The sequence below is a fragment of the Eubalaena glacialis genome, chromosome 11 (genome assembly GCF_028564815.1).
Source record: "Eubalaena glacialis isolate mEubGla1 chromosome 11, mEubGla1.1.hap2.+ XY, whole genome shotgun sequence".
NCBI classification, from domain to species: domain Eukaryota; kingdom Metazoa; phylum Chordata; class Mammalia; order Artiodactyla; family Balaenidae; genus Eubalaena; species Eubalaena glacialis.
In genome coordinates, this window is record NC_083726.1 from 16466103 (window position 1) to 16532757 (window position 66655).

The 66655-nt window shown below is 42.2% G+C and overlaps 1 protein-coding gene across 1 annotated transcript; it reads right to left on the reverse strand.

Annotated features, from left to right (window-relative positions):
• Nucleotides 1–217: 217 nt before the first annotated feature.
• On the reverse strand, nucleotides 218–41576 carry TCP11L2 (t-complex 11 like 2). Its single transcript, XM_061204788.1, has 10 exons — nucleotides 41396–41576; nucleotides 33029–33220; nucleotides 29520–29655; nucleotides 25112–25232; nucleotides 23882–24102; nucleotides 20972–21108; nucleotides 9697–9884; nucleotides 9298–9479; nucleotides 6841–7013; nucleotides 218–2304 (listed from the first exon to the last, which is right to left on the reverse strand). The coding sequence occupies exons 2-10, from the start codon at nucleotides 33183–33185 to the stop codon at nucleotides 2060–2062; spliced, it is 1560 nt and encodes a 519-aa protein (XP_061060771.1). The 5' UTR covers nucleotides 33186–33220; nucleotides 41396–41576; the 3' UTR covers nucleotides 218–2059.
• Nucleotides 41577–66655: the final 25079 nt, after the last annotated feature.

Here is a 66655-nt window from a genome sequence, read left to right on the forward strand (position 1 = left end):
GTGTTTAATAAAATTGACATTACAAAACAAGACCATGTTAAGAAAATTCTCAAAAGTAGAAGTAAACATTTCAGTAAAAACCAAATAAACAACACGCTAAGGGACAGGATTTTAAAATCCTAATAAATGTAGTTGCCTAAATCCAGACTTCAGACATTGAGATTTACTTTGTCACTTAAAAAAAAAAAAAAAAAAAAGGCAGAATGCCCTTCATTTTAAATGCATTTAAAAAAAATGTTTGCACATTGTTTTCCTGCTGGCAACTACAGTATAATCAAGTATATAAGAATACCAGACGGATTCCAATCTGATAATAAGAAAGTGTACCACCTGGTCTTCTGGTTAAATATACAGTTCACCTCAGAAAGCAACAAAAAGTTATGCTACACATTACATTTCTATGTCAGACCCTCCCTGCTGTCCAGGCCCCAAAGTGAACACAATTGAAAACTACTTCAACTTAAGAGAAAATGAAAACAAAAATCTACAGCACCTTATGATTTCTAAGCATAGGAAACAGGCAGAATGGAAATACAGGAAGAGGGAAACAATGGGTGAGATCAATGATGTGCTCTTCAGTAAAATTCCATTTATACACAGCTGCTCAAATGGACAGAATGGCTGATTTATGTATTGGTCATGTGAGAAAAAAAACTGACTTTCAAAATTTCCTCAAATTCTGGCAGATCCCTCCAAAATGTAAAGACCGGAGATAATTTACTCACACAATCATTTCCTAGAACTTTATCAAATAATTAGGTAGCACCATAATGGTGAAGGTCGTGGTGAGGAAGAAAGGAGCATTATTTTTTACTTCCTACCCACTCCTCCCCATCAAATTACTAAGGTTCAATGAGTCCTCAGAAAACCAAACAATCAAAATGCATTTCATGCAAATAAAGCACTTTCCAGGCTGAGTCCGTCCAAAAGGTAGTACTTCTCTTAACACTTTGGAAGAAGTACGTAATTCCAGGACGGTATGCAGATTTCTCTAGAATCCTGACAACCAGTGCCAGCTTGGCAAAGTTTAATTTAATGCATAAGCATGGCAAATGATGATGATACTTAGAAGAGCATCTTGGTCACAGCAGGTTAAGAATTTAATCAGCGCAGAAGGCATTTGCTAGCACATTATATGGTTAAAAATTCCAAAGTTCAACTGTTTCTTTTTCAGACATGAATTTCACTGAGCATGGGGATCTCCTTTTATCAATTTTTCTTCTTCTTACAAGTAAAACAATTCAAACCACTCCTGCCTTATGTAAAAATATTAAAATCTTATATAAACCTTATCAATGGCCTGAGAAATGCAGGGACATTCACGAAGAGATGTGTGCAAAAACTGTTTCCCTCGGAGAGCAGGATAAGTGAGAAGAATCCACCCTCTAGAATAAAATTTTAGAAGGGGTTTGTTTCTATTTTCACTAAATGAACAAGGGAGGTTTTATCTAAAATTTGTATGTAGCTTTAAAATGTATTTAATACATTGAAATTCTAAACAAATACTGACAATTGGTATCACAAAATGTGATTTGGTATATTTGTAGAATTTGAGGACTTATACTATGTAAGTTTCTATTACACATTAATAAAATTTAATTGTACATTTCAAATACGATTATCCCTTACTTCACATCATTTATTCAGAACATCAATCCCCTTGGTTATGTTCACAACTTTCAACCCTTTAAGAAGCTGTACCAAAGTTAAAAAAATCATTAGATTTGATGTGAAATACAACTCCTTACGGGTTGAATGAATAAGCCAGATTTATATGCTTAAGAAAACATTTACAAATATTACATAGGTAATATAATTAATTACAAATTGCTTTCTGTTCATTAAAAACATCTCTTTTGGACTTGTAGATGGTGCACAAACAGGGTCATTACGACGTGCATGTCTTTGCAATGCTAATATTACTGGATTACACAGATTTGGGCTAACGCTGTGCCACAGACAGGACTGAGAACGTGCCGCATCTGAAATGCCATTGATGGAAACAGACTGGGTACCTAAGTGCTGGGCTTCCAATCTCTTATCCAACGTCAGTTCCTCTTTAGTTAGTAGATGATGACGCTTCCGCCTTCCCCGTGGCTTCCTCACTGAAGAGCAGCTTTCGAAGTATATTTGCATAAAATGGTCCATACACTTGTTTGTTGAGATTCACAATGTTTGCATATTGCGAGCCTAGCACCTCTAGCTCCTGCTGAACGACAGTGAGGCCTCCTGGCACGGGAGGCATGCATTTTTGAGGGTTTGGCAGACAAAGTAGGCTTTTCATGTATAGCTGGATTCGTTTCTCTGGGGAAAAAGAAGGCATCTTTATCTGTCCCATTATTAAAGCACGTGATTTAAAAAAATGAGAATAGTAATTGTGGTAGGTGGATTGCGGCAACATTCTCAGTTCTTGACCCCTCCCTATATTCATGCCCTTTCCAAAGTAGCCTTGCAGCTCTTCCCATCAAAGACTGAAGTCTGTTTCCCCATGCCTTGGAGCAGGGATGGCCTTACGACTTGCTTTGGCCAATGCAGAATGTGGCAGAAGTGCTGGTATGTGAGTTCCGTGCTCAAGAGGCATGGTTTGAACCCACTCTCTCTGCCTACCACCACCATGTAAACAAGCCTGGGCCTGATGAGGGACCATGTTGAGGGAAGCCCAGTTGTTCCATCTTAGGCCATCCTAGACCAATCTGTAGCCAACCAACTCCCAAACACCTAAGAGAGCCCAGGCAAGATCAGCAGAGCTACCCACCCAAGCCACAGCTGACCACAAATGCACGCGTGAGTCCAGCAAGACCAAAAGAACTACCCAGTTGCCCCACAGACTTGTAAGCAATGACAGATGGAGTTTTAGGGTGATTTGTTATGCAGTAATAGCTAGCTAATAAAACATGCATAGCATTTTCAGGGTGGGGTGGGGAATCTTTTACAAAAACTCAATGTCCATAATTTTAGTTATGTATCCTAAAGCTGAGTTTGTAAACTGGCACTGCCAGTTTGGTCCACGTAGTGTTTTTTAAAAATAGAAGTCATTTAAAATGAGGGGATTTCACATAGAAAATCAAATTTTTGGTTCTTCTTGAAAAATCTACAGATCTGGCAAACTTGGGGGCCCAAACCGCCGCATGGCAAGGGTGAGCACACATCCGAGTTTTCACAGGACAGTTAAAGTTGACACCTGCTGTCCTGGCATAATTAAAAAGAGCACTCTCAAAAGTGTCCTGGGGTGGAAAATAAATTATATGATCACCCCCCCTGTGGGCAACAATCTGGAGTCACTAAGGAAGGGCCACCCCAACTGGCACTGCCACCTTCTCCATTCTTCCTGCTTCAGTGCCTCAATGTATCTGCATTTGAGACGACTTCACAAAAGCACGCAAATGCATAAATAAGTGAAGCTGCAGTGGTACTGGACAAATGGTACTGGACAAGCCTGACATGCCCCAGCCCATGCTGCCCCAAGGATGTTCTCTGGCTTTGGAAACAGAAATCTCACAAATAAGGAAGTTTACTAAGGAAAATACACTCCATCGAATACAGATAACTATATTACTGAAACTTATCTCTAAACACTTCTCCCAAAAATCACACGTTTCAGCCAGACCTGACCTAGAACTCAAAGTCCCCAGTGTCCCATGTCCATATCTTAGCCCAAATTGTTTCCTCTTACTAGAATGCCTTTCCATCTCACCTCATCTCTGTCCAAGTCGAGAGCATACTTCAATGCTGATGCTAAAGTCACCTCCTTTCTCCTTTCTGTGGCTTTTCCTAGCAACTGTTACACTATCACCCCATATTACTGTTACTTGAAAATTTATCTCTCCCTTCTTAGACAGTGGGCTTTCTAAGGGTCAGGGCTATTTTTTTGTCTTATAATATCCCTGGTCTGGCATGTGGCAGGCACGTCATAAATGCTGCTTGAATTAAAGTGAGATTGGAATGAAAAAGGTCTATAAAGATAAACCCCAAACTGAAAGCAATGGGAGCCAGAGAGGAATGGGGGCTGGAGAAGGCAGTCAAAGATGACTTGGGCCTTATCCATAATTTGTCAACAAGAGGAAATTATTCATGGATGTATCACTTGTATAATTGAAAATTAATTTTTAAAAATGTAGGTGGCTATCAGCATGCAAATAATTTACACAGCAGGTAATCCATAAATCATTTTTACATGGTTTTGGTATATATTTGAAAAAAAATGGTTTGAAGGAAAACTCCCTCTCTAATTACCTTTTTTAATGGCTAAGAACACAGTGGGAGTTGTAATTCCATTGTAAACAAATAGCACATCAACTAAGAACAAAAGAAGGCAGACTGTGGGTACCATGAACTACAGGGGAGGAAAGCCAGGGGTAAATTGGAGCCCTTCTTCTGTCCCAGGGATCCCTCTAAGTGCTTAATGTATTCCAGCTCCTCTGCAGGCAGAGAATTAAGAGGAAACTGTCTACTAAATTCCCCATTAGGCTGGCTGCTCGACTCTCAGAAGCCGCGTCTATTTTCATCACAGATATGGTCCAAACACTTTTCACAAGGCTGTTTAAAGAATGAAACTTTTTCAAAACTGTTATTATGCTGACAAGTGGTTCTATCTCCTCTGTGGATGAGTCAGTTTTTAGGCCAAGACTAAGGTGACAGAAGCGTCTGTCCATTTAGGAGCAGCCAAACCGAGCCCCTGCCAAAGACGTGCCCTTGGCTTCCAGAGCCCAGGGAGGGACGCTCAAGTGAGTCATTCAAGTTGCTAGGCAACAATACTTTGAATGAGGTTACAAAATACTTCCAGTTTGCAAAAGAACAGGAAACTTGGACTGGGGAGAGCTGGGTGGAAAAAAGTTGCTTGACTGGATTTTAAGAGGCCACCTCGGGGTGGGGCATCTCCTGGACCCCAGCTTCCCTCTCCCTTGACATTGCAAGTACTCCCCTGATCTAAAGCAAGGGCATGGAGGACACCCGATGCTCTGGCCACCCTGCCAATGAGCAGCAGGGCTCCAGCTTTGACTGTAGTGCCCATTAGAGCAGTTAAGAATATGAGTCAGAGAGGCTCAGGAAGAAGCCATACTCTGCAACCTGCTAGTTATGCGACCTCAGGTGAGAGTTACTTAACTGCTCTAAGTCTCCATGCATTCACCCATTCCACAGATATTTATTAAAGGTCATCACTAGGCCCAGCATGGTATGGGGAAATAGCAGTGAGCAAATATGCGCCCCGTCCTCGTGAGGCCTGTGCACTAGTGGGGGGTCTCTTGGTACGTGGCAGAGACTGCAGACGGCCTGCCCCTCTTCCTCCGGGGAACACCGTCTCCCAGGTGTCAGTGTACAGCTGGAGACTACAGGCCATGAGATGCATGTCAGCAGTGAAGGTTACGCAGGGAAGGGCTCAGCCACAGGCAGCTGCAATTATGTTGTGTTACTGTTTTCACCCGTCACCCCTCAGCAGCCCACATGCTACACACCAGACGGCTCTTTTCTTGGGGGTGGGGTTGAAGCCTAGAGCTATTAAGTGGCCTGGGTGGCCTAGATCTCCGGCATCCCGTGTCCCCAGGGATAAGAATGAGAGAAACTATTTAAGAGCCTCAACTAAATAATAACAAGTACTTGTATTCTTAGGGAAGTCAGTGCTGTACTTTGAAAACTTGCAGGTTAGTCCTGGAATGTTAGTATATTCGAATGCCACACTCTTTCCTCTGTCTGGTCCATTCCTCACCCTCTGCAGTAGACACTTGCTTTGTGTCCCACATCGCCCTCTTCCCCTTCTTAAGGCCACAGCACCCTGATCTTGTTTGGGGGAAAACGATCTCTTCCCTAGTTTCAGACCAGGTGTTACAGGTAAAGCTGACTCACCTTGGCTCCAGGAATTGAACACGTCTCAAGTTTAAGTTTCTTCCCCTCTGGCCACCATGACTGAGTCAACAATGGGACATGACCACCATCTGGAGTCAATGAGACTCAATTCTGGGGTCACTGTCTGAGCTAAGAGGGGAGGGAAACTGACTCCTTTTTTTTTTTTTTTTTTTTTGGCTTGACTTAAACACAGAAAGATGTAGGCTGGAGCTGAAGTCATGTTGCTATGTTGGGAAGAGACTATCCATGGAGACAGCCAGCCCAGAGGAAGTCAGTGCTGAGGGACCAAAGTGGAGAAACCAGCGCCCAGGACATAGTTTAAGCTCTGATTAAGCTGTACCAGCAGCCAATCCCACCCTGCTCTTTTCTGTTATATGAGCAGATACATTCCCTTTTTGCTTAAGCCACTTTAGAAGCTTAGGTTCTCTGTCACAGGTAATAGAAAAAGTCCTAACTGATACATTCTCCCCAACTCACCAATACAACTTGACCTTAAGATATTCATTTTCTTAGCAATCAAGTACAAAAAAAAGTCTACCCACTATGCCTCTCAGTTCCAGGGTCTTTTTAACTCTTTGTCTGTCTAAGCCTGACCAACATAGGGCCCTCAGCTCACACAGGTTAGCTCCCAGCAAAGCCCGTGTCTACTTTCTGTGAACATACTGCCAGCTGGTTTGGATTGCTCTATTGATCTAGGAATTTAACATTACTGGCAGCATGATGTTATTTTCTTCATAAAAGCCTATCGGCTGGGTAGTAAGGTAGAAGGCTCTGAAACATCCCCCCACTCTGCTACATATACACACAGAAGCAGCAATGAGTCCCAGACCTTTGAAAATATTAATGCCTTCTTCATATTTTCAATATTTATTCACTCACCAAAAGAAGCAGGTAATCTGTTTAAGACTAAAATTTGACTGACACTTAACATTAGCCAAAACCAGCATGGTAAAGCAAATTGGAATTGAAGCAGAAACCAATAAAAACATGAAGACTCACCAATCAAGGACCAGATAGGACTGTCCTCCTCTTCAATGCTTGAGAATTGACCTACAAGATTAGCTTGAACCTCAGCATCTAGAGCAGGTAAACCTCTCTCCATCAGGGTCTTGTTTACCTCAACACAAGTCTGAACACCGATAGAATTTAGGACTTCCTTCAAGTTAAAGGTCCTACAAAACATGAAACAAAAATCCCATCAGGCATAGTTTTTATTTAGCAGGATTTTTGTTGTTGTTTTAAAAATATACCAACTTATTTCAAATGTCTACCAATTTTCCCTTATACAGACAATAATTACCTCTATTAGAATGAGCTTAGAAAATAGTAACTCCTCCCAACCATCCTTTATATGTAGCAGATTTGTAAATGCTTAAAACCACTCAATTCTGTGGGTAATGTTTAAATAGGAAAGCACAGACAGAAAAATGTGGTCCCTGAAAATAAGTCTGCAACCCCATCTTCAGGCAGGGCTATCAGAAAGGGAACGAGTAGGTTCTTTAAAAAGTAACCTATTTACTTCTTAAAATAAACCCTCTGGTCTGAGTGGATTCATTCATAGATTTTTTTTTTTTAATGTGCTTGGAAAATGATGTACTATCAATTCCTTTATCCATGCCTGAGCAGTAAATCTCTAACACCAATCAAAAACAAGAAATGAAGATATTCAGAAGCCAATACCATAAAGACAAGTTACCTAAAACTCTTGACCTATCATGATGAAAGGTAAGAAACTCCTTCGCATTGTTACTTTCAAGTAACTGATCAGTAATCCCAAATATATACAGTCCAGAAAATTGTAAAAAGTAGTTAGTGGTAGGTTATTTAACAGGTAAGGAAAAAGGTGTAATTAGAAACAGCGTTTGTTGGAGCCACACTATTGGGGAATGATGATGGAAAATTGCTGCTCACTAGTCAGAAAGGGTCTTTAAGACAACTTTGTGCAAAATGGGAATTAAAGGATAAGAGATGGGGGGATGGGGTGGGGGGAATTAGACAAAACAATAATATAATCAGATAGGCAGAACAACTATAAAGAAGATGACTTAACAACTAAGTAGTTATTAAAAGCTAACATTTATCAAGCACTTACCATGTGCCAGACACCTGCCCTAAGTGCTTCACATGAGTCATCTTAAGTTCCCATTAACTCTAAGGTAGGTACAATTATTCCCTTCTTACAAATGAGGAGGTGAGACTCAGAGTGATTCAGGATCTTATTCAATGGTACATAACAAGTCAGTAGCATAGCTAGGATTTAAACCCTGGTTTGTCTGACCCCAAAGCCTGTCCTCTTAGTAACCATTTTGCTATGTGCTTTATATTAATACTTAAGCAGTACTGGGGGTTCACTAAAGGCTTAATAAATTAGAATTCCTGGAAAATAATGGTCACCCAGTGTGGGAAAATGCTAAGATAAGATCTATTGCAAAACCAGAGCCAGAGCAGGTTTCTTTTTATTATAGGTCTTGGGTCCTGGAACGTGAAATAAAAGAGCCTGGCAAGTTAGCACCAGGATCAGTAGAAAGGGCAGGGCCTTGACATAGGCCAGGGTTCAGGCCTTGGCTTGTCCTTTTCTTGGTGTGCAGCCCAAGGCAAATCCTATTCTCTCTCTGAGCTTCAGGTCAAAATGAGAACTTTGGATGCTATAACCACTTGGGCTTCTTTTGGCTTTTAATATTCTAGGATTTTATCAAGTCATTTATGTGCTCTCTAAGTAATGGGCAGGAGGATGGGAGGTTGGGTGTATTTCCCTTCAAAGAGAGGAATAAAGTCCCTGAAAACACCTGAAAGGGGAACCAGCAAGAGGAGCTGACCCATATGAGACCCATGGAAACATCTGGCCATTGGCTAAGACTAGAAATTTTCTAACTTGGACAGGATTCCCAATAGGATGATCTAAATGCGAAATTGAAATGGGATTCTAGTATTCAATGAAGGTTTGATACCGGGAAATGAATTTGGCAAAAACAAAACTTTCACTGGACTTGCGGAGCATCTCTGAAGGACAGAGATGTCACCACTCTGAAGATTTCACAGAGGCTGGATCAGTGAAGCTGGTAAACATTACATGGCAGAAAACCTATGGAGTTGGAACAATTGAATCGGAAAGCCTCTTTGATAGGGCGTTCGAAACACTGAGCATGGTGGATTTCTGGGTTTTGTTGGTTTTTTCCACAACACTGTCAAAGAAGAGCTTTTGCACACACCCATCCTAAGTGGAAACACTTATACTCACCCTGGCACTTGTTATGGAAAAGACCTCTCCTTTCCTATGATGGGACATCTAAGCCTTCAGTGATATTAAAAGAAATTCTAGAAGAAGAAGGTGTGAGCTAAGCTTCTCTAAAGCACAGTCCTGAATATCACATCCAGATGTCAAGGTTATTCACATTCTCTGAAACACATGCAGACCCTGAATACAAGGCAGAGCAGATAAAAATGCTTGGAACTTACTCTTTGTTCATGCCTTCAAGTAGAACAGCTGAAATCCTTTTTAGCCTGACTGCAAGCTCAGGTAGGCCTTCTGTAATAGCACCCACAATGTTGTTGGTGATTAGGGACAGGCAGGCAATCATTTTCAGTTGATTCAGCTTTTCTGTCAGTTCCTGAAGACGTGCTCCATCTGTCATGAGTGTCTAGCATGTTTATTTAAAATGTAAAAATAGTAAGGGAAGCTCAACACCATGAACATGTAAAATAAGCAATGTTACATCCTAACTCCCATTTTTATCTGATTTCAGTAAAGTCATTAAATCACATGCAACACAGACAGACCAGCTGACTCACAGTTTGAACTTAAGAATTAGAATACTGGAAAACTTGAGTGAAGGAAAAAAAAAAAAAATCACTCACCTCTGGTAATTCTTTTTTCTGATAATCCCACTGTAACAATTTCAAATAACTATTATTTAGCACCAGTGTAGGGCTCAGGCTTGGCTTGGAGCTGTTTTTGGCCCCGGGAGTTAAAGCAGTCTCAGAAAGAGAAAGTAATTCTTCATGTACAGATTCTTTTATCCATTCTGTAGTTTGATCAAGAGCACCTGCAAGTGCAAAGGCCACATATTTGTCCTACAGCTGATGGATTCCTTCATTTGTGCATTCTACACGACAGATGTCAGGTTAGGTGCTGGGCATGAATGACAAGACAGCCATGGCCCTCAAGGAGCTGAGCTTAGAGTCCAGATGGGCAGACAGACCTGTAAGCTCACAATTACAGCAGAATACAGTGAATACTAGAAGACACAGCAGGAGTGGAGGGAGGAAAGGCTGTCCAGGACAGACTGTAAGAGGAAGAACTCCATAAGTGACACTTCAGGATACAAGGCAAACAGAGGAAAGAGCTGTCACTCCAGGCTAGGAGAATAGCCCACACAAAGACCCGGAATAGTGAGAAAATATGGTAATTTGGATGCTACAAGCAAATCTGTACTGCTGGTCTATAAAGAACTAGGCGGGAGAGAGATGGCAGCAGATGGCATCAGATGGATAGACAGGCCAGCTCACACATGACCTTGAGTCTTGTGCAGAGAAGGTATTTAGATTAAAGGCATTGATGATTACACATTTTCGGGTTCCAGACCCCTCGGAGTGTCTGAATAGAGCTATGCCTTTCCCAGCATGCTGGTGTGCACACTTTATTTTACTTCAGACCCAGTTCTAAGGTTTCCCCCTAGAAATAAATTGCTTTTTATACCACATTTCTTATAAAATTATGTATTTGGTAGAATTTATAAGGTGGCGATTGCTTAAAAATGCAGACTGAACACAGGTGCAGATTTTTTAAAAGACCCAGAGAACAAAATAAAGAATAGTCACCCTGTAAACAGGGGTAATTTATGAGCAGCTCAGTTTGCCACACTTAAGCAACACCACCCCCAGAATTTCACAACTTTGCTTCTCCTCAGTTGGCAAATGTTGTTCTTGGTTTTCCCAGTTCTGTTTATAAAGATGTAAAAGACTTGCCGTCTTTTATTTAAAAGGTACCCAACAGACAGAAACAGTGGAAACCATCATGGATATAATTACAATATGGCGGTAATAAGCATTTATGCTGCAAGCTTAATCATTTACAGCTGACATATTTAAAAGCCCATTTCTTTATCTCAAACAAAAGCAACAGTGTAGCATAGAGGTTCAATCCTGGCTGATTGTAGAATCACCTGGGGAACTTTAAAAAGAAAGAAATGTGATCTTGGGCACTGGCTCTTGGAGATTTTGATTTAATCAGTCTGAGATGGGGCTCAGGCATCTGTGTTTAAACACCCTAGGTGATCCTAATATGTAGCCAGAATTGAGTACAACTGGTAAAGCAGAAAGAGCATGAGTTTAGGGGGAAACATGGGCTTTTCTCTAAGGGGTCTGTTGAGATTTCACTCCCACAAGCCAGTACACTGACTTGTGGCTCTAAAATCGAGGTCAACCCTATGAGGCACTGGTACCCTCGGTTTTTCATATGGAAAAGAGCCTCTCCATTCATTTCTTCAATGACAACTGAGCACCTACTATACACCAGATACTATACCAAGTGCAGAGAATTCACAGATGAGTAAACACAGTCCCTATACTCAAAAACCTCCTTATCTACCAGGAGAGAGAAACAGAACAATAGGCAATGCAATGGTTTTACAGGTGCATTTACCTAAGAATTTCTCAGGGGCAGTGGAGGCCCAAGAGCACTTCCCCACCAATGTATGTTCCTGTTTCCTGACAGGAAGGCTTGGCCTAACGCCCCTGAAACTATCTCTGGTTCTCTCAATCTATATCCTGCCAGTCCTTAGTGGTCCAGCCTCTTCCCGTGGGAAGCCTTTCTTGATTGTATGGACCCATCCTTATCACTGCCTTCTTTTTTTTATATATAAATTTATTTATTTTATTTATTGATTTTTTTGGCTGTGTTGGGTCTTCGTTGCTGCGCGGGCTTTCTCTAGTTGGGGCGAGCGGGGGCTACTCTTCGTTGCGGTGCGCGGGCTTCTCATTGCAGTGGCTTCTCTTGTTGCGGAGCACAGGCTCCAGGTGCACGGGCTTAGTTGCTCCGCGGCATGTGGGATCATCCTGGACCAGGGTTTGAACCTATGTCCCCTGCATTGGCAGGTGGATTCTTAACCACTGCACCACCAGGGAAGAAGCCCTATCACTGCCTTCTTGAGGCACATCTGCCTTTGAATTTTTGATCTGGCTGTCATTTCTCTTAAATAGCTGACCTGAAAAACAGCTTCTCTATTTATTAAAAAAAAGTTATTAAATAGTTCATGTGCCTTTAATATTACTAGTGATATGAAAATGAGACTCCTTGAGAGTCCAAGCCTATGACGTTTATTTTTTATATAGCTTTCCCTTGACTTAGCTCATAACACAACCTGATAGGTGTGTGAGATATCTGGCCTTGTCTTGGCAGACCCCTTTGCGTTGGAAACTAATCAAACGTTTTTCCAGTGGTACTTGTCACTTAGTAGGTTCTCAAAAAGCCTCTGCTCTCTATATCTGGCATGAGAGACCCGGTAGGTTTCCTATTTAATTCACCATCTCTGGAGGTAACCATGGGCTTAAGTACTGACTCAAATAGTCTCCTTTAGACTGACAAATTGATTTGGTTCTATATGCCTGAAGATATCTTTCCCTTCAACTGTCATGCAGTAAAATGTTTACTAATATACACTGTGCATGCAAATCAAACTGGAAGACACAGGGTGTTTTAACTCTTTCAGAAAGCAGAGGAGGGAACACTTCCTAATTTATCTTACGAGGGCAGCTTTGCTCTGACACCAAAACCAAGCAATGGCATTATAAGAAAAGAAAATTACAGAGGGACATCTTTCATAAATACAGATGCAAAAATCCTCAAGGAAGCATTAGAAAGGCAATAAGATAAAGATAATATACCAGGGCCAAGTGATTGGATAAGCATCTCAGGATTGCAAGCTTGGTTTAACACTAGAAAAAAAATCAGTCACTCTAATTCGCCACATTAACACAATCAAGGAGAAGAAAAATATGACCAATTGAGTAAATGCAGAAAAAGCATGTGAACAAGTTTAATATGTGACCTATTTAGATAAAAGTTCTCAACAAACTAGAAATAGAAGAAAACTTCCTTAACCCCAAAAAATGACATCTATGAGAAGCTGCGGCTAACATCATACTTAATGGTCAAACAATAAACATTCTTCTGCTAGAAAAGCGAGGATGCCCTTTCTCATGACTTCTATTCAACATTTGATTGGAGGTCCCAGTCAGTGCAATAAGATAATCCAAAGAAATAAAAGGCAACATGATTGTATATACTATAGAAAAACCTAAGGAATACTCCAAAAAGCTATTAGAATTAATAAGTTAATTTAGCAAGGTCTCAGGATGCAAAGTCGATCCTCAAAAATCAATTATATTTCTATATGCTAGAAAACAAAAAGTTTTATAAAATAGCATTTATAACACCAGAAGAACATAAAATGAGATTAAATTTAACAAAATAGGAGCTTTCCTGGTGGCGCAGTGGTTAAGAATCTGCCTGCCAATGCAGGGGAAACAGGTTCGATCCCCGGTCTGGGAAGATCCCACATGCCGTGGAGCAACTAAGCCCGTGCACCACAACTACTGAGCCTGTGCTCTAGAGCCGGCGAGCCACAACTACTGAGCCCACGTGCCACAACTACTGAAGTCCATGCACCTAGAGCCCGTGCTCTGCACGCAACAAGAGAAGCCACTGCAATGAGAAGCCTGCACGCCACAATGAAGAGTAGCCCCCGCTCACTGCAACTAGAGAAACGCCGCACGCAGCAACGAAGACCCAATGCAGCCAAAAATAAATAAATAAAATAAATTTAAAAAAAAATTACAAGACCAGTACACCAAAACTAAAACAATATTGCTGAAATAAATTAAAGATTTAAGTAGAGATATTGAGTTCACAGATCAGTAGACTCAACATTATTAAGATGTCAGTTCAACATAATTCCAATCACCATCCCAGCTAGCTCTTTTGTAGAACGAGAAAAACTAATTAAAAAATGCATATGGAAATTCAAAGGACCTAAAATAGGCAAAACAATTTTGAAAAAGAATGAAGTTGGAAGACTAACACTATCTAACTTCAAGACTTAGCCTCAGTAACCAGGATAGTGTGGTATCAGCTAAGAGTAGAAATATAGATCAATGGAAAAGACTAGAGAGTCTAATAAAAAGGAATGAAGTATTGATATGTGCTACAACATGGGTAAATCTTTAAAACACAATACTAAGTGGAAGAAACCAGACACAAAAAGCTACGTATTATATGATTCCATTTATATGAAATGTCCAGAACCGTCAAATCCATAGAGACAGAAAGTAGAACTGTGGTTGTCAAGGGCTAAGGGAAGGGAGGAATGATGAGATACTGCTAGTGAGTTTGAGGTTTTTTCTGGAAGCATGAAAATCTTATGGAATTAAATACTGGTGATGGTTGCATAACCTTGTGAAAATACTAAAAAACACTGAATTATACACTTTTAAAATTTAATTTTATGGTATGTAATTATATCTCAATTAAAAAAAAGAATAAAGAGTTCAGAAATAGGCTCACAAATGTATGGTCAATTGATTTTCAACAAAAATGCCAAAGCAATTCAAAGGAGAAAAGATAGTCTTTTTCAACAAATAGTTCTAGAATTGGATATATGAATGGAAAATTTTGAACCTTGAAATATATTGCCTTGAAATGATTCATAAGCCTAAAAGTCTAAAACTTCTAGAAGAGACATCCAAAAAAAAATCTTCACGACCTTAGGATATACAAAGATTTTGTAAACAATTCACTAAATGCACAAACCATAGAAGAAAATTTTGATTATTTGCACTTCATCAAAATAAAAAACTTCTTTTCAAAGGATAGGGTTAAGAGAATGAAAAATGCAAGCCACAGATGGGAAGAAAGTTTCACAACACAAAAATCTGACAAGGGACTTGCTTCCACAATATATAAAGAGCTCTTCAAATCAATAATAAGACAACCCAATTTAAAAATGGGCAAAAGATTTGAACAGACACTTCATGTAAGAAGATAAATAAATGGCCATTTAGCATATAAAAAGATGCTAAACATCATTAGTCATCAGGGAAATGTATATTAAAACCACATGAGATACCTTCACATTCTCTATAAATATATATAGGGTAAAATTTAAAAGACTGATAATACCTAGTGTTGGTGAAAATGTAAAGCAATTGGAACTCTCACACACTGATGGTGAGTATAAAATGGCACAACTACATTGGAAAATAATTGGCCGTTTTTTCTAAAATTAACCATATATTTACCATATGACTCAGCCATTCCACTCCTAGGTGTTTATCCAAGAAAATGAAAACACATGCCCACACAAAGACTGGTACACAAATGTTCACAGCAGCTTTATTCATAGTAGCCTAAAACCAGAAACAACACAGATGTCCATCAACAGGTAAATGGATAAATGAGGTATGTAATCATATAGGATTACAATATAATAGGATAACTTTCAATAATATAAACTATGGATACTCCCAACAACATGGATGAATAGCAAAAACCTTATGTTGAGTGAAAGAAGCTAGACAGGAAAGTGAACATACAGTATGATTCCATTTAATATGACATTCTAAAAGAAGCAAAACTAATCTACATTGATAAAAATTATATCAGTTTTACCTCGATGGGGGGAGGTTGGTTGCAAGGGGCCTGAGGATTCTTTCTGGAGTGACAGAAATGCTTTATTTCTTGTTTCTAGTGGTGGTTACATGGGCATATTCTTTAGTCAAAACTCACAGAACTATACACTTAGAGTTGGCGTGTTTTTATTGTATGTATTGAATGCTTCAATAAAGTTTTTTTAAAAAGATATGGGTTATGGGTTGGCCAACTAAGTCACCGAGTCTAAGGCAAAAACCTAGCAAACAACCTATGTGATAAAGTCACATAAAGCTTTATCAACACAAAACACACATGTAAATATTTACATTACATAAAAGCCATCGATTGTGCTATTTAGTGCTTCAGAGAATTCAGTCCAGGGAATGCCCTGTGGACTCTGCCAGTTTGGTACGAATGAGTTTAGTATTTGAGCTTTCTGAGATGAATGCATCAAGGGTATCCCTGTATGGATGCATCAAGGAATACAATTCCCATCTCTACCGACTTCTAATATGGTACCTAAGCATGAAATCTGAGTGACCCTTAAAAAGGCAATGACTCTACATCCTGGACTTGGGGGATGGCCAGGCTAGCTCTTGGTCTGTACAATTCTGAACAGGCACCATTCAATAAACTAGGAGAATGGTGCAGAATACATGGATGGGAGTCCCTGATGTTGTCCAAAGCTTTAGATGGTCTCTATTTTCAATATTCTGGAAAATATTCAGAGCAAATACCCCAATTTTCAGTTAGAAGAATGTAGTTCTCTTATCCATGACATCCACTCTTTTATGCCTAGCAACACCTCACCTTCCCTTTTTTTTTTGGTACTGATTTTGAGAAATCATTTTCCCTCACTCCATGCTTTCTTTTTGTGAACATCAATTAGAGGTCCCATGGCCAGGCAACCTCCCTGACCAGGGGTTGGCCTCGCTGAGTCATATGCCCATCAGACTCCTTCCTAGGACTCTGAATGATGACCACAGCGTTCAAGGATGGCCCATGTTGAAGTGCACAGTAACCGTCTGAGGATGGAGCTCGGAACTTTCCCTTGTTTTTTCCTCCCCAGATTCCTGATGCCCTCCCGGTTTCTGGCCTTGCGCAGACTCAGGTATTTTCGCTTTTCTGTAAAGTGCCCCACTCCTTCCATTCACTTCCTTTTCTGCTAAATCAGCCAGTGAGTTTCTGCTGCCTGCGATATACCCCAGCTGATATAACACAAAATTGAAAAATCCAAAGAAAGGAGCCAAAGCAGCAGCTTGGTTTACTCCCGACTTGGCCATGAGAGACCTGGCTTCCAGTCCCAGCTCCGCTACTTCTCAGCTGTGCGGCTCTGTCTTTGGGCAGGTCGTTGCTGAGCATCAGCTTGCTCATATCTAAAATGTTTCATAAATATTTCCGGAATGCCTTGGGTGCCAGGCAAAGACAATCATAATGCAGTTTTATATATTTCTGGAAAACATTTATGTCCCAGAAGGATTTCTGAATCACATGAAATGAAGTTCCTGAGAACATTTTATCAGATATAAGAGATTATCTAAATAAATAAAACCTTTTCTTTCTGAGTATCTGAAAAATTACTTGTGGCCTGGCCTCCCAGGGGTAATGTGCCATTCTTTCTACAGATAATTTAGTTGTTGGATCTAATGTGGTTACTTTGTTGACATTTAATACATTCACCCAACCACTGCCTAAGGCCTTCTTGGGTATATTTTAATAGGGCAATTATATAAAATCTCTCTGTCGGCAAAATACAATTTTTTGGGGAGTCAATTAAGAAACCCAGAGTGCTTCTCTGTATTAATTTTCTCAATAATTATTTTATAAAAATCATGTACACACAAAAATCCAACACTTTTGTCCTTCTGTGCAATACTGTAAGACTCTTATTTTGATACTAGGGCACAGTGGCCGACTTTTGGCAGAGTGACTTGAGGATATAATTAATAGTTGACGTACACTCTGCTTCCTGGACTCTTGATTTCTCTGGGAACATATTTAGATCTGGGCAACAATGACCTACTTGCACAGCTGGATTTATTCTATTCTTAAATCTCTGGAAATATCCAAGTCAATGTGAAAGATGCAAATGAAATATAAGTCACTAAGCCTGGGTTTTAAGGAGAGAAACAAATCATTTGAGATGAACAAAGCTGTAGTTCAACCCTACAGTAAGGAATTTGTTCAAGATTACAGGCTATCTTGACTCAAGACATGGAGACATTTGCACACATGTGTATATACACATATACAGGGACACAAATGAAACCAACCAATGAATCTCAGGAAAATGCTGCTAAGAATGTGGTTATCATAGTTCAGGTTTCAGGTTCTATGTAGGGTTCTACGTCCCATAATCCCTCTCTGCCTTTGAAGCCAAAACAATATAGCTCTGAAGTCATAGAATTTTTGTTGTAGAAGGATCCTTAGAAGTCATCTAGTCATATCTGTCACTTGATGCTAGAGCTCCCTCTGCAAATCCCTCCAAGATAGTCAATATATTGTCTGGAGAGAGTCAGTTTTGCATAGTGGTTGAATGCACACGCTTTGGGGCAGAGACATAGCTGGGTTATCCAGGCTTTACCACTTACTAGCAGTCACCTAGGGTAAATACCTTAACCTCAGTTTCTTCTTTCATAAACAGTAGGTGATAACAGTACCAGCCTCATTGGGTGACTTGTGAAGCTTGAATGAGCTAATAAATGTACGGTGTTTGGCACATAGTAAGGACTTGGCACACAATAAGTGCTCAAACAAAATGTTAGCTAGCATGGGCTACTATCAGTAATAGAGAGGCCCATTCCAAAGTTAAAACAGCAGCTCCAGCTGCTAGGAAGGCCAAAATTGGCTGTCTGCTGCTTCCCTCCCATGGGTCCTAGTCTGCCCTACAGAGCTTAACCAAAGCCCTGAATCACTATCGACAGGGAAGGCAGTGCTCATGGCCCACCTGAGTCTCCCTGTTATCAAGCAGAATGGGCCCAGCTTCACTGATTGTTCCTTCTGTCACCCACCATGGCCCATGCCCTCTTCCCTGGACAGGCTCCAGCCTGCTGGAGCCCCTTTTAAAGTGGCATCTGTTTGGCTTTGTTTACATGAGGCTATCATACTGACTATCTTGACAGAAAAGCTCAGTCCACGAGGGGTAGGGTGGGGTGGGTGCATCACCTAACCCAGCCTCAGACTGTGGTTAACCGAAGCCCAGAGGCTGCTGTCAAGGGTTTGCCAATGAGGGAAGCAGTTAACCAGCCTCTTGCCAGCTGTCCAACATCAGGCATCTCAGCTTCCTCACCTGTGAAACAAAGGGAATAACAGTACCTCTCTCACTGAGTAACTGTGAGGATTCAATGAGGTAACACTTCCTCTACTCCCATTCTTTCTTGACGTCTCTTCCAGTCCGGTTTTAATGCCCACTAGTCCACTGAAACTGCTCCCATCATGGTTACCAAGGATCCTCACACGGTCACATCCAATGATCAAGCCTTGGCCTTCATCTTTCTTGACCATTTAGCAGCACTTGTCGCACCTGATCGTGTTCTCCTTCTTCAAACACTTTCTTCGCTTGTCTTACAGGACACCACCCTCTCCTGGCTGTCTTCACCTCTCTGGCTACCCTTTCACAGTCTCTGTTGCTGGATCCTTCTCCTCTTCTCAAGCTCTAGATGCTCTAGAGTCCCAGGTCAGGCCCAGTCAGGCCCATATCTACACTCACTCCCTAGGTAACCTCATCCAGTGTAATACTGTGGATAAGAGCATGGTGTGGATAAGAGTGTGGAGTCAAACTGCTTGGGGTGAGTCCCAGCTCTGTAACTCACAGGTTGTGTTGTGGAGGGAAGTGATTTAACCTCTCTATGCCTCAGTTTCCACATCCATAAAATGGGGAGTAATTTCCTCAAGTTTTAGTAAAGATTAAATCAGTTAAAACAGGTAAAGTGTTTAGAATGTGGTAAGCATTCTATACATGTTAGCTACTATCCAGTTCCATGGCTTTATCCACCATAAAGATATTGATGATTCCCAGATGCATATCCCCAGTGCCCACCATTCCTCTGAACTCTAGTCTCTTATATCCAAATGCCTCCTGGCATCTTCATGTTGATGTCAAACAAGATCTCAAAGTTCACACATCTAAAATTGAATGCTGACTCCATACCATCTCCCACCCTTCTTTCCCTGGTGTCCCCCATCTCTCTAACAGGCATCACTCTTCACCCAGTTGCTTAGAGTCACCCTCAACTCTCTTTTTTCTCTCATCCAACTTTCAGCAAAACTTGTTACTCCATTTTCAAAATACAACCAGAACCTGACCTCTTCTCACTACTTCCACCACTACAACCTGGACCAGTCCACCATCTGCGATACCACCTAATTGGTACCCCTATTTCCCTTCTTGCTCCTGTACAATCTGTTCTCTACCCAGGAGCCAGCGTATACTTAAAAAATCAAAATCAGATGTTGCTCCCCTGCTCAAACTCTCCAGTGACTTCCCATCACACTTGGAATGAAATCTAAATTACTCTCATTTCCTAACAAGGCTCTTTGTGACCTGCCTTTGCCTACCTCTTGGCCTCATCTGCTACCACTCTCTCCTGCCTACTCCACTCCAGCCACACAGTCTGCCTTGTGTTTGTCCAATTTCACAAGCAAGTTTCTGCTGCAGGGCCTTTGTATGTGCAGTTCTCTCTAGCTGGAATGTTCTTCTCTCACATCTTCCTATGACCCTTCCTCATTCCTTTGTAAACTCCGCTCAAATAGTTACTTCTTAGAGAGGCCTTCCCAGTCCACCGCATCTAAAAAAACACCCTCTACCTTCACTCCTGTCCCGTTACTATCTGTCCCTCTATCCTATTTTTCTTCATAGCACTTAATAACACATCCGACAATACATGTTTTTTGTTTGTCATGCCTACTAGAAGGTCAGCTCCTTGGGGGCAGCAGCTTTATTCTGTTTTGTTCTATCCATAGCACCCAAGGTGTGTCTGGGACACAGGAGGTGCTTAATAAATGTTTGTTTGTTTTTTAAATGTATGAAGGGCTTCCCTGGTGGTGCAGTGGTTAAGAATCTGCCTGCCAGTGCAGGGGACATGGGTTCGAGCCCTGATCCAGGAAGATCCCACATGCCGCAGAGCAACTAAGCCCGTGCACCACAACTACTGAGCCTGCATGCCACAACTACTGAAGCCCGCTCACCTAGAGCCTGTGCTCCGCAACGAGAAGCCACTGCAGTGAGAAGCCCGCGCACCGCAATGGAGACCCAATGCAGCCAAAAATAAATAAATTAAAAAAAAAAAAAAAAAGTGAATAGTGCTTAGCACAGTTCCTGGGTCAGAGTCAATAGCTATAAGTTTATGATGTCAATTTTAGAAGTTAAAAAAATGTTGAACAGAAATGCCAAAAGTCTTTAGTGATACTATTTAAGATGTCAAAAATAAAAATACCATATTTTCACTCAATTTCAATATATATACACACTTATATTGTACTTACTTGGAGTTTCTTCTAAAATTTCTTGGAACTTGGTTCTCTCATAATCTACCAACTGGCGTTGAAGATGTGGTCTCAGACTCCTAATTGTAAAATTGACCATGTCCATTTTCATGAGGTCCAGGACATGAAATATTTGTCTAAAAATTTCAGAGTTAAAATAGTTAGGTGATTAAGAAATCAATCTGAAATTCATTAACTATTACTAATTTTACCAGCTGGAAAATATAAACATCCCTGAAATGGTTTTGAAATTCCAATCACTTTGACAACGTCACTTTTCACAAAAGGCATTATACATGCATTCCAAATGTATTCTTCCAGAGATCTCAAGAGTATTTGCTGCAATGAACATTTTGGTACATGACTCTTTTTGAATTATGGTTTTCTCAGGGTATATGCCCAGTAGTGGGATTGCTGTGTCGTATGGTAGTTCTATTTTTAGTTTTTTAAGGAACCTCCATACTGTTCTCCATAGTGGCTGCATCAATTTACATTTCCACCAACAGTGCAAGAGTGTTCTCTTTTCTCCACACCCTCTCCAGCATTTATTGTTTCTAGATTTTTTGATGATGGCCATTCTGACCGGTGTGAGATGATACCTCATTGTAGTTTTGTTCATTGCAGCTCTGTTTACAATAGCCAGGACATGGAAGCAACCTAAGTGTCCCTCATCGGATGAATGGATAAAGAAGATGTGGCACATATATACAATGGAATATTACTCAGCCATAAAAAGAAATGAAATGGAGGTATTTGTAATGAGGTGGATTGAGTTAGAGTCTGTCATACAGAGTGAAGTAAGTCAGAAAGAGAAAAACAAATACAGTATGCTAACACATATATATGGAATCTAAGGAAAAAAAAAAAAAGGTCATGAGGAACCTAGTGGCAAGACGGGAATAAAGACACAGACCTACTAGAGAATGGACTTGAGGATATGGGGAGGGGGAGGGGTGAGATGTGACAGGGTGAGAGAGTGTCATGGACACATATACACTACCAAATGTAAAATAGATAGCTAGTGGGAAGCAGCCGCATAGCACAGGGAGATCAGCTCGGTGCTTTGTGACCACCTAGAGGGGTGGGATAGGGAGGGTGGGAGGGAGGGAGATGCAAGAGGGAAGAGATACGGGAACATATGTATATGTATAACTGATTCACTTTGTTATAAAGCAGAAACTAACACACCATTGTAAAGCAATTATACTTCAATAAAGACGTTTAAAAAAAAAAAAAAGAGTATTTGCTTTAGCAAATATACCTCCAGCTGATCCATTACATTCAGCCATAAACTGATAGACACTAAGAAGCATAAACAATGAGTCTTAACAATGAGACAAAAAAGATTCAAGAAGGAATTTTCATTTGAAATTTTATGGAGTCTGAACATAGTGTACATTGTTTCTGTTCCTAAGGAAAGAAGAAAAAGAAAAGGAAAGAAAGGACAGGGCAGTAAAGCACAGGGGAAAAACACTGCATTTTAGAGTTGGGCAGCCCTGTATTCAATTGCAGCTTTACATCTGACCAGCTCCGTGGCCAGGAACAAGTTACTCAATCTCTCTGAGCCTTAGTTTCTTCATCTGTGAAAGGAAGGGACAAGATCAACCTTGGAGGGATGTTGTGAAGAGTCAATGAGATAATGAATGCAAAATGCAGGGGAGAGTGACAGCCAGTAGGTGCTCAATACACATAGGTAATAAGATAATTCAAAGCAAGGATTCTACAACTGGAGAATCTCAATCTGCCAGAGCTGAGTGCAACTCTAAGGATACTTACAGCCTATTTTACAGATGGGGAAAGTGTGACTTTGAGAGGTTGTCAACTTTCCCAGAGTCATAAAGTAAGTAACCCATTATATGCAAACCAGCTTCCTTTCCCCTTCCCTTTCCTATACTAGTACATGAAACTTAATCCTCAATGTGGCTGTATTCACAAAAAAAGGAGAAGAATTCCCCTCAATGGCAAAAAATACTGCAGACTCCTCTTTCCTCTGGGATCACAAAGAAATTACTGTCTACACAGCCAGATTAGTCTTACGATCTTACTGTACACATCACTTCCTGAGGGAAGCTGTGGCAGAGATACCTAGCCGACCACCAAAGGTCCATGTTGCCTTCCTGCAATGTGGATGTGTGGCTGGGAAATGTGTTTCCAGACAGCAGCCACATTTCCCAGGCCACCTTCAATGTAGGTGGTACCATGGGACTAGGTACAGTCAATGTAATGCATTGCTTCTGGGCCTAGGTGGTTAAACACTGGATATGCCTTCCTCATGATCTCTTTCCCATTCACCAGCTGAATGTAAAGGACTCCAAGGAGCTGGGCGAGGGTGGAGCCAAGGAGAGAAGGAGCCTGGGTCCCTGAATGACACATAGAAGGCTGCTTGACCAAGAATCCCTGACTCGGACTCTGACATGAGTGAGAAACAAACGTTTACTGGTTAAATCACTGAGAACTCAGGGTTTACATGTCATAGCAGCTAGCAATACCCTAACTAATGAAGAAGCCTTCCTGGATCCTTAACTAGATTAGGTCCCCCTGTTGGAGGCTCCATTAATCCCCTCTACTTCCCTTTTCAAAGCACTTATCACAACTGTAATTCCTTGTTCAAGAGCTGTCTCCCTATTTGACTGTAAACTCCCTGGGATCAGAGATTGCATCTGCCTTTTTCATCACTGCACCTCTAGGGCCCAGCACTGCCAACTAACAACCTTGTTGGGTCACTCAATGTGAAAACTCCATGCACACAATAAATGATTGACTTGTCCCTTGCTTAGGTGGTCTCTTCCTAGGGTCAAGGGTTCCTTTGGGAGAGGAGGAACCCTTATTCTGTGTTCCTCAATTCCCACACTTCCCTTCTGAATGAACTCAAAGGTTCTCTAAGAAAATGCAAGCAGCAGAACCGCTAACCTCAGCACGTCCACGATGTTGCAGGTAGCCTTTAACTCTCTGATATCATCATCTCGCACAGGAGCGCACAGCTTTCCCATCGTACTGATGACGTAGTTGGCCAGGGCTTGGATGTCGACAGCACTGTGCTCAGCCTGCTGCCTAATGAGGTCTGTGTCCAAAACTTCACAGATCTGGTTGCGAAGCCGGTTGCCACCAGGAGTCAGAAAAGAGAGGAGAACCTATACAGGGAAAGGAAAGAAAAATTAACAGCATCCTTACATGAATAAAGGTTGTCATTTCTAATTTCAATGTCTAGATGACCAAGCTCCCTGTCCATATTTTAATGCCCCGGATGCCACAGAAGTTTGTATTGAGTGGTGGATCAGAGGAGCACTCCAGGGTCCTGACTCTAAAAAGAAAGCTCTGTCTTCTGAATGAAAGCCTCCCCTCCCCTCCCACGGGAAGCTACTAACACTATCGGAATGAAAACAACTGGCAAGGAAGCAATACTATTGAAAGAACTTCAAAAAGTTTACAGAGAAACCGTGCAAAGACAAGTTGCAGATCATGGCTCCAAAAGAACCCTTTAAAGAAGGGCAAATAGAAATATCCCCATGGGCTCCATTAGTATAATATATTTACATGTGAAATATTACATATTATATGAGCAACCTATATTGTGTATTCACTACACAGCAGACACTGTACTTATACACACAGCACGTGGTTAGGAGAACAAGCTCTGAGCCGGAGTGCCTCAGTTCAAATCGCTTCCACCTCTCAAAGCTGCGTGACCTTGGGTGAGTCGGAACTTGGTTTCTTTATATAAGATAATAACAGGCGTAACTACCTCATGGCATTATGGTAAGGATAGATGAATAATCTAGTGCTTGGCACAGAGCGAGTGTCTTGTAAAAGTTAGCTATGACTGTCATCTGATTTAATTCTCACAACTACTCCGGAGACAGACTTAAGAAGAGAGAGCCTGTCGCTAAAGCAGGTCTATCTAACTCAGGCTCTGTGCTCTGCAGCACCACAGCCACTGCCCTACATGCTAAGCACTGGCTTGAGTTCCTGCCGCTGCCCTGTTTTCCCAGCCTGCACCCCATTCCAGGAGGTGCAGGAAAAAACCCTTTCGGTGATTGAACTGGCTCAGTGTTTCAAAAAGAGTCTCCAATACTCTTTGCAGGACATGAAAACAGCCTTTGGGGGGAAAATTACTAATTAATACAGACAACATCAACTTGCCTCTCTGATTTCTTCAAACAGTTTGATGGCGTGTTCATACTCAGGGGGCTCAGCGTTCAGTTCTGATTCCAAGACGTCCCAGAAGGCCTGGTGGACAATGTGCCTCACTCTACCGGCCAAGCTACAGGAATGAAATGGATCGTTTTTTAAAATAAGCACTATTTTTCCTGATTATAAAAGAAAGATGCTCATTGTAGAAATCTTAGAAAATGCAGAAAAACAGAGAATAAAAATTGCTCATAATCCTATTATTAATCTTTTGACCTATGTTCAATGAATGCATTGTTTTAATATAATTGTTTTAATACTGAGTCTGTACAATATTATTTCATTTAATATTCTGTCTTAAGTGTCTCCCCTAGATTTTTAAAATGCTTCCACCTTATAGCTTTTGATATGTTCATAAAATTTTATCCTAAGGAGATACCATAATTTACCTAGCTACTCTTCTACACAGACTTTTAGACTTGGTCTAGATTTTGGGGATGAGATGGCAAAATTGCTCTTTCCTTAACAGCTGAAGTTTCATTGCCTGGAACAGAACAGATGGCCCCAAGGAGACATGCATTTGATTGCCTGCCAGCTTCAGCTTAGATGTCCCATTTAAAGTTGGCCAGACCAAAACTGCTGAAACAGGAGCCTTCCTAGGAAAGGCTAACAATAGAGTAGGTGGCCACCTTGCTTTACCCTGTATGTCAATGCCCTAAAATAGGTGTATGTTAAAACACACAGGGACTTCTCTGGTGATCCAATGGTAAAGAATCCGCCTTCCAATGCAGGGGACGCAGGTTCAATCCCTGGTCGGGGAACTAAGATCCCAGAGGCCATGGGGCAGCTCAGCCCACACGCCACAGCTACTGAGCTCGCATGCCTCAACTAGAGCCCGCGAGCCACAAACTACAGAGCCCACCTGCCACAACTAAAGAGAAGCCCGTGCACCGCAACAAAAGATCCTGCATGCCTCAACGAAGATCCTGCGTGCCACAACTAAGACCCGACGCAGCCATAAAAATAAATAAATTTTAAAATAAATAAATAAATAAAACACACATCCCTACTGAACTCCTACACCATTTTGCAACAGCTTTTAGAAAAGCGCATATTTCCCTGAACTGTAATTACTTGCAAGTCTCTATCCCACACAGGGCTATACACCTCTCTCAGGTACAGGCCACTTCTTCTAGGTACCTGCCACTATACCTAGCATAGCACTTGTCATTTACTGAGGGTTCACTGAATGCACGGTGAATGAATTAATAATTTGATAGTTAAGCATATCTCCTAATTTTTCTTTTAAAGTACAAATAGCTAAATATACAATAATGCTATGAGAAGTGAAAATTAGCTTTCTGAGGAGTGTGAGTTAAAACTGTTTCTGTAACTGCAAATACTATATTCTACTCAGCCACTTTAAATGTGAAAACTTATTCTAGTTGCCTGAATAGATTTATTCAACATAAATGCCATTTCCAATGTTTGAGACTCTCTTGAGCAATTACAGAACAATTAGAAAGACAAACATTGCTGGGACAGACTTTTGCTCTGAACTTTACAAGCCTCATGTACTTGGTTTGAATGGACCAACCAGGAATGAGCTAAAACAACTTTATAGCTCCTTGAGGGATGTCGGAGTTTAAGTTTTCCCAAAGGCTACAAGCTTTTTAATTTTGGGGAGTGGAAGAGGTAGGGAGGAAGGGGTGGAGATGAAATCAGTCAAATCATTTATAAGCATTCCTACTTGGTATCAGAAATCTGGCTTATTTTACCAAGTGTTTCCCCCCACTTGGTAAAATATGAGAGCCGGCCATATTTTAAAGAGTAACAAGAGACAGTGCTTTGAGAGCTATCACCGGGTCTCCTTATTTGTCACAAATAATAAACACTTATGCTTTGATAAAAAAAAGAAAAAAAGTAACGACTTGGTCATTGTGGAGGGTCATCTGAAAAATCAGCAGCTAATGATACATTATTTCACTTTTAAACAAAGGTAATGTGTCCCAACTCTAAGTGTTGTTTCCCTTGCTCACATTTTCTAGCCGTGGCAGAAAATGAAGAGAAGAGGAATTCATATCTTCCATAGTATCAAAGTACTTACATGCAAGGCACTTATATGCCCAGGAGCATGCATTTAGAGTGAGTGTTATGGAGAATGCGAGGCTCAGATATGGTCACAGCAGAGCCAGGATTCAAACCCTGGGGTCCGTCTGATCCTAAAGGGCCTTCATTCAGCCTGTATTTGCAACTTTTGAATTTAAAGCACAAACACTCCCAATATGTCTTTTCTGTACTTCATAAAACATACTTATTTTAACTTCAAAAATTCATTTTTATTAGTCAATAAATGTTTATTCAAAATTCAATATGTGGTAGACCCTGTTTCAGGCGCTTGGGTGTAGTGAAAAGAAAGCCTCTGCTCTCAAAAAGCTTACATGTTAGCAGAGACAGAAAGACAAAAAACACACTGAAATTGAGTAAGACAATTTCAGAGCCACAAGGGAGGCAGAGGAAGACAATGTGGTCCACAGTGATGAAGAGGTGCCGATTTGGCGGGGTGGTTGAAGAAAGCTTCTGTAAGACAGTAAGCGACCTTAGAGCTGAGACCCAAATGGGGAAAAGAAAGCAGCTGGTGGGGGGCTTCCCTGGTGGCGCAGTGGTTAGGAATCTGCCTGTCGATGCAGGGGACACGGGTTCGAGCCCTGGTCTGGGAAGATCCCACATGCCGCGGAGCAACTGGGCCCGTGAGCCACAACTACTGAGCCTGCGCGTCTGGAGCCTGTGCTCCACAACGGGAGAGGCCGTGACAGTGAGAGGCCCGCGCACCGCGATGAAGAGTGGCCCCCGCTTGCCACAACTAGAGAAAGCCCTAGCACAGAAATGAAGACCCAACACAGCCAAAAATAAATAAATAAATAAATAAATTTATAAAAAAAAAAGAAAGCAGCTGGTGAAGATCTATGGGAAAAACATTAAAAAAGAAGGAAGAAGGTCCAAGTCCCTGGGACAGGATCAAGCTGGTGTACTCCAGGATCAGCAAGGAAGCTTCAGTGTGGCTGAAGCACAGCAAGCAGGAGGAAAAGGAGTAAGAGACATGGTCAGTGAAGGGGGGCCTTGCTCGTCATACTAAAGAGTTTGAATTTTTATTCTAAGTGTAACAGAACCACTGAAGGGTTTTAAGCAAAGACATGATCTAATCTGATTTACCCACTAGAAAGATCACTGTGGCTACCTGTGGATGTGGACGATGGACGGTGCGGGAGCTAAGGATGGAGACTGGGCAACTAGTTAGGACACAAAGAGTCCAGGTCAGAGACGATAGTGGCCTGGCCTGGGGGTGTAAGCAGCACAGCTGATATAAAGGATCATGGTGAAATGCAGTCACCATAGAAAACCAAACAGATAAACCTACTTTGGCCAGTACTCTTAAAAAGTATTAGTGATTATTATAAACAACATCCCCAGGAGGAGGACTATGATCCATATTTTAAAGAAGGAAAATTATTGTGTTTACTATTTTCCTGCTTTAAAACAAAAAATGTTCTGAAGGGAATCAAATATTATATGTTGTCTTAATTGACAGAGAGAATGCCTCCCAATTTATGAATGGCACTGTGAGTTTTAAGATTCAGTGTTGTTATCCATGGGCCAATTTTGCCTCTAAAGATGATTTACCTGCAGTAATGGCTGAAAGCCTTGTCTCCTCTTTGTCCCAGGGGACCTGTGAGCCACTGAAACCAGAAAGACTGAGGTAGGATATAAGGGCATGGCTCTAACTAGAGATCCCTTGGGCATGAGGTTAACCAGGGGTGCCTATGCAGCTGTGATTCCTCCCTCCAGAGGCTTCTAGATCACCTCTTACCGCTTTGGCAGCTCAGCTGCATTTATTTATCTTTCACAACCTGAATATTAGTTTTTAATAAGTCAGGCTGCAAATATTTCTTGAGCAGGTACTATATGTCAGGCACTCTGCTAGGCAATAAGGACAGAGCAAACAATATAGACATAGTTTCTCCATTAATGGGGCTTTTGGTCAAGTGGGAAAGACAGACTTTGAACCTAAAATTATAAGACATCTTAACAAGAGGGAGGTAGAGGGGGCTATAGGAGTCTTTAGAACGGGATTTAATGTAGTCTAGTGGGCTCAGGAGTGTCAGGAAAAGCTTCCTTCAGGAAGAGACATATAAGCTGAATTCTAAAGATTATGAGTAACATATACCTTAGAGGAGTGGTTTTAAAAACAACTGTAAGACCTTGTTAGAGAACTAAATACTGTTAACTCCCAGTGGATATTATATGAGACTGTCCAGGAATCAGTGTGAAAATTTGTGTTCGCAGTACACACACACACACACACACATATACACACACAGTCTGCAGCACAGGTTATGCACAACACATGCCTCCAGGTTACCTGTTCTCAGGGAGGGCATCTTGTTTCAATTGAAAGTTCTCATTTACAGCAATCTCGTGAGCAAGAGTCATGTTTGATAAGTTCCTTGCTGCAGCCATCACTTCATCAAATGTTACAACCCTGGGAGGGCTTGTTGCTGAAAGGAAGACAAAAACCAGTTAATGCCCTGGAAGAGGAGTTGTCATCCAATGAAGCCTCCTGATGCACACAGGGTTTAAGTTACTCCAACATATAGTTTCAGTAAGAAGAATATATATCAAAATAGATCGATTCCCCCGCTTAATACTTAAGACTCCAAAAATTTAAGAACTCCTTTGATAGCTTCAGTTACTGTATTGAAAATAAATTGTCGGCCGCTCTCGCCTTCTGAGATGTCCCACGCACTGTCTGTGGAGCGTGTCTCTCTCTAAATAAATCCACTTCTTACCTATCACCTTGTCTCTCACTGAATTCTTTCTGCCATGAGACATCAAGAACCTGAGCTTCATTAAGTCCTGAAACCAGATACTGAAACCCCCGCCAGGTGGGAGAAGTTAAACTATATGCTGCCACAACACTCAGACCCAGGACCGGTTGGAACCAGAAGGTTGATGATGCCGACTCCCACGTACCTCACCACCAGCCAATCAGAAGAAAGCCCATGAGCGGATCACGTCCTCCTCTTTGAACCATTACTATAAAACTCCTCACTACCCCCTCCAGGTCGGGACACTCAGTTTTGAGGGCATTAGCCCTCTGTGGCCCCCTTTGCTTGGCAAAGCAATAAAACTATTCTTTACAACTTCAAAAACAAAAAAAAAAAAAATGAAAGAAAGAAAATAAATTGTCAAATGTTTCTGAGAAAATTTTATTAATATAGGATATTATAAGTTATTTTTAAAAATTAAATCACCTCATTTTTTAGCGAGTATTGATATCTGCATTTATTACATGTACGCTACAGGAAATTGATGACTACTTTTTATTCTGTAATTCATAGCTCCCATTAATTTAAGCAGACTCAATATGAACTGATTTTTTAAAACTATAATTTCAAAAAGCATACGCCGTATAGCACAATTCTAAGTTTTGCTAATTGGTAGTTATCATTTGACTTTGCTGAAGCATAACTTACCTCCTCGTAGGACTGCCCTGAGGTGACTAAACAAGATAATTTAAGTAAAGAACATGGTAAGAACTCAATAAATGTAGATAATTAAAATAAAATAAATCTGATAAGCTAATAATCTACTTCTCAGTAGGAAATAGTGGGTAAAGAATTATTTTAGTTATCTGTAAAGATTATTCAAAAAATTATTCTAACAAGTCATGTCTTTTTGAAATCGTTGTTGGAACTCTTGGTTTCTGTTAATTAAAAATCATTACCTCAAACAACAATCCTGACTGGCAATACTTCACTATCTAAAATAATTTATTTTTAAAAAAATTTTTGGCTGCGCCACGCGGCATATAAGATCTTAATTCCCAGACCAGGGATCGAACCTGCACCCCCTGCATTGGAAGCGCGGAGCCTTAACCACTGGACTGCCAGGGAAGTCCTTAAAATAATTTTAGAAATAAGAAGAAGAAGAGGAGGAGGTAGTGGAGAAGGTGGAGATGGAAGAGGAAGAAGAGGAGGAGGAAGGAATGCTGATATACAATTAGTAAAACCCTTCTTCAGGACACCTAGGTACCCTGCTGGAGACATCAACTCCATGTATAGTATAAAGAGTGAGAAAAAGCACTGAAAGCTGAGGGGCTGCTAATAAATTCTTTTGCCAATTCTCTTTCCCATTAAGATTCTCCTTAAAAATGTCTGTATCCTTTGGTCCAGCAATCCAATTATATCCAAAGGAATTCCTAGAAAGGCTTTATGCACCACGATGTTCATAAAGCACTATTTGTAACAGCAAAAAAAAAAAAAAAGGGAAATGAACTAAATGCCCAATGATAAGTCAGAGGTTAAATAAATTGATGGTATTTTCACTTGGTAAAGTAGTAATAAGCAGTCATAAAAATGTTTTAAAAAAACATTATCATGAGTAAATGTTTTAGTTATAATAGTAAGTGAAAAAAGTCCACATACATATACATACGTATGTCTACGTGCAGTATGAAGATATGACAAAGCACTATCACCTGTCATCTTTGGGTGACATTATAGGCGATAATTTCTTTTCTTTCTACTTATCTACCTTTCCATTTTTTAAAATGAGAATGTACTAATTTAGAATAAATACATGACAGATGAATGGATAAAGAAGAAGTGGCACATATATACAATGGAATATTACTCAGCCATAAAAAGAAATGAAATGGAGGTATTTGTAGTGAGGTGGATGGAGTTAGAATCTGTCATACAGCGTGAAGTAAGTCAGAAAGAGAAAAACAAATACAGTATGCTAACACATATATACAGAATCTAAGGGGAAAAAAAAGGTCATGAAGAACCTAGTGGTAAGATGGGAATAAAGACACAGACCTACTAGAGAATGGACTTGAGGATATGGGGAGGGGGAAGGGTAAGCTGTGACAAAGTGAGAGAGTGGCATGGACATATATACACTACCAAACATAAAATAGATAGCTAGTGGGAAGCAGCCGCATAGCACAGGGAGATCAGCTCGGTGCTTTGTGACCACCTAGAGGGGTGGGAGAGGGAGGGTGGGAGGAAGGGAGATGCAAGAGGGAAGAGATATGGGAACATATGTATATGTATAACTGATTCACTTTGTTATAAAGCAGAAACTAACACACCATTGTAATGCAATTATACTCCAATAAGGATGTTAAAATAAATAAATAAATAAATACAAATGAAGAAACTTTTTCTGAAGTGGGCATTTGATCATATTAAATGCTAGTTGCTTCTCTCTGCATTTGCTTGGGCAGCTTAAGGAGTTATATTTCCTATACAAAATGTCAATTAAAAAGCTAAAAAAAAAAAAAAAAAGACAAACACATGGCTTCACACATTTCTAGCTTCCACACACAAAAAAGGAAAAAGACATCTCCCTTCACCATGGCACTCTTTGCATTCCTTCTCATACTCCTTGTGCAGTAATTCTCCTCGTGGGCACTTTTCTGGGGTGATTTGCACAACAGTTTTTGAAATCAGTAGGAAATCCTTTAGATTATTTCACTTCCTGCCTGACCCTTGAGCTGGGGCAAGTTTCGTTCCACGGAAATAAGAAAGGACCGATTTGAATTTACCCTTGAATGTGGCTCAAAAAATGATCTCAAGAAGAAGTAGCTTTCTGCTAATTGAGGGAGAAGACAGGTGGGGTTGGGAGACCTGATTTATAGCCAAACCAAAGCAGATCAGAGACAGTGATGAAAATAAAAATGGGCAGATTGTAAACTTCAGTGGCAATCTATTGCTGACAGCGTGTACAAGACAGCTGCAGGGCCCCGGCAGTGCCATTCCAGTACATCTAGAAGGGAAAAGTCAGTACTTTGCTCTCATTCATTTCCGAGTTTTAAAATCCAACATGCGTGTCTAGAACCACCTCCACTCCCCATTGGCTTACAAGCAGGAGAGCTGGATTTGCTAGAAGAGTCGCTTGTAAAGCTCTGCCTGGAGCACTCATAGTCACTGAGCGAAGCCATGCTTTCGGAAAACCGGGAAGAGTCTGAATCACTTGGCTGGTCCTCGCCCACACACTGCTTCTCACCATTGAAGGGCATTTTGTGTCCCTGGAGTGTCGGTAAAGAGACAGCACCTGCACAGACAAACAGACCCTGTGTCAACGTTCTGCGGTACTCCCCCAGTGGTGCTGGCGCTTCGTTCAATGTAGACAGCCGTGTCGCATGTGTCACAGCACTGGAAAGGCCCCCAGAAGATGACCTCCTTCCTCCCATGGCACCCGGGCCAGGCTATCACTAGGCCTGCAAGACTGCCTTCCAGAAAGGGATTTCACAGCCAAGGTGTGAGCTCACACAGGACATACTTGGAGTGAACGTGGAGCAGCCCCCAGCAATAAACCATCCTCAAAAAACAACGCGCAGAGCACACACTCTCTCCTCCTGGGGTTGCTAAAGCGTGGGAGGGTGAGAGTGAGAGTGTGGGGCTCTGGGTTTGAAGCTTGTTCTGTCTTTTGACATGTGACCTTGGAGAAGTCACTTAACTCGCTACCTCATGAGTCAAGCTGGGCTGAAAGACTAACCTCATAGGGTTGCTTGAAGATGAAATGGGATTAATCTTATTAAAGTGCTTAGCACAGCATTCAAATGTTTGCTATTATTATTGTTCCTCTTTGTTTTAAATAAAATATTTTTGAAATCAGCCTTTTTAGTTGTCTGTGAGCCTCCTAGGGAAAGAGGAAGACTAATTAAAATTTCTGGCTGGCAAGTATACAGGTTTTCTCCTCCATTTTCCCATGAACTGTCACGCTATGAAGAGTAAGGCCTGATATTTGGTTTGTACTTTAGACAGTACCCACTGCCATCCAATGAACAAACAGGCACAAAAGATCCTGATTCACAGGTTAGGGGGAGAACAGACACTAGGAGACCTACTGTGCCATAAAGCCAGTCCCTGGACTCTATATCCACAGCTGTTTCTGGGACATCAGATTGCTTCCCAGGGAAGGGCAGGGCAGTTGGGCCCAGTCACCCCCTGGAAAGGAGATCCTGGGTACACAGGATGCTCAGGCCTGACCCCAGGATCCTCAGCCAGGCCTGTGAGGAAGCTGGCCCTGATATGAGTGTGGTGATAGCTGACACTGAGGGGAAACCTGGGCCCGAGGAGAAAGGCACCTCAAATCCTGAACGGATGGTAATGATAGTAAGGGTTCACTGAGTCTCTTTAAACCTGAGCCAGCAATGAGGTACTCAGAGCTTTTAAAGCTATCAGAACGGGAAACCACAACTACCCATGGAATGCCTGGAAATGCCTGCAGTTTCTTCAATGATTCCTTTCACGTGTATTAAGTGCCTACTATGCACCAGGCACTGGGAAAAGTAATAGTGAACAAAATACACAGGGCCATCCTCTCATGGCTCTCAAGTCCAGTTACCTAAAATTGTGTGTGCCAGATGCTGGAGGACAAGGAAAGGGAAACCAAGGCATTGCTGAGGAAGCACGAGAAAGGAGAGGCAGGGTTGGGACCAAGGTAGGGGGATCGAGCCTTTGCTGAGAGAAACGGTGCTATTCTTTATCCTTCGGGTGATGACAGAGAAATGGATGGGCCTGAGAGGGACTTACTAAAGGTCAAAAGCCAAGGGCACTTGCCCCTGGCCTCACCTAAACAACCTCTCCAGTCCTGCCACTTGTAGAAATGCACCCGTGCTCAGCCTACCACTTTCGCAAACAGAAAACCACCAACTTGGAGGCTGCCTCTGCAAAACGAAGGGCAGGCAGTGGGGACGAGCTGCCAGGAAGCTCCCCAGTAGATACACTCGCCTTCTCCTAAAGCCCAGAAGCCAACCACCTCGGACACAGACTGAGGGCCGACCCCTGGCATCCTCAGCAGTGAACTCACCTCCTTTACCCCAGGCAAACTAGATTCTCTTTGAGCGTTAACTCCCGTCTGCTGGAAGGGGGACAGGTGGGGGTGGGGATAGAGGACAGAAGAAAGGGGTCTGCTCTAACCCTTTCAATTCCACCGAACCACAAATCCCAACTGGGGCGCTTACCCTTCCCTCTAGCCTTCTCTCTTCGCCAACATTTTACTTCTCACTGATGGCATTTCTCGAAAATGCTAGCTTCTCCAGGAAGCCTTCCCTCTACGCCGTGGCCAGAGCTAAGGGCACTCTTCTTTGTACACCTGCAGCTCATTTCTTGTATCTGAACAATAGCACTTAGATCCTTGTAGCTATTTTCCTCCTGTGGCTACTTCCGACTCTCCTTAATAGGCAGGAACTGTGTCTCGTCCACCATCATCAGTGTCAAGTATGTGACAAATATGCATTTGGTGTTAGCTGAATGGGAATCACTAAATCCCATCTGGTACAGCTGCAGCCAGAACATTTGCAAACTGATATCACTTCACATTTACAGGCCTGCTGCTGTCAAAGTTCAAGGCCTGGAACAGAGTACCTCCCACCTCAACCTGCTTTATTCGGCTTAAGACTCAATATTCCCTGGTCCTGTCACACTCTTACTAGAATATCTTACACTCTGTTTCCATTTTATTATTTCTTTCATTCATTCAACTGTAACAACTGTGCTGTGATGCTCTGCCCTCAATTTCTCTTCACTTTGGCTATTTTTCCAAGTAAGAGTGACTAAGAGCTTCCATCCATTGGAATTTATGAACTGGGTTAATAGGTATAACTATCCATTTCATTTTTCTACTCCAGCTGAACAGCACACTTCATAGGTTTCTTAACTATGTTTAACAAGGCAGCTAAGTACAAAGATTAAAAAAAATAAAAACCTCTAGGTTAGGAGGTAGAACTCCTGGGTGTAAGGCCTGGGTCTGTTGTTGATTTGCTGCATGACTTTATCCACATCGAGTCTGCTCTCTTCACCTCATTTTTCTGAGGGGGCTGGGCCAGCTACCAGGTGCCTTTTAGTGAGGAATTGCTAACATGCTATAAACCCAGAGTTCCATGAGGCATCACTAGAAGCTCTGAGAAATTAAATGTGCTCATGGCAGACATACTTAACATGCAACTACGCTTTCTTCCAACAATTCACTGGAGGTAGAGTTTCTGGCATAGGGGATGTAACAGAAAATGTAAAAGCATCAAAATGTTTAGAAACTCTTGTTTAGTTAAGCCTCCACATTACAACTGGGTTTTAGTGGATCCAAGCAGAAACTTTTCTTTGAGGCCAAAATGCACACTATTACTCTATCAAGAAATCGCCTGCGTCCTCATATTAATAATACCTAATTCACAGGGTTGGTGTGAGATTTCATTCAGTCAATCTATGTAGAGTGCTTGGAACAGTGTCTGACACAGAGTAAACAGGATACAGATGTTTGCTATTGTTAGTATTATTTGCTTTAGTAGTTGTTATTATCATCATTTCAGTCATTAAAAACTCTAGAGGGAAGAACAGATCTATTCCATGATAATAAAAGCATGTTACCCTACAGATAACAAAGACTGGTATTTAACCTAGGACAGAATTCTTACATTTGTTTGAAATACAAAAGTCAAAAGCAAATGGCCCATCATGGTGTAAACAGTTTTCTGCAAGTTCCTTCACACTTGCTCTTACCTTTCTTGGTCTTGGATTTCCATACAGGTCATCTGGGGACAAAGCTACTTGACTCAGAGACACTGACGGTAATTAGACTTTTTAAAACTATCTTGGATTCTCTCTTAGAATAGTGATAACGAAAACAGGTTGTTTCTTTAAGATAGGTAACGTTTCTCATACTGACAAACCTAGATTTACTTAACCTTCACCATTGCGACTCACAAACAAACCGAACAACTTTCCAGGAACACCACTTCTCATCCTACCTGGGAGGATTTACTCACTGGCCAAACGTAAAGTCAATGTGAAGAGAGAAGATAATGCCAAAACAAAGCCTCCGACACTCCAGTGTGTCACTATTCAAAGAGAATAATCACATTTTTCATTGTACTGTTCCACATTTTATAATAATAAAGGCAATATTATGCCATTCCTTCCAAGGTCAATGACTGGGAGGCAGCAGGCACTTGAATACTTATTGTTGAATGAATGGCAGTATGACCACTGACATTTTAGAGAGGAGGGAACAGGTACAGAGACCTGAAGGGGCTAGTCCTGTGTTCCAGCACATATGGAGCAGAGATCAGTTTCTAATTTGCCAGTGACCCTCAGGCTGCATCCAGATTACCGACTTTATTTCCTTATTTCCTTTCTGCAGCAAACTCTATCTGCAAATGATCCTGCACTGGTTCAGGATTGCAAAGATCCACCAGTGACAATGCACATGTCACCGAAGCAGTAAGAACTCTGGCTCTGAAGCCAGGTGGACTGGATGCTTGATCTCGACTCGTGATATTTACTGACTGGAGACAGGGAACTTACCATTTATGAACTGGGGACAATACTATTATCTACCTTGTAGAATTGTTGTGAAGATTAATTGAAATAGTCTATGTCAAGTACTTAAACTCCTACTAAGTGCTCGACAGATATCAATTATTATTTTATTCTTATTAGAGGAAGTCATGAATTTAAAAAAATATCAATGTCATAAAAAACAAAGAAAGGTTGAGGATATGTTCCAGATGAAAGGGGACTTGACAACCGAGTGCAATAGATGATCCTAGATTGCATCCTGTACCAAAGAAAAAAATGCTATAAAGAACATTATTACATCAATTGACAACATGGTTACAATACCTGAATCTACTGTCTGTATTACAATGTTAAATTTACTGAAGTTGATAAATGTGCTGTGATTATGCATTTAGGAAAAAAGGCCCGCGATATATGCAACTTTCTCTCCAACGAGAGAGAAAAAGACAAAACAATAAAGCCTATGGAGCAAAAGGTTAATAGGTGAATATGAGTAAAAGGTAGACAATAGGGAGTTCTTTGTACTGTTCTTGCAACTTTTTCTGTAAGTTTGAAATTATTTCCAAGCAAAAGGTTAAAAGAGAAGAAGTACTGAACCAAAAGTTCAAGTCTAATTCAGAACAGCCGAGTCTCCTGTAGTTTTCAGATCTTGATTGTTCCCACCACTACAATAGCTTAGATCTACTCTATTACAGAAGCTCTTCTAGACAGTCAAACCCATCCCAATGTCCCTCTTGAACAGTGCCTAGTGAATAAAACAGGAAATCATCCAGAGCCCTTCTGAAAAGGCAAAAGAAATCATCCCTTTTAAGAGTTCTTCTCCAGGTGGGTTCCCTTTTCTTAAGAAGTCTCTTGGCAGTGGTTTATAACCGCTCTGTGATCTGGCCTCTGCCCACTTCATTCTGTTTCCACTCTCTCCCTAATCCTTCATGCTCTGGACACAATGGCCTTCTTTGGGCTCCTCAGACATGCCAAACTTCCTCCTTTGGAGCACTTGTACCTGCTTTTCTCTTCCAATGGGATGTTCTTCTCCCTGATCTCTGTGCGGTTGGAGCCTTGTTGTCATTCAGATTTGAAAGCAAATGTTACAACTTCAAAGTGACCTTCCTTAATATCCCCACTAATTCCATTTAAATTCATCATCTTAGAGCTTAGAACACCACTTGGGATAGAGAAGGAGCTCAGTGAGCATCACTGATGAACAAATTAAGCCACGTTCTATTCAAAAGACAACTTGGGCCGCCCTTCTCCTCTGCCTCACTCACACTGCTCATATCCCCATTATGCAGTCATTTAAAGCACGATAGTTGTTTTCTGCAAATCTGCCTCGCCACTAAATTTTAAGCTCCTTGTGTGAAGAAGCTATGTCTCCCTTCTCCAATTCCCAGTGCAAATTAGCAAATTAGCAAAGACTCACAGTCCCAGAGCTTAGAGAAACTCTTATATTGTGCCTTTCTGACCTCCTAATGCTAACTGATAGCAAATAATAACAATTGGAGTTAACAGTTATTGAATACTTACTATGACTCGGCCCCCATGATAAGTGCTTAAAATGTTTTATCTTCTTGAATCTTCATCATAACCTTGTTAACTAAGGTATCATCATTATCCCTGTTTTATAGATAAGAACCTGAGGCTCAGAGAGGTTAAGTTATTTGCTCGAGGGTTCATAGCAGCGGCAGAGGCACAACTCTAATCCAGGCAGTGGGTCCTTAAAGCCTGTGCTCTTTACCACTCTAGGATGGCTGGAGAAAATTTGGTGTACTGCTCATTCTTTCCACTCCCACTCTGCCATAGATCTACCCGCTACCATGTGGACACTTGCACATGGGGTAACAAGCTGACCTTACCCCCGGGGTGTCTGCTTAAGTGCTATACCGTGAAGGGCATCACTGAAAGAGTCCATTGACCAAAATTATTCTCAACCACCCCACTAGAGTGACTGAAAATCCTCTATCAGGGAGCCATTCTTTATGCACTGCAAAATCCCTCCTTAAAACCCAAATATTATCAAAAGGGTTAATTGCTTATAGCTAGCATGAGTCAAAAGCATTTTGAAGTGAATTATTCAGATTATCCAGCAGGGCCCTGAGGAATGGAACCCATTCAATTAAGGTTAAGTCATGAAAAGAGAAAATTTCAAGAAATATCTAGCGGGTATCGTTCTTCAAGACCAGATCAAGGTCAGCTACAAGGACAAGCATTCATATATTTGTAGTAAAGGGCAGGGAGTCAGAGGAGTAGGACTGGGCTCTGAAAAAAACAATGCAGATGATAAGGAAAAATCTTCATCTTCTGCAAAGTGCTGCTTTAGAACCAGTCCTAAACAGCAGCAGCGCTTAAAAAGTTATTCACACGCAGCAAAGCAAAAACCACAGGGCAGAGAGGTAGGTGCCTGCTCCATTCAGCTAGAGAATACTGGTCTTCATCAAATTAGAGCCAACAAAGAGCTAGATAAAAGCCAACAAAGCCAGTCATTGTCTAAAAAAGCAGATGTTCACGCCACACATAACATTACAACGTCAGGGAGAAGGATTTCTAGGCACTTTTCACACTTGAAAACACTTCTTCTCCCACCCCCGGTTGGCCTGTTTTAGTACCTGTTTCCCCCTCTGGGCCCTCAACCCTCCACAAAATGGCATTGAAGCTGCTTTCACACACGACTGGGTATCTTCAGCTCTGGGCCACTTCAAGTCGGGAAAACTCCACGGGCTGCCAAGGTGATAGATGTAATCCCTGGAGGCAAGAGGAAGAGGCAGGCAGAGCGCCTCCTGCAGTGGGAACCACTGTCATAACCTCATTAAGTTTGGCAGATGGGACAGAGCAAGGTCTCTGACTGGGCTGGAGACCCATGGGACCAAGGGGATCTTGGGGGCCGAGGGGCCGACTGGGGACAAGGACAGCTTGTCTAGTTTCTTCAAGGTGAAAGTAACAGGATAACCATCGAAGACAGCATAAACTTTAGTCACTTGAGGGCCACTCTTCACGCCTGTTTCCACATTTCCATCCTCACCTGTGCTCTATCAAACACTTCTCTTTAACTGAACGAGATTTTTGCATTTAGATACACTTAGTTTGAAAGGAAACTTTATATCATTGTGAAATCTCTCGGTTTAAGGGAACAGTTTTTCTTAATACTAACGAAAACACTTAACCACGTTCGTCCACGTGCCACCTCAAATCATCGCTGTGACCCGAAGTGGCGCCACACAGAGTAGCAGCCTTGGGAAGCACAAGCCATCCCTGACAGCCCCAGGGGTTCGAGCCCGGGCCTGGTGAGCATGTCCCGCCTCTTCCCCGCAACTGAGGGTACAGTCGTGGGGACGCATCTGCACACCCCTCGCCCACGTCCTCTGGGCGCCCCTCCCCTCCAGCAGCACGTTTCCTGTCAAAACAAACCCTTGGGGGAGGGGACGGCGGAGGCCGAGCCGAGCACCAAGGAAACCCAGGCAACAAACTCCAAACACACACTTGGGGCCCCGCCCGGCCCCGACAGCGACTCAGTTCGCCCACCCGGGCCAGGGGTCGCAAGCGACAGGATGCCCCCACCCGGAGCCCCGATGGTGGGAAGCCGCTCGCGGCGCGGTCGCTGGCACGGACCCAGGGGGATGTAAGCCGAGGCCAAGCGGCCCCGACCCTGGCGCCTCCAGGGCCCGAAGCCCGCGGTCGCCCCAACACCCACCGTGACCACTCGGCGCCCGCGCCCCGCTCCCACGCGGGACGGCGGTTCGAGGTCAAACAAGGTGATGTGGCGGGTTGGAGGAGCAAGGAGCGGGCCTTTACCGCCCCTGCCCCCGGGTCCCAGGACGGCGCTCCGAGGGGGGGGTGGGGGAGACCCTCGGGCTGCCCGGGGGCGACGTGTCCCTCTCCGCCGGCCCGGGCCCATCGCCTCAGAGCCCGCGACCCCCTCCCCCGGAATGGTACGCACCGGCTCCGGCGCGGCGACAGGCGGAGGAGAAAGGCGACTGAGTGAGCCCGGTTCAGGAGTCTCTGGGTGTTCCCTCGCCTAGCACGGCACAAACACCTCAGAAGCCCACGAGTCCAGCAACCCTCAGCCTCCCCGGCCCCCCCACCACGCGGCATTTAAAGGGCCGGGAGGGACTCTAGAGAGGCAGCCACGGCGTGGCCACCACGTAACCGGAGAGAGGGGGGAAGACGGCATCGGGGAGAAGGGGAAATCTAGGGCACTTCAGCTTCGATGTCCGAGCTCTTACAGATCGGACCTAATACAGGACATTTTCCTCATCTTCGGATGAAAGAGGCCAAGGAGAGCTCGGATTGGGTGTGTTCTGGGTGCAAGAGGGAACGGTTCCCCCCCCGTGGGCTGAGAGTGGTGCGGTCCGGGGACTGCTAGGGGCGGGGAGAGAAGTGTTTACGGAACTGGGGCAGCGGTGCCTTCCCCAGCTCTCGGTGTTGGAGGCGGGGCCTGTCGGGACGCTGGGGACGGGGCGGAGCGGGGATTCTGGGGGCGGAGCGGGGATTCTGGGGGCGGAACGGGGATTCTGGGGACAGGGCGGAGCCACCGGCGGAGGTGCTTGTGGAGCGCTGGATTGACCCCCCCTCGACCGCGGGCTCCCGGAGCGCACCACCGTAAGCAATGCTGCTAGGTCCCCGGCCGCGCGTGGAACTTTTACAGCCCGAACACCCCGCATCTAGACTGGGCGATCCAAGTTAAGTGCCCACTATCACACGGTCTAAACTGAGACAAGCCAACCCACAAACGGGCAAGTGCATTCCCACGCACATCAGCAACCAACTTGTCACCTATTTTTGTGTCTGCACCTCCACAGAAACAGGAGTCCAGATTTGCATATGGCTGGACAGGACGATTAGCTCCTGGGAGTCACACCCACCCAGGCTCTCTGAAGACATAAACTTCGTGTGCACGCAAAAGATAAAGCATCTTACTTCCCCTAGGGTTCTTCAGCATCATCTCCCGGAGAAGTTTCGACAGTGGTTAATGTAAATAAGCAGTCCCAGGGAGCTCGGTGCTGTTAGGCCTACTGTTCGGCTCTGCTGTGGGTGTGCTTCAGAGTGTACAGAAACACCCTTCCCCCAACCGCACACACGAAAGCCACTGTATCTTCTGTCAGGTGTACATTGGTGTTATTTGAGAGACAGTTTCATGCAAGAATGTAAGTAACTTTTGTATAGGCTCAAGTGCTTCCGTTTAGTGCTGAAATCATGTCTGGATTGTGAAGGCAAAATTGGTTCTAGAAAAAGAACCAGACAAGCAACATTTTAAAGGAGGGCAGAAAGCCGGTTAACCTAGATGGAATCATTCAGTGTCACAACATGGGCTCATACTACTATGAGATCTTGGTCAATGGGGAAACATGATAACTGTCTCATTGGGTTTTTGTGAGGATGAAATGAGATAAAGCAGTGCTTAGAGCTGTACACAGTAAGCACTCAATCAGTGTTGTTGAAACTATTTGGCAAACCACTCTGAACAACCTTAGCTGGTGATCTGTATAAATTTGTAGTATTTGTGTCTCCTTATGCCACTCTCTCCTCCCTTCTCCTAAAATACACAACTTGTTACAAATCAAGAGATTAAAGAGAAAATGCTATTGCCACCCAGGTTCTTTCCTATGAACCTTGTTTATACCGTTTGTTGGAATCAGAAGTCAAGTTGACAGAAGCCTCTAATTTCAATTCTTGCCAAATAACCACCACACAACTGCCATCACCACCCTAAAGATTCCACAATAGACAGATTAACTAAAAATATCCCCCAAACTTCTGGACACTGTGACAATGACACATTGCAGCTTTGCTTCCTTTGTTAGCTTTGCAGGGGCTTAAGTGTTGTTTTGCCATATTAAATAATGTGAAGCAGGTAAGCATGAGTCAGGAGAGTTGTCCAGTCTACCTGGGTCACCAGCTGCCTGACCCTGGGCATGGCACTTATTTTAAAGCTCAAATATGTAACTCTCAAAGCCATGAGGAATCAATTTTTGTCAAAGCAGATGAGTCAAGTTTCAGCCTATGCTGGTGTGAGAACCTTGAGGCAGAAGAGGTGGGGTAAAACCAGAGACCCATGCAAAGAAGAAAAAGTCTCCTGGAAAAACAATCTTCTATTACATCAACGTTAAATAACTTGCTATCTGGAAACCTTTTGGTCAATTACCTGACTAATTGTCCTTAGCCTGGCTTGTATATAAAATCACTTTGAAGAAATACAGTACTGTAAAACATTAGGCAGTTTCCTTAAAAAAAAAAAGAGCCTTGTATCATATTCTTACTCAGAGGGCTCAGGGCGTCATAGAATAAAATCCTCCTTGCTCAGATTATGTTCATGACCTTCCAAAAAAACTGTCTGAAAAGGCGACCTCTTTAGTAAGTAAAATAATTAGCTTTTTATTTGAAGAAGACATCACACCTAATTTTTCTAACTTTTCTGTTTTGAATCACTTAGAGAACTCATGGTAATGCAGTTTGTTTAAATTACACAATAGATTAAATTTGATCTGTTACCTTTGGCAAATGACAAAGGACAGATCAAAATTTTTGCTTGGTAAAGAAATGTAAATACTACTTTTCCTTTGACACATCTTAAATCTGAGTTTTAAATTACAGTGAAGCCTTGTATAAATCAGAAAATCCCAAAATGTAATTTTAATATGGATTTGCAACCTCTCAGCCATTTAACTTTTATAGCGGGGCTGCATCTTGTGCTGATCTAGCGTAATGCAAATTCAACTAGACAGAGATGGGACGGGGAGTGTGGAGCACAGCAGCATAACTGGAACTCTGCCAGTGATCTTAACCCCTTCTTCTCTCTGTGGGAGTTGTGAGGCTTCGCTTTCCTGAGTTGATCTCAGTTTCCAAGCTTCTCATTATGTTCCAAACTTCTTATCCAAGGCTGGTTTCGTGAGCATGCAGTGCCTCAAGACCCTGACCTTGGAAGAGCCCCATACTAGGTTTAATGCTCTGATGCTGCCAACTTGAAATTCTCAATATTTTTTAAACAAGAAGCTCTGCATTTTCATTTTGCACAAGACCTCGAAAATCATGTCGCTGGTCCTGATCTCACCACACAGAATATGAGCCTAGTGTTTGAAGGTGCTTATTTTCCCTTTATCTGTCCTCAAACGCAAGTCAGTTACTTTATCTAGTGCTCAGGTGAAGAAACATATATCTGTTTCCAGGAATTCCCTGGTGGTCCAGTGGTTAGGACTCGGCGCTTTCACTGCCGTGGCCGGGGTTCAATCCCTGGTAGGAGAACTAAGATCCCGAAAGCTGAGCAGCCAGAAAAAAAAAAGAAAAGAAAAGAAAAAATGTGTTTCCAAGGTCTTACAGTCCACTTAAGGAATTTTCAAGGATAACTTTGACTGCACATGATTTTGACCTTATGGTCTCTCTTTAGAACCTAACCCCTCACATAATATATGACTCCACTGTAAGTAGAAAAATTGATTAAATGGAATCCCATCTCTTTTTCTCTCCCCTGTCCATCTTAACATGCTAGGAAGGACTAAAAAGCAATAAAGGGGGGAAAAAAGGCAATAGAAAGTAGAAGGAAGAAAAATAATTTGGCTAATATATGAACAAGATGATCGGTCACTAAATGTTCAAAATTTAACCACACCTTCTTGGCAGATTTGTCATTTTTTTTTTCTTTTTGTCTTGAATATAAGGCAGATTTAGATCATTTACCAGTTCTGAGAGAGAATCAAAATGTTGATTCTTGATCAAGTTTCCAACTCACCAAAACCAGTTTTTCCCCTGACTCTACTCAACTGAATTGGTGTAAAATTGGAGATTATTTCTCATTCCAATTGCATCACACCTACCATACTAAAAAGAAAACCATTCTCAATTAGTACCCCCCTTTGCCCTCCATGGGCCCCCTCCACTTACCTGGGAACCACTGTTGTCCCTTGGAAAGCCAAAAAAGAGAGCGAGGGCCAGCAGTGAGGACAACACTGGGCAGGAAGTGGGAGGGGCCAAGGAGAGATGAAGCTCAAAGGAACACCTATGAGAGGCCAAAGAGATGATGGCTCAGAGCTCAGCCAAGACAGCCATGCTCTCTACCCCACCTCTGGGCCAGCAGGCAGTTGTTTTCTGAATGTCTTCATAGTCCTTCATTCAACCATGGATGAAGATTTGGGCCCTCAATTTAAAAATCAATTGGAACACCCAATGGGGTGGGGGAAGAGCTTCTAAAATTAAAGGGAAAACCCAGAAGACATAAAGGAAAAGATTAAGAAATGTGACTCTTCAGATACAGCGTTCAACATAAAAACATGAATTACAGAACAGTCACTGTGCGGTGATACCATTTATGCTTGAGAGAGAGCTGGCACTAGAGAGCACATGTATGTATTTTGTATACATGACATGCATAGAAATGGACTAAAAAGTTAGCCTCCCAACTGTATAGGAGGCAAGTTGGGAGATGTTCCTCCTTTATTCTATATACATACAAATGGCTTATTTTTTTTACAATGAGAATGTATTCATTCATACATTATTAATGTAATTTCACATGGCCTCACAATGATACTACTCTTATCATTGAATGTCCTCCTAAATATGCCTTAGTGATGGAGGGCTATTAACACTACACAATAGTTTTCCCATCTCCTTTATATTCATATTTTTTTAAAGTCATGATAAGAAAAGGAGCTTTTTATGTAAACTATGGAAAGGAATAGATTTGCAAAAGGTCCTTCACTAAGGTATGTCAAAATTATTTATGCTGGGGGGGTGGAATACTCGTCTTTACTTTTTAAGTTGTTCCCTTCAAGCCCAGTTCTTAGACAGTCAAGGTCCATGGAGTTTACTTTGATTTTAAAAACATGTTTTGCCCCACCTGCAACCTCTAAGGGTTTCTTTCCTTTGATGATAAACCAAAGTGGTATGGGACTTAAGTAATTATATTACTTTTTGAGGATAAAAAATTGAGAGCCCCGAACATTCAGGTGTCTGTACAATAGTTTTTACTTAAGATGCATAGGGTTCTAGTAGAAGGTATTACAGGGTTTATGACTGAGCAAAGGGATATTGAGTGACCCACTGAATTGGCTGGTCAAGAATAGAAAACAAAGCTCATTTCGTGGCTTCTCTACACACACACACACACACACACACACACACACACACAGTCACATGCAAAGTATTACCTATTGGCATTATTATTTAATTTCCATAACAACATGCCAACAAGCATACCAGGACTGTATCAACTAAGTGCCCAAAGTGTTTATAATCACATTGCATTACTCTAGAAGGGTGCTTGGACCAGGTACTGGGGTGGCTGTGCCTTCCAGGTAGCGAGGAGAATGAAATGGTGCCAACTCTCTTAAGATATGAAGCTGTCCATGCATCTCTCATGTGTATATATGAAGCAGTCAGAAAAAGAAAAAAAAAGTAAATTCTGCTAAGAAAATCCGGAGTAAAGAAGCAAGTAAACAGCAAGGTGTTTCTGGCCGATTCCCTGATAGGGATTGTTCATGTTAAGAGTATACCTCTAACTACATAATTAGCAAATCCTGAAAATCTGGGTACAACATAATTGTGGTCAAATGAATTTTAATGCTCAAGCTGACTTCTTCATTTAATAGAAGGCTATTGTGATTATACTTGTAAATTAAAAATGATTTTTAAAATTTTACAAATATATGTAGATCAAAGTTTTCAAAGAGCAAATCAATTCAGGTACAAACTACCTGTATATAAAGAACAAATGTATTCTGGTGGAAAGAGGGAATGCTTTGGATTCACACATACCAGAGGGCTCATATGTATCACTCATTATATCGATACATATGCTTTATCTTCATAGGTATAAAATATGGATAGTGATATTGTGGGGGCCATTTGTCATTTTGGTGGTCCAGCTTCCCAAATGGTAGTCCCATTATTACTATTTACTATAGAAGCCAAAAAGGGGGTAATATGGTAATCCCATTAATACTTTACTACCGAAGCTGAAAGGAGAAAAGACATTCTTCCCAGACCCTCACTGGGCCATGGGCATGGGACCTAAGCATACCTATTAGATGCTGCCCACCACGGGCAGGTAGGGATGATTCACAGAGCCTGCAGTGGTGGTGTCCCAATGCATGGAGTCCTAAGCAGATCATCCCTGTGACAAGATAGCTATGCCTAACTTCCTTTTGTTCTTTCCCAAACCGGGATCTTCAGCCTTCCTGTTAATTCCATGAACTACCCAAAAGCATTCTAGTATATCTATTCAACGTAGGTGTCTATAATTTGCCACTAAGAATGTTGACTAGAACAAATACCCCATAGTTCGTCGGAGAACTCAGAGATAATGTATATAAGGAGTTGAGCAGATTGCCACGTACATTGTATGGATCAATAAACTATAGCTACTATTATTATACTCTTGTTATATACTGATTTAATATTTATAGTTTCAACTGGGCAACGGTTTCCTGAGTGACTTAAAGATCTGTGACATATGATAATTTAAAGTTCTGCCAAGGAACAAATTTGAATCCATCAAGTTGGTGGTACAGGAGCCATTTACTTAGCTAATGAATGAGCCTGACAGAGTAGCCAGTATTGACATATCAATATGAATATTACTATTCTCTACCCATTAGGCCAATAACTCAGGATCCATTCAGGAAAACAAGAGTCTGTTCCATATAGTTAAATAGAGGGAATTCAATAGGGAGAAGAAGTTATACACAGGAAGTAAGAGCTAAAAGTCCTGTTACAGGCTGGTGAAACAATCCAGATAATAGAATCAGTGGAAAGCTACTTCCATCCCTAGAGCTAAAGGAATAAAAGGACAAAAGCAGAGCCTGGGTGTCAGGACTGTCCAGTGGGAGGTGAGGCCAGAGAAGGAGGGACTGAGGAGTAGGAGGCGAAACCATAGAGGAGATAAGCCTTGCTGCAGAGGCTTTCTAAAGGTGGAGGGTGGAAGAGGGGAGGAGGAGGGACAGGAGTGGGTGCGTCTCCCCTCTTCCTACCCTCCTGTCTCCCTCCAGTGCCAAACCCTGAAGCCAGTTGGCAAAGGAGGCTGGGAAATGTAGTCCCCAAGAACCCAGAGCAGAGCGGGGAAGGGAAGAGAAATAACTCTGACAACTTTAAATATAACTTTTCCCCCCCTTTTCCTTTTTGCTTTGATTGAAAGCCAGGAAATATACAAGGTAGTCAGAGGGGTTAGGGAGCTAGCTGTGAAATTAGGAAGGAAATACATTCGCCTATCTCTGTTTAAATTGGAAACATATCTCACTATCTCTCTAAATAAGATCAGAACTACATGGGAGCTGACCAGAGAGGTTCTTGAGGAAAATCTATGTAGATTTTCTGGACCTAGGATAAGCTGAAATAAGCCCCAGGCAAGCCAAGAAAGATTAAAGATCAGTTAGGACTACCCAGAACTTTGTGAAAATTGGTGTTTGATCAACCAGTGTTTCAAACCATTCTAACTATTTATGAAGACACATAACAATGTAAGCATTTTCTTTGGGGGATAGTAGCTGGAGTGGGAGAAATTAGCAAAAATTAAATTAGCATAAAAGAAGGTGGGTTTATTAAAATGAATCTAGATTTGAATCCCAGCCTTACCACCTATTAGCTATATAATTTTAGGCAAGCAGTTTAACCTTACAGAGTCTGAACAATCTTATCTATAAAATGAGAAGAATGATGCCCAACTACTTGGAAATCCCATGAAAATAAAATGAAATGTATGTATATGTGAATATGTGCCGAGATTGGCTAGCCACTCATACCTGTGTTTCCTTTTCCTTCTGGTGCACTGCCTCCCAGAGGTTAGATGTTAACATGTGACCTGGTTCTGGCCAATGGAAGGGGAGGGGAGGGATGGGTGCCCCTTTCCAGGATGGCCCTTAGAAACCACTCTCCCCTAGAAGATAGAAGTCATAGGATGGAAGGAACCTGGGTCTCTGGATGCCTGCCAGTTGGGAAAATCCATTTGGACTTTATGAGAGTGAGAAGTAAGCTGTTATTTAGATTTGGAACAGTTGGCTTTAACTTCATTTAGTATATACATATACATATAAAATTTAAAAGTATATTAATATAATCAATACATAATATACATATATAATAATAGATTATAATTATATATACCTTCATTTATTATATATACAATATATGAAATAAATGTATAACATTTCATTTATTATATAACATGTAATAAATATATATAAACTATATAAAAATATAGCTGTATTATATACCTTTATTAAATATAATTTTTAATAATAACATACATGACATATAGCATTTACATAACATATGATAAATATAGAGCATGCTTTTATAGAGCAATTACCATGTGTCAAGCTCTATCCTAGGCATTCGAGATACAAGATAGTCAAGGAAGGGCCCAGGCCTCCAAGCGCTTACAATTTAGGAAGGAAGGTGGATAACAAATCACAAATATATACTATGACTTTAGGTATCAATAAGTGCTATGGAAAAAATAATGCCCAGAAAGGGGACTGAACATGATGGGGGAGGTGGATGGGAGAATGGGTCAGGGAAGGTTTGTTAGGGGGTCAGCCAGTTATTAAATGATTGACTCTCACCCCTAACCCACCTTCTGTGCTCTGATTTGTAATGCATGAAAAGGCAGAGGCTGAGACCCTACAGGTTACATTTCTCCTTTGCTAGGGGCTCCCTGTTAAGGCTATGACAATTGGGGTGGGGTTGTGAGCTAGAGGGAGACGATGAGGCTGGAAGGGATATGTTATGCCCCTCCATGGGTGCCCCAGCTGAGGTCTGAGGCTCAGCTCTGCGGATAAGGTCAAGGGGCTTGAGGTTCTGTGGGAATGAATATCCATTAGGACGGGGACACTGGAGGAAGAAGGAAGATGGGAAGTAGTGACCTAAGAATGTCACTTGATGTGATACTTCGGAAATGCTACTGTTGTAGTCAGTGACCGAGATTGGAGCCACGCTGTCCGATAGAACTTTCAGCAATGATGGAACTATTCTATAATCTCAGTGTACTCAAGCCACAGGTGGCTATCGAGAACTTAAAATGTGGCTAGTGCAACTGAGGAACACAATGTTGAATTTTATTTCCTTTTAACTAATTTAAATTTAAATAGCTATGGTCTGATGGGAGAGAATAACACAGATAATTTCAAGGGAGTATGGTTTTTAAAAAGCACCCAGGATGCCAAGAGAGCACAGAAGAAGTGCATTTAGGCTAGTTTGAGAATTGTGAGGGAGGATCCTGGAAAACCTCCATGTGCCAAATCCAATGGTGAATTCTCAGTCCTCAACCGACTTGATCTCTGTATGGTAAATGTCGCAGTTTGAACACTCTCCGCATCTTCAAGCACATTCTTTGCTTTGTTTCTGTGCATCAGACTCTCCCACCTCTCTGTCTATTCCTTCCCAGTCTTTGCAGGTTCTTCTTCTCCTGATGAGCCCTTTAGATGACTTGTCCCTCTTGTTCTCGACCTGCCCTCATCTCTTCCGCAGGTACCCTCGTCCCCTTCCATGACTTCCCTATTTATGTGCTGTGTCTCTCCTGGACTCTCTAAGTCTAACCCTCTCTACCTGTGAGTGGATGAGGAGCCACCAGTCACAAAACTTGTTTTTGACCCCCTCATTTGTAAGTCCTATCTAAGTAGTCTGACATCTCTCTTAGAGACAGGGGAGTAGTTGTCGGCCACTTTCTTGTGGTTGCAGATGAAACTGATACCATTGGTGTCTCATTAAATATCCTATTAAATCTCTTCCTTCCACTTGGACCCCATGCAGGTAAGGGCTGCATCACTCTTCATGGCTGTCTCTCCAGTGCCTGGTGTAGTATCTGGTGCATTGTTTGTTTCCTCATAAATATTTCGTGAATGAATGAATGAGCTGCCCTAAGGCTGTCTTGATGGGTGAGTTAGTGCGTTAGCTGGAAGAAGAAAGGGAGTCAGTGTTCTGAATAAGAAGATAGCATGACCAAAGGCACAGAAGTGAGACATAGGAATGTGTGCAGACTTTAAAAGCGAGGGCAAATGGCTACATCCCACATTATTTAGTTGTTTTCTCTTTGTTAGACTCGCCAATCTACTCTTTTTTTAATCCTATGGAAAATGGAGAAAAAAGAGAAGATGTTAGGGAAAAAGTGCAAAGGGGGTGGGAGCACATTGGCATACTTAAAAAAACAGCTAGGAAGCAAGCATGGCTGGAATGTGGTGGGGAAGGGGTTGGGGGTGGGAGGTTGGAAGTAACCCAGGGCCAGATCACACAAGGCCTGTAAGTGATGAAAAGCAATTGGAGAGAAGGGACAGGATGTGATAGATGTTTTAAAAGAATCACCCTGACTGCGTGAAGGTAACAGCCTAGCAGAGCAAGAAGGAAGCAGGGAGAAGTGTTGGGAGGCTGCGGTTGCGATTCAGGCTGGAGATGAAGCTGGTTGTCCTGGGGTTGTGCTGGTGGCCTTGTCCCTTGCATAGATCATGCCTATGAATAGCAGTTGGCTGTGCTCCTTTGGAATCCTGACCTGGGAGTTCCCTTTGAAGTGAAGCTGTCTTAATTCCATGTCTGACAGTGAGAAGGAGATTACCTGGGATGGAAATAATTGAATGGTACATGAGTAAGAACATCGTGTCATCAAAGGCCCTCAGGAAAATCCCCAAATGGAATCTGAGACTATGGCATCTCCATGTAATTAATTTTTCCTTGTCAAAGGAACAGATGGAACTAGTGGATGTCAACCATTGCTCTTAAGGAAAGCATGCCAAGGCGGGTGCCTTGGTTTAGTTCAGATGCTTTTGGCTTTGAGGAACAGAAATCCAATTCAAACTGGCTTAAACAGCAGGGAAATCATCTCCCATAGCAGCGATATTCTGTTTGTTTGTACATTTTGATATGCATATCTTTATAGACAGAACCCTCTGATCTGCTTGACTTTTTCTTTTTTCCCTAACATCTTCTAGCATACTACAAAATGTGCTTACTTGTGTTTATTAGTGTTGTTTTTCTTCCTCCATTAGAATTAACTTCCATTACTGCAGTGTTCATTGTTTCGTTCACTTATGTATCCTACTTGCCTATATTGGTGCCTGAAACAGTGAAACAAATAAATATTTGCTGAGTGAATGAGTAAAAGGATGAAATATCTTCCTTTGGATCCCAAATGAGGCAAAAGGAGAGTCATGATGACTCCACAATTTCTCTCCTGAGGAAACAGGGAAAAAGTCAGGAAACTCTCCATTTGCTAGTATAGTTTCCTTGTAGCCTCCAAACGGACGAGACTGTAAACTGCAAACCAAACCCCATTGCAGAGGAGGGTACTCTTCAGTAGGGTTGTGAAGGCTGAATAGGAGTTTACCAGGAAAACATGGAATAGGAGAGGGCAGAGTGACACTCCAAGGAGGGCAAATAGTAGATACAAAGATGTGGCTGTATGAAGCAGCACTGTGTGTTTAGAGAATTATAACTGGTTATGTATTTCTGGAGTACAAAGTGCCGGGAAGAGAGTTACCAAAATTGAGGCTGGAGAGCTGGGCAAGGGCCAGAGTATTAATACTTTGTATGTTCTGATAAGGGGCTCTGTGTTTATTTTAGGTGATGAGTTTTCATCAGGAGAGTGAGAGGATCAGATTTATGTTTAGAAACGTCACTCTGGTATCCAGGGACAAGATGGATTTGAGAAGGGCAAATTGGTGTCAAGAAGACCCACTCGCACTGGAAAAATAACAAATCTTTGGCAGTTTCCCACACTGCCCACCAGGTGGAGTAAGTAAGCCAGAACAGCTTGGTTGCTGGCAAAGAAGAGGAGAAAGCACCAGCAAGGGGTTGTTTCACCGGCAGGAAGCTTCTAAGTCAGGTGCCCGTAACTCAGAAAAGAGCTGTACTGATTAAAAAAATTATCCAGCAAAAACTGGAAGTCACTTAAATGTCCTCAAATGAAGGATATGTTAAATATCACAAAACATTCACGCACTGGATTACCAGTAAGCCATTTAGAGGAATGAGGTGGATTTGTGTGTACCACATAAAAAATATCCAAGTGAAAAAAGCAAGTTGTTAGCGTAGTGTATAATATGATCCCTGTTGTGCAAACGTCCAGAAAGATGATCATAAAATTGGTATCAGTGGTAAATTCAAGAGAGGGTTTTGGGCTTACTCACTGTGTGTATGTCTAACAGTTTTATTGAGGTATAATTGGCATACAATAAGCTGCATGTATTTAAAGTGTACAATTTGATAAAATTTGACCTATATGAACCCCTATGAAACTGTTACCACAATCACAATAGTGAACATATCCATCACCCTCAAAAGTTTCCTCACACCTGTTGGTATTCCCTCTCTACCATCCCACCCTGTCCCGCCCCCATCTCCAGGCAACCACTGATCTGCTTTCTGTCACTAAAGGTTTCAATTTTCTAGAATTTTATATAAATGGAATTAGACAATATGTCTTATTTTTTGGTCTTGCTTCTTTCATTTAATGAAATTAATTTAAGATTCATCCATATTGTTAAGTGTATCAGTAATTAATTACTTTTAATTGCTAAATAGCATTACGTTGTATGGTTGTACACAATTTGCTTATCCATTCGTCTGATTGACATTTGGAGTGTTAATAGTTTGGGGGAGAGACTTCCCTGGTGGCGCAGTGGTTAAGAATCCGCCTGCCAGTTCAGGGGACACGGGTTCAAGCCCTGGTCCGGGAAGATCCCACATGCCAAGGAGCAACTAAGCCCGTGCGCCACAACTACTGAGCCTGCGCTCTAGAGCCCGTGAGCCACAACTACTGAGCCCGAGTGCCACAACTACCGAAGCCCACGCGCCTAGAGCCCGTGCTCTGCAATAAGAGAAGCCACCCAATGAGAAGCCTGTGAACTGCAAAGAAGAGTAGCTCCTGCTCGCCGCAACTAGAGAAAAGCCCGCGGGCAGCAACAAAGACCCAAAGCAGCCAAAAATAAAAATTAATTAATTAATTAAAAAAAATTATTTGTTAAAAAAAATGTTTGGGGATATTACAAATAAAGCTCCTATGAGCATTCATGGACCGCTCTTTGTACTTGCATGTGCTTTCATTTCTCTTTTGTAAATACCTAGGAATGGAATAGCTAGATCATATGTTAGGTGTATGTTTAACTTTTTAAGAAACTGCAAATTTGGTTTTTCAAAGTGGTTGTACCATTTTACAACCCAACAGCCCTGTATGAGTGTTCCGTTTCTCTATATCTTTGCCAGCATTTGGCAGGATCAGACTTTTAAGACTTTTAGCTCTTCTAATGGGTGGTTTAAAATTTCATTTCTTTAATGATTAATGATGAGTGTTTTTCTATACTTATTTGCCATCTGTAGCTCTCCTTTGGTGAAGTGTCTATTCAAATTTTTGTGGGCTATTGACATTTCTATTTCGCTTTATGTTTCATAACGTTTAAAATTTTTACAGCAACCATATATCTCTTTTATAATAAAATGAATTTAAAACATCTCAATCCAGAGTACAATAATAATTACAATCTGAACTTCAAACTTAATAGTAGTATATGATGATACTGAAGGCAAATCCTGATTATATCCTTAAAAGGTAAAATATTTGGTTTCCAATCTCAAATTACTAGGAAATGACCTCAAAACCAATATTTTTATTTCACTAGATTATTGCATTTGAGAGATACCTTGAGTTTAGACTGGAATGAACCTGGCTTCAAACTCCAGCTCTTCTACTTATCAGCTGTGTGATTTGGGGCAAATTCTCAGAGCTTCGGTTTTCTTTCTTTCTTTCTTTTTTTTTTAAAATCTGACATATCCTTCACCCCATAGGCTCATTTTAGGGATTAAATTTGATATTATATTTAGCACAATAACTAGCATGTAACGTGTTTCACAAATATTAGAGCTTCTAAGACAAGCAGTTTGAGCGTCTTAACAAGCAATGGTTCCATGCTCAAAATTCAAGCTAAAACTAAATAAAGCACAGTCAGAGTATTTTGTAAAGGAACTGTTGAAACCAGTGTCAAGACAGGCAACATCCTTTGTGATAACAGAGATCACCAGCCCTCCCTCGCCCCCATTTATTTGGAAAGAATCTGACAAAAGAGCTCTGGTTTGCACTTGGTTTTGAAAGCGGGGGGAAAAAAACAGGAAACTTAGGTTGAAAATGGACTTTATTGAGTATCTTAGCACACGTTGACTTCCTTGGAGAACCCTCAATATCCTCTGTTGCTCAACCCCCCAAATAGACTTGCAGACGTTCACGGTACCCTGCAGGGTGGTGCAGCGCTAGTGCAGAGCTAATGTTCTGCGTGTTTCAAATTGGGGTGACTGTCAGTCATAAATGCTGTATATTGTGTAATGCAATGGAAAGAACCTTGGCAGCCACAGCCAAAGAGAAGCTTTTAGAAGGGAAATGTGAGGAACACCAGCTGAACCCATGGCTTGAGAAAGGAACTCAGAATTCAAGACTCCTGTGGGTCTCAGCCTTGAATCTCTAAGGGTCCCCAGTCTACAGGCTGCTCCATCCCCTGAAGTCCCACGGCACTTTGCCCCCATCTTTGTTATAGCACCAGTGACCTGGTATGGGGATTACTTGTTCCATAAGCTGTGAGTTCTAAGGGATTTAATGATTAAATTCTTAGAACTGTTGCTTGTGTATTTTTCCAGTTTTGTATATCTCCAGCATCTGGCACAAAGCACGTTCTCAATTATATTTACATATTTAAGAGTAACAGAAGAAGTCACCAATACAACTGCCTTGTAAGGAGTGGATTCGGCTTCGATGAAAGGTCCTTTTGTTCAGCTGGGCACCTGGAAGGGTCAGGAACTGAGTCTGGGGGTTGGGGCTTGCGTGTGCTGTGCATGCTGGAGAGAGAGTTAGGGTTGACTGTGGGGTGTGGGCGGGACAGGAGGGTAATGGGAGGGAGGCAGGGAGGCAGGGAGGGATGATCCAATAAGATAGAGAGCAAAGCAGCCAATAAATAATACATTCTCTCCAGGGCCTGGGAGCCAGAGGGTTGTGTTGTGTTTTGTTTTGTTCTGTTTTGTTTTGTTCTCACAGGAAAAATATTCCTGTTGAAGTTGTTTGAGTTTCAGCTGTGTAAACCTCTCCTCGCCCTCCAATGCCTTTGATAAAGTCTACATGTTCAGATCGCCTGGTTAGAGTAGGTTTTCTATAGAAACCGAGGAAGGAGCTGAGTTTCCATCTGGGTCAGGGACAGAAAGGTGAGACCATTTCCTGAATGAACTAGTTCAATGGAGTCAGAAGTTAGAGGCAGCAACAGCCTTAAGAAAATAATCTTAAGAAAGGAAGCTCCCGGGGAATTTGCAGAAATCTTGGGTAAAGCTTTTTTTTTTCTTTTTTTTTCCTAACATCTTTATTGGAGTATAATTGCTTTACAATGGTGTGTTAGTTTCTGCTGTATAACAAAGTGAATCAGCTATATGTATACATATATCCCCATATCCCCTCCCTCTCACGTCTCCCTCCCACCTTCCCTATCCCACCCCTCTAGGTGGTCACAAAGCACTGAGCTGATCTCCCTGTGCTATGCGGCTGCTTCCCACTAGCTATCTATTTTACATTTGGTAGTGTATATATGTCTATGCTACCCTCTCACTTTGTCCCAGCTTACCCTTCCCCCTCCCTGTGTCCTCAAGTCCATTCTCTACGTCTGTGTCTTTATTCCTGTCCTGCCCCTAGGTTTGTCAGAACCACTTTTTTTTTTTAGAACACATATATTTGGGTAAGGGTTTTAAACTTCCCTTAGGACATGAATTTGGGAGCACCTAACTCATTTTACCTTATGGTGCAGAGACACTGCAGCCGACATCTAGGATGCAAAAGGAAGGAGAGGAAGAAAAGAAGGAAAGAATAAGAGTGAGAAGAAAAGATAGCCAGCAACGTAAGAGTCAAAGAAGGGAGCAAACGTCAGTGCCAGAGTTAGGGACAGGAACAGAAGTTCTCACAAAAGAGGCAAACCTTGGACTAGCCTTGAAGGGTGGATCTACTGCTTAAAAGAAGCTTACTTTATATATATGGTTATATATAAAGTATTTATCTATTTTCTTCTCTTATTGGGGCAGGTGGGGTGCATAGTGGGCTTTGGGTCTGAAATCAAACAGGCCAGGCTCTAAATCCTGGCTATCAGCTGTGTGACTCTGGGCAATTTACTTAAGCTCTCTGAGCCTCAGTTTGTAAACTGGAGACACTAAAAGTACCCACCTCATAGGCTTGCTGGGAGATTTAAATAAAATAATCTATGAAAAGTACTTAGCATAGGGCCTGGCACAAGGTAAATACTCAGTAATACTCAACATATGGTATCCATTTTTCTGTACGGTTATTGAATGCAATTTGGAAAATACAGAGGAAAGCAGAACTGAAAACCATCAATAGTTCCACCACCCAAAGGAGAAAACTACAATTAACATTTTGGAGTATGCCTTTCCAGTTTTCAATTAATGCATAGTTTAGGTAGCTTTTTTCTTTTCTTTTTATATTGCCAGTCATTCCGAATATAAAATTTAAACCCTAATTTTTATTTAGTTAACATAAGAATTTTTTCCATCTTATTATAATCTCTTCAAAACATTTTTAATGACTGCGATACATTAAATTGAATTGATGTATTGTGATTTACTAAATCATTCTCCTATTGTTAGACATTTGTGTGGATTCCAGGTGTTTTTTCCCTATTCAAAATAACTCAATAATAAACAAGTCTGTGCACAAACCTTTTCTGTTATTTTGTAATGTTTCTTTAGAAATGATTCCTAGAAATGAAATCCCTGCTGTAGAAGGTATGACTAGTTTTAATGTTCCTACTTGTCAAGAGAATTCTGAGGGCATCTGGAGAAGGGGTTCCTATCTCCAGATTCTTTCCTTACAGCCCTCTTTTTTGCCTCTTTTCCAAGAGGAGGTGGAAGAGGAGGGAAGGGATTAACCGGATGCCCAGGCACTCATTGGGTCATCTTTGCCAGTGGGCAGAATCACCAGGCAGAAAGAAGTCTGGAGATGGGTACAGTTTCTCTTTTTTCTGCCCATCTGTTGAATGCAGTCTGAGAGAACAGGTGACCCAGAGCATGAACTCCCAAAGGATGCCCGGGAATTTCCTTTGCTCTCAAAACTCTCATATGGCAAGCAGGCCTGGGACCAACCCTGGCCCTGCCAGGGCTCCTTGCTAGGCTCAGAGGCAAATGCACATTTTCCTGAGATCTCTTTCTCTGTGGTTCCATCTCACCCAGCACTGATGGATGTGCACTGTATCACCTTTCCTTGCAAATGGCTGACCCAGAATTCAGGTCAGGGGAGAAGGCTGCCCCCTTAGGTGTCTAGCTGTGACCTTGCTGAACAGTCATGCATCAGAGTTCTGCTTTGAGGTGCAGATCCGAAAGCCCAGCTAAAAATAAAACTCCCCCTTGGGGTTTTGCCTCCTTTGGGGACTGCCTGGGGAGGTTTCTTTATTTGTAAACTGGGGATAATAAAAGTTTCAGGTGGGATTTGGGTGCTGTCAGCATCTCTGGTTGCATTGCCCGCAGTTCTCTGGATTGCTAGAGAAATCCAGCTCAGGTAGCTTACAGAGAGTGGTGTGCTGGTAAATGTTTAACAACTGGCTCTCCAGAAAAAAAAAAAAAAAATCCTGATTTGCAGTGTTTGCAGATTTCCATGGGCTGGAAACTCCCCTGTGGCTATAGAGTAAATACTTCTAACAGGGCTGATTTCAAGTTCTAACTGTTTAACAACCTGTTCGCAAAATTCCTAAAAATTTAACAATAGGCTCTTGCAAGCCAGAAGGAGCCCACTCTGGTGTACTCAGGGAGGGGGTTGATTGGCTCATGTCAACAACACGTGGGGAGGGCAGGGACACAGAAAATGACCGCAGGAATGATGGGAACCAGGGAATCTAGTGCCAATCGGATTCTTTCTGCAAACCAATCTTTTTTTTTTTTTCTACTACAGATATACTCTCGGCATGCTTCAACAGACATGACTGCTGGCAGCTTCCAGAGTCACATCTTTACTGAATCACAACCAGAGAAAAGGACGGGCTTCTCTTCCAGCCAGCGCTGGTGTGAAAGTCCCAGCAAAGGGTCAAGCAGCCTTTAATCATGTCCTTTCCCCTTGACTCAGAAGGTAGGTGCACTGCCTGAGCATCGTAGGGTCTGTCAGAAGAGGGGGATGGAGGGTTGCGGTCAGATACTACCAATGATTCCCGTTACAGTGATCATCTCGATACCATTAGAACCTGGACCCCATTTCTACTAGCCTCCAAAGTGGCCGAATCAATGACAGCATGAAGGAGCCTGCCTTGGCATTATATGTCATGGTTTAAAAAAAAATCTCAGCTAATTTCATAGGCAAAAATAATAACCCATTGGTATTTTAAATACTTTTATTTCTTATATCACAAGTGAGGTTAGCAATATGCTCCTATGTGTTGAGTAATCGTATTTCTTTTGTGAATTATTTTCATGTCTTTTTCTCACTTATCTCCTGGGGTTTTAAGGTTTCTAAAAAAATCTCTTCATTCAACAAATATTTACTGATCTGTTTTTATAGGGCAAGCATCTATAGATTTAGGAAATACAATAGCAAACAAGATAGGATTCCAGTCTTCAGAGCACTTACCCTATTTGTATGACCTTTTTAGATAATAATATATTAACATTTGCTTGCCATATTTAAAACAAATATTTTTCCTACATTTTTTCCTTATTCTTTAATATAGTAGTCTTATGTATTCGTGTAGTTAAATCTGATCCACTCTCCCCTTTTAATAAAACCTTTTTCTTCCATGTTTAAATACCATTTCCTCACCAAAAACTTAAGATATGATTCACTCTATTTTCTATTTGCCTAAAGTTGAAACTTTTGTATTTAATGATTTAATTCATTTGTAGCTTGTCACAGTGTATGGGTGATCTGAGCATCAAAATTGGTCATTTTTTTCCAAACATTTAACACTTACTGAAGTCTTCTTTACTGATTTGTAAAAATGACAGACAGAATTGTGACTGATGGAGAGGTGAGGTAGGGGTTGTTGAAGGACAACTGGAATTGCTCAGTTTAGGGAACTTGCATGGGAAATGGTGAGGAAGGGAGGAAATATAAGGCACTAATGGGGGTTTGTCTGGAATAAAGGGTCCATATGTTGTAGTGATTCTTAACCAGGAATGGACATACCTATTGACTGTGAAGATTTAAAGAAGTACTCATGCCTTGGTCCTTAGCAGTTTTATGGGGGGGTTTTTTTTGGATTTTTTTTAGAAGATAAGAAGTGGAAACATTTTAAAAAATAATTTCTTACTAACCTTCAACAGGTCAGCTTCTTTCTTTTCAACTGTGTTAATTCAAAATGCATCGCCCAGGGACTTCCCTGATGGCACAGTGGTTAAGAATCTGCCTGCCAATGCAGGGGACACGGGTTCGAGCCCTGGTCCGGGAAGATCCCACATGCCAAGGAGCAACTAAGCCCGTGCGCCACAATTACTGAGCCTGCGTGCCACCAATACTGAAGCCCACGCACCTAGAGCCCGTGCTCTGCAACTACTGAAGCCCGCACGCCTAGAGTCCGTGCTCCACAACAAGAGAAGCCACCGCAATGAGAAGCCCGCGCACTGCAACGAAGACCCAACACAGCCAAAAATAAATAAATAAATAAATAAATTTTAAAAAAAAAAGAAAGAATCCGCCTGCCAATGCAGGGGACACGGGTTCGAGCCCTGGTTCTGGAAGATCCCACATGCCAAGGAGCAACTAAGCCCATGCGCCACAACTACTGAGCCTGCGCTCTAGAGCCCGCGAGCCACAACTATTGAGCCTATGTGCCACAACTACTGAAGCCTGCGCGCCTAGAGCCCGTGCTCCGCAACAAGAGAAGCCATCGCGATGAGAAGCCCGTGCACCGCAATGAAGAGTAGCCCACACTTGCTGCAACTAGAGAAAGACCCAACACAGCCAAAAATAAATAAATAAATTTATTAAAAAAAGATGCATCGCCCAAAGATTTTGCCTCTATTGTACATCCGATATAGCAAATCATGCAAATCCCCACTCTTATTTTACAGTGACAAACATGATTACCATTTACATATCTACTGTAGACCCTGAACTTTCATGCTTAATGCAACTCTCAAGTATGCGTGAGCAATAGGGAGATTTTCTGAATCTAGGTATTTGTACGGAAATCTTGAATCTTGCAGGTTGCAAGGCTGTTCTTTGGGAACAAGCTGATGCAGTAGGAAATGAGTAGCTTTTTTACCCTGGACATGGAGAAAGTCAAGTCTTCTGCCTCATAACCACATATTAATACACGTCTGCACACTTGGAATAAATCTCCCTTCAAATAATAAATGTTTTCTCTTTGTGAAAATTGAGGAAGAATATGAAGAGTGCCTTAGTCCACTCAGGCTGCTATAACAGAATACCATAATCTGGGTGTCTTGAAAACAGAAATTCCTCACAGTTCTGGAGGCTGAGAAGTCCAAGATCAAGGTGCCAGCCATTAGCAGTTTTGATATGGGGTCAGGGTTCGTCTAGTTTTTAAAAACTCCCCAGGCACTGATGATGTAGAAAACTGTGGAGAATAAAGCTAATTGGATAAGTAGGGAGCAGATCGAGAGAGTTGTCAATGCCAAGCTGAATTCAGTTGCACGTCCAGGAAGCCTCTGGGGGAGAAGTAGAAAGAGCAGGGTGGACTTTGGACTCAGGCAGATGTAGGTTTCAATCCTATTCTTGCCACTTGCAGGCTTTGTTATCTGGGCAGATCGCTTGTCCGCACTGAGTCTTCTTATTTTTCTGCCCTAAGCAGACTTAATAACATTTACCTAATAGGGTTGTGATGATTCAATGGGAAATTAGGTATAAAATGCCTGGCTCGGCACCTGACACATTAATTAATTCTCCCCTCTTCCTCTTGAATGAATCTTTGGCTCGCGCAGGGCTGCGTCAGGATGAACTGATGTAAGACATTTCCAGAGAAAACATGCAAATACATGTCAGGACGAGAAACGGAAAGAGGTCCAGGTCGTCCTTTAATCCCAGAGATTTCAGAAACCTTCAGAGAGGCTGTACCTTTTAGGAAAGGAACCCTTCTCCCTTAGAGAAATGGAGAGATGCTTTGAACTTTACCAAGGCCTTGCCTTCATAAACTAGGCAAAGGCAAAATCTGGCTCCACTGCAGGCCACCTCTACTTAGTGGCACAGATAATCCCAGCGCCTGGGCAGCTTAGCCTGTAAACCAAGGACAGCTGTTGTGAAGATAACACAGGTGTAGTCATTTTAAAAAAAATTCTCATGCAGATCTGTTTACAGTGCAAAGAATCTCCTTTCTCGAGGATGGAAAACGCCATTCCTTCTCAGAAGATCCACCTGCCTTAACTTCATTTCATTGATATTCATTCAGTGGTCTGACAAATATTTATTGATACCACTTCTGTTTGATATCACTTCTGTTCTCTCCATAGTACTCATTTAAACCCATTTTCCATGCTTCCCTGCATTTCAAATTGACACCAAATATTTATTTTGGGATTGGGTGCTAATCAGTATTCCTTGGAGGTCATTCATCCAAGAGGCAGTGGGGACTGGTGGAAAGGGAGAGGGGTTTGGAATCAGACACACGTGGTTCAAACCCTGACTCTTTATAGGGACGATCTGTGTGACTTTAGGCCAATTGCTAAAACATTCTGGGCCCCAGCCTTATTTATCTTTAAAATGAGAATGTCTTCTTTGCTCTAAAGCCAGTGCTCTCTTCTTGGAAGAACCGCATTTTCTTGGGTGGAGAGGAGGAACGAATTCATTCATTCTAGAAGGCAGGAACTTGTGTGGTACCAGAGAGGAGAGCGAAAGAGGTCAGCTGCCTATGGGGTGGGTGTGTTTGGGAACAATGAGAGAAAACATTGGGACAGCAAAAGAAGGGCCCTTCTGCCCCCTGGTCACGGTCCACTTCAGGACAGGTGTCTTGGAAGTCCCTGGAGGGGCTTGAGCTGCAGAAGGGATGAATGCATTAAGACTGACGTTGCAACTGAATTGCCAGCTTCCTATAATTAGAGGTCTGCTTCGCCTTCATTGGACGTCAGAGAAATAGACCAAGAGAGGGATGGTATTTTTTTCAGTTGAAGAGAGAAAAAGGGGACCTAGGCTTATTGAAGCAAGAGGGGCTTAAATTAGTAATACTGACTACCTCGCTGTGAGAAAAAGTACTAGATTATCCTACCTCAACAAGGAGTCTCCTTCCTAAGTGACTTGAAATCTCCTGGCTGGCAGAGACTCAGAGAGGAGTTCGTTTATTCATTAGTGACTCTTAAGCTCCTTCCACATCATTTCCACATCACTGGACAAGCCTCCCAAATCACCTTGAGGGTCGCTGTGTTTGAAAGTTTCCTGGTGAGCTCCTAGTTCCCTCACTCTCATCCACCCCCTTTTAGGCAGAAACCTTTTCAGAGGCTAATCTGAGTTGCGGACAGCAGGCTGCTAGTTCTGGCCGCTGGGTTCCAGGTGATATCCCAAATCTGATGGGGATGCTGGGCCCAGAGCCCAGACACTTGCTGGTTGTCCCTATAAAACGAAGAGGCCCAGGACTAATCAGAAGTCACAGAATCTGAACTGTAGACTGCCCTGTCTACCTTTCTGAAGGTTGAGGAATTCAACCCAAGTGATACAATACTGCACTTACATACAATTCTGGTATTACTTTAAAACCTAAGGATTTTCAGAGCGAAAGGTCAGCCGTAAGGAAACAATATCTCCAATGAGGCTAAACTTCAAGGGATAACAAGATGTTAATGGTTAGGGACATAGTGAGATTCAGTTCACTGAGCTCTCACTAGGTGCTGGGTCGTGGGCTGGGTACTGGGTGGTGGTGGGAGTGACCTAGAGATAAGAGTGATGATGGGGCTTCCCTGGTGGTGCAGTGGTTGAGAATCTGCCTGCCAATGCAGGGGACACGGGTTCGAGCCCTGGTCTGGGAGGATCCCACATGCCGTGGAGCAACTGGGCCCATGAGCCACAACTCCTGAGCCTGCGCGTCTGGAGCCTGTGCTCCCAACAAGAGAGGCCGCGATAGTGAGAGGCCCGCGCACCGCGATGAAGAGTGGCCCCCTCTTGCCGCAACTGGAGAAAGCCCTCGCACAGAAACGAAGACCCAACACAGCCATAAATAAATAAATAAATAAATAAAAATTAAAAAAAAAAAAAGAGTGATGATGATAGTGATGATAATAACAGCAACACATGCTGAGAGCTGACCACGTCCCAGGCATTGTGCTCATGTATTCATTTATTCAATAGATAGTAGGGGCTCCATAAATACTTGTTGACTGAACTAGTCACTTGCCCCAGCTTCACTGGCTTCCTCTCTGCTCCTCAGATTCATGTCAGGGACTTTGCATTCACTCTTTTCTCTACTTGGAAGACTCTTCTTCCAGATGTTTGCATGGCTGGCCCCCTCGCTTCCTTCAGGTCTTGACTCAAATGTCACCTTCTCAGTGAGACAGCCCTGACCACCTAATCTAAAGTTGCAACCCCCCTCCCAATCCCATGGCCATCCTGCTCCCCTTTCCTCACTACACTTTTTGCCCTTAGCACTTAGTACTATCCAGCATGCTGTAGTTATTAATGTGTTATTTGTCTGGTCTCCCTTGCTGTCATGAAAGCTCCATGAGGGCAGGGACTTTGGATGGCTTTGTTCACTGCTCTGGCCCCCTTGCCTAGGTCAGATGCTCAAATTTGCCCAATGCATGAATCACATGAAATGCTTTCTTAGTGTCAATTATCCACACAACAATAAGCACTAAGGATAATGCAGCGAATGAGGCAAAGTTTTTGCCCTCTAGAGGTCCATGGCCTAGTGGGGATAAGATATCACACTAATCACATAATAATCTCCATGGTGCTGAAATAGGGCATGCTGGGTGCTTTACTGATATTATTTCACTGAAACCTCACCACAACCTTAGGCCATTGGTACTATAAGCCACAGTTTACGGATGCTATTTTTTCTAGCTGAAAATACACAGATAGGCTCTGAATTATAGAGGGGCTGGATTTATCTAGTTGGCACACATTAGTGATAATTATGTACATGTAACTTACAGTTATATTGGTCTTTTTCATACTCATTACTTCCCATGAATCTTGTGAAGTATTCATCTTACACTATAAATGAGGACTAGAGAAGTTAAACAACTTTCCAGAGGGACACAACCAGATAGCATCAAACCCAACCTGTAGCCTTACCACCTTTCCTCATTCTGAACAACCCACATGATGGAGGGACTAACTGGGGTGGTGGGAGGAGGTGGTCAGGGACTAGATTTTCCTAGAGAAGGAGGCAGTTGGAACTTCCAGGCGGAAGGGCTGGGGAGAAGAGCTGGAACAAAGAATGAAGGCTTGCAGGCGGCTGTAGGTCAGGGAGAGGTAGGTTGAGTAGAATCCTTGGTGAGTGGGGAGGCTTAGTTCTCACAGCCCCATCCCCCCAACACACTCCTGGCCCTTGTGGTTTGACTCTAATAAGGAGACTTGGAAGATTCTTGAGCAAGGCAGGGGCAGGATGAAAATGGTCTCTGAAGAGTACAGTTTTTGCAGCTACCTCTCCATTCCATTCACTGAGGAATTCATCATCTCCACACACCTCTTCTGGTTTTTTGGTTAAATTAACAAATTATCTGAACCTATCACAAAACATTGCATTTCCACATAGTACCCACTTCTAAACTTTCAAAACTTTGAGACTTTCCCAACACCCCCACCCATTAAAGAGTGGGTACCCTGAAACGGGGGATGCTGAGAATCAGAAGTCTGGCATTCTAAGTCACACAGTGTTGTATCCGTTCAATGACCAATCCATTGTGGACTGAGCACCTCCTCAATCCAGGCAAACTTCCTGGCACTAAGGATGAGAAAAAGGAACAGCTGACAGTCTCTGCCCTGAAAGATTCAGTGTGAATGACAGTAAGCAAACAGGCAATTACAGTACATCATAGTAAGTGCTATGACCCACCTGGGAGTTGGGATAGCACCAGGGAGGGACATCTTATCCAGACTGGGGGTGGGGCAGGAAAAGGGTCAAGGAAGCTGAGTTCCTGAAAGAACATGGCAAATTGGGGCAACTGTAGGAAAGCTAAGCCTGGCTAAACATAGGGTAGGAAGAGATTTGAGGAAGACATGAGGCTAGAGAGAGAGAAGCAGGGGCCAGATTATGAAGGATTTTTTAATGTCATGCTAAGGCAGTGGTTCTCATAATTCTTTTTTTCCTCCAGCACT

What these genes read in the sequence shown, in the direction of transcription:
- TCP11L2 (XM_061204788.1), bottom strand. Translation starts at nt 33,185, where the DNA reads ATGCCCTTCAATGGTGAGAAGCAGTGTGTGGGCGAGGACCAGCCAAGT. An exon ending in AGAAAAAAGAATTACCAGAG is followed by an intron (nt 9,480 to 9,696) that starts GTGAGTGATTTT and finishes TAAACATGCTAG; the next exon opens with ACACTCATGACAGATGGAGC. An exon ending in CTTGAAGGCATGAACAAAGA is followed by an intron (nt 7,014 to 9,297) that starts GTAAGTTCCAAG and finishes CATGTTTTGTAG; the next exon opens with GACCTTTAACTTGAAGGAAG.